Raw genomic sequence first — 72,089 nt, forward strand, 5'->3', positions numbered from 1 at the left:
CATAATAAGGTAAAAGGAATGAAAAGAACTGAGGATAGTCTCAGAGACCTTTGGGACAATATCAAATGCACCAACATTCAAATTATAGGCGTCCCAGAAAAAGAAGAGGAAAAGAAAGGGTATGAGAAAAATTTTAAGAAGTTATAGTTGAAAATTTCCCCAACATGGAAAAGGAAATAATCAAGTCCAAGAGGTTCAAAGAGTCCCATGCAGGATAAACCCAAGGAGACATGCCAAGACACATACTAATCAAAATAACAAGGACTAAACACAAAGAAATAATATTAAAATCAGCAAGGGAAAAGCAACAAGTAATATACAAGGGAAACCCCATTCACTTCACAGCTGATGTTTCAGCAGAAACTTTGCAGGCCAGAAGGGAATGGCAGGATATATTTAAAGTACTGAAAGGGGAAAATCTACAACCAAGATTATTGTACCTGGCAAGGATCTCATTAAAAATTGATGGAGAAATTAGAAGCTTTTCAGACAAGTGAAAGTTAAGAGAATTCAGTACCACCAAACCAGCTTTAAAGCAAATGTTAAATGGACTTAAATGGTCAAGAAATACAAGAGAAGATAAAGATCTGCAAAATTAACCCCAAACAATTAAGAAAATGGTAATAGGAACATATATATAATTACTTGATCTTTTATTTATTAAAAATTTTTTTTTTTTTAAAATTTATTTATTTTTAATTGAAGGATAATTGCTTTACAATACTGTGTTGGTTTATAATTACTTTAAATGTAAACAGATTAAATGCTCCAACCAAAAGACATAGACTGGCTGAATGGATAAAAACAAGACCCATATATATGCTGTCTATAAGAAACCCACTTCAGATCTCAAGATACATATAGACTGAAAGTGAGAGGATGGAAAAATATATTCCATACAAGTGGGAAGCAAAAGAAAGCTGGAGTATCAATCATCATATCAAATGACATAGACTTAAAGATTATTACAGGAGATAAGGATGGACACTACATAATGATCAATCCAAGAGGAAGACATAACAATTATAAATATCTATGCATGCAACATAGAAGCACCTCAATACATAAGACAAACACTAACTGACATAAAAGGAGAAATTGACAGTAACACAGTAATTGTAGGAGACTTTAACACCCCACTCATACCAATGGACAGATCATCAAAAGAGAAAATTAATAAGGAAACACAAGTCTTAAATGATACATTAGATGATATGGATCTCATTGATATCTTCAGGACATTCCATCCAAATGCAGAAGAATACACCTTCTCAAGTGCACATGGAACATTCTCCAGGATAGACCAAATTTTGGGTCACAAATCAAACCTCAGTAAATTTAAGAAAATTAAAATCATATCAAGTGTCTTCTCCAACCACAAATCTATGCAACTAGATATCAATTATAAGAAAAAAAAAACCAGAAGAAACACAAACACATGGAGATTAAACAACATGTTTCTAAATAAACAACAGGTTACTGAAGAAATCAAAAGGGAAATCAAATTTCTAGAAACAAGTGACAATAGAAACAGAACAACTCAAAACCCTTAAGATGCAGCAAAAACAGTTCTAAGAGGGAAATTTATAGCAATACAATCCTACCTCAAGAAATAAGAAAAACACTGAATAGACAAACTAACTTTATACCTAAAACAACTGGAAAAAGAAGAACCAAAACCCTGCAAAATTAGTAGAAGGAAATAAATCATAAAGATCCAAGCAGAAATAAATGAAAAAGAAAAGAAAGAAACAATAGTAAAGATTAGTAAAGCTAAAAGCTGGTTCGTTGAGAAGATAAACAAAATTGACAAGCCTTTAGGCAGACTTTTCAAGAAAAAAAGGGAGAAGAATCAAATCAACAAAATTAGAAATGAAAAAGGAGAGGTTACAGACAATGCAGAAATACAAAGGATTATAAGATAATCTGGAAGAAATGGACAGATTCTTAGAAAAGTTTAATCTTCCAACACTGAGCCAGGAAGAAATAGAAATTATGAACAACCCAATTACAAGCTGTGATTTGATTTAATTTGAAATTTGATTCAATTTGAAATTGAAGCTGTGATCAAGATCAGATCAGATCAAATTAGTCGCTCAGTCATGTCCGACTCTTTGTGACCCCATGAATCGCAGCACACCAGGCCTCCCTGTCCATCACCAACTCCCGGAGTTCACTGAGACTCACGTCCATCGAGTCAGTGATGCCATCCAGCCATCTCATCCTCTGTTGTCCCCTTCTCCTCCTGCCCCCAATCCCTCCCAGCATCAGAGTCTTTTCCAATGTGTCAACTTTGCATGAGGTGGCCAAAGTACTGGAGTTTCAGTGTCAGCATCATTCCTTCCAAAGAAATCCCAGGGCTGATCTCCTTCAGAATGGACTGGTTGGATCTCCTTGCAGTCCAAGGGACTCTCAAGAGTCTTCTCCAACACCACAGTTCAAAAGCATCAATTCTTCGGCGCTCAGCCTTCTTCACAGTCCAACTCTCACACAGGAAAAACCATAGCCTTGACCAGACGAACCTTTGTTGGCAAAGTAATGTCTCTGCTTTTGAATTGGCTATCTAGGTTGGTCATAACTTTCCTTCTAAGGAGTAAGCGTCTTTTAATTTCATGGCTGCAGTCACCATCTGCAGTGATTTTGGAGCCCAGAAAAATAAAGTCTGACACTGTTTCCACTCTTTCCCCATCTATTTCCCATGAAGTGGTGGGACCGGATGGCACGATCTTCATTTTCTGAATGTTGAGCTTTAAGCCAACTTTTTCACTCTCCACTTTCACTTTCATCAAGAGGCTTTTGAGTTCCTCTTCACTTTCTGCCATAAGGGTGGTGTCATCTGCATATCTGAAGTTATTGATATTTCTCCCGGCAATCTTGATTCCAGCTTGTGTTTCTTGCAGTCCAGCATTTCTCATGATGTACTCTGCATATAAGTTAAATAAACAGGGTGACAATATACAGCCTGGATGAACTCCTTTTCCTATTTGGAACCAGTCTGTTGTTCCATGTCCAGTTCTAACTGTTGCTTCCTGACCTGCATACAAATTTCTCAAGAGGCAGATCAGGTGGTCTGGTATTCCCATCTCTTTCAGAATTTTCCACAGTTTATTGTGATCCACACAGTCAAAGGCTTTGGCATAGTCAATAAAGCAGAAATAGATGTTTTTCTGGAACTCTCTTGCTTTTTCCATGATCCAGCAGATCATGGCAATTTGATCTCTGGTTCCTCTGCCTTTCCTCCCTAAAAACAAAAGCCCAGGACCAGATAGCTTCACAGGAGAATTCTATCAAACATTTAGAGAAGAGCTAATGCCTATCCTTCTAAAACTCTTTCAGAAAGTTGCAGATAAAGGAACACTTCCAAACTCATTCTACAAGGCCATCATCACCTGGATACCAAAACCAGACAAAGACAGCACACACAAAAAAACACCAGGCCAATATCACTGATGAACATAGACGCAAAAATCCTCAACAAAATTTTAGCAAACAGAATTCAGCAACACATCAAAAAGCTCATACACCATGATCAAGTTGGGTTTATTCCTGAGATGCAAGGATTCTTCAATATATGCAAATCAATCATGGTGATACACCATATTAACAAGTTGAAAGATAAAAACCATATGATAATCTCAATAAGTACAGAAAAAGCCTTTGACAAAATTCAGCACCCATTTATTTTTTTTAATATATAAAGAACTTTTATTTATTTATTTTTAAAATGGTCTTGTGTTTTATTTTATTTTTTAAAATTTATTTATTTTAATTGGAGGCTAATTACTTTACAATATTGTGGTGGTTTTTGCCATACATTGACATGAATCAGCCATGGGTGTACATGCGTTCTCCATTCTGAACCCCCTCCCACCTTCCTCCCCATTTCATCCCTCAGGGTCATCCCAGTGCACCAGCCCTGAGCACCCTGTCTTATGCATCGAACCTGGACTAGCGATCTGTTTCACATATGATAATATACATGTTTCAATGCTATTCTTTCATATCATCCCACCCTCATCTTCTCCCACAGAGTCAAAAAGACTGTTGTATTCATCTGTGTCTCTTGCTGTCTCACATATAGGGTCATCATTACCATCTTTCTAAATTCCATATATATGCATTAGTATACTCTATTGGTGTTTTTCCTTCTGGCTTACTTCACTCTGTATAATAGGCTCCAGTTTCATCCACCTTATTAGAATTGATTCAAATGTATTGTTTTTAATGGATGAGTAATATTCCATTATGTATATGTACCACAGCTTTCATATCCATTTGTCTGCTGATGGACAACATGTCAGTTGCTTCATTTGCTATTATTTTCTCCCATTCTGAAGGCTGTCTTTTCACCTTGCTTATAGTTTCCTTCTTTGTGAAAAAGCTTTTAAGTTTAATTAGGTCCCATTTGTTTATTTTAGCTTTTATTTCCATTACTCTTGGAGGTGGGTCATAGAGGATCCTGCTGTGATTTATGTCGAGAGTTTTGCCTACGTTTTCCTCTGGGAGTTTTAAAGTTTCTGGTCTTACGTTTAGATCTTTGATCCATTTTGAGTTTATTTTTGTGTATGGTGTTAGAAAGTGTTCTAGTTTCATTCTTTTACAAGTGGTTGACCAGTTTTCCCAGCACCACTTGTTAAAGAGATTGTCTTTTCTCCATTGTATATTCTTGCCTCCTTTGTCAAAGATAAGGTGTCCATAGGTGCATGGATTTATCTCTGGGCTTTCTATTTTGTTCCATTGATCTATATTTCTGTCTTTGTGCCAGTACCATACCGTCTCGATGACTGTAGCTTTGTAGTATAGCCTGAAGTCAGGCAGGTTGATTCCTCCAGTTCCATTCTTCTTTCTCAAGATTGCTTTGGCTATTCGAGGTTTTTTGTATTTCCATACTAATTGTGAAATTATTTGTTCTAGTTCTGTGAAAAACACTGTTGGTAGCTTGATAGGGATTGCATTGAATCTATAGATTGCTTTAGGTAGTATACTCATTTTCACTATATTGATTCTTCCGATCCATGAACATGGTATATTTCTCCATCTATTTGTGTCATCTTTGATTTCTTTAATCAGTGTTTTATAGTTTTCTGGACTTCCCTGGTGGCTCAGATGGTAAAGCATCTGTCTACAATGTGGGAGACCTGGGTTCGATCCCTGGGTCAGGAAGATTCCCTGGAGAAGGAAATGGCAACCCACTCCAGTACTCTTGCCTAGAAAATCCCATGGATGGAGGAACCTGGTGCAGGCTATTGTCCATGTGGTTGCAGAGTCGGACACGACTAAGCGACTTCACTTTCACTTTATAGTTTTCTATATATAGGTCTTTTGTTTCTTTAGATTTATTCTTAAATATTTTGTTCTTTTTGTTGCAATAGTGAATGGAATTGTTTCCTTAATTTCTATTTCAGTTTTCTCATTGTTAGTGTATAGGAATGCAAGGCATTTCTGTGTGTTAATTTTATATCCTGCAAATTTACTATATTCATTGATTAGCTCTAGTAATTTTCTGGAGGCGTCTTTAGAGTTTTCTTTGTAGAGGATCATGTCATCTGCAAACAGTGAGAGTTTTACTTCTTCTTTTTCAATCTGGATTCCTTTTATTTCCTTTTCTTCTCTATTGCTGTGGCTAAAACTTCCAAAACAATGTTGAATAGTAGTGGTGAGAGTGGGCATCCTTGTCTTCTTCCTGACTTTAGGGGAAATGCTTTCCATGCTTTTTCACCATTGAGGATAATGTTTGCTGTGGGTTTGTCATATATAGCTTAATTATGTTGAGGTATGTTCCTTTTATTCCTGCTTTCTGGAGGGTTTTTATCATAAATGGATGTTGAATTTTGTCAAAGGCTTTCTCTGCATCTATTGAGGTAGTCATATGGTTTTTATCTTTCAATTTGCTAATGTGGTGTATTACACTGATTGATTTGCAGATATTGAAGGATCCTTGCATCCCTGGGATAAAGCCCACTTGGTCATGATGTATGATCTTTTTAATGTGTTGTTGGATTCTGTTGGCTAGGATTTTGTTAAGGATTTTTGCATCTATGTTCATCAGTGATATTGGCCTGTAGTTTTCTTTTTTTGTGACATCTTTGTCAGGTTTTGGTATTAGGGTTATGGTGGCCTCATAAAATGAGTTTGGAAAATTACTTTCCTCTGCAATTTTCTGGAAGAGTTTGAGTAGGATAGGTGTTAGCTCTTCTCTAAATTTTTGGAAGAATTCAGCTGTGAAGCCGTCTGGTCCTGGGCTTTTGTTTGCTGGAAGATTTCTGATTACAGTTTCAATTTCCATACTTATGATGTGTCTGTTAAGATTTTCTATTTCTTCCTGGTTCAGTTTTGGAAAGTTGCACTTTTCTAAGAATTTGTTCATTTCTTCCACGTTGTCCATTATACCAGCATAGACTTGCTGATAGTAGTCTCTTATGATCTTTTGTATTTTTGTGTTGTCTGTTGTGATTTCTCCATTTTCATTTCTAATTTTATTGATTTGATTTTTCTCCCTTTGTTTCTTGATGAGTCTGGCTAATGGTTTGTCAATTTTATTTATCCTTTCAAATAACCAGTTTTTGCTTTGTTGATTTTTGCTATGGTGTGTGTGTGTGTGTGTGTTTTACATTTATTTCTGCCCTAATTTTTATGGTTTCTTTCCTTCTACTAACCCTGGGGTTCTTCATTTCTTCCTTTTCTAGTTGCTTTAGATGTAGAGTTTGGTTACTTATTTGACTTTTTTCTTGTTTCTTGAGGTAAGCCTGTATTGCTATGAACCTTCCCCTTAGCACTGCTTTTACAGTGTCCCATAGGTTTTGGATTGTTGTGTTTTCATTTTCATTTATTTCTATGCATATTTTGATTTCTTTTTTGATTTCTTCTGTGATTTGTTGGTTATTCAGAAACGTTTAGCTTAGCCTCCATATGTTGGAATTTTTAATTTTTTTTTTTTCCCCTGTAGTTGACATCTAATATTACTCTATTGTGATCAGAAAAAATATTCAGAATGATTTCTTTTTTTTTAAAATTTACTAGGGCTAGATTTATGGCCCAGGATGTAATGTATCCTGGAGAAGGTTCCGTGTGCACTTGAGAAAAAGGTGAAATTCATTGTTTTGGGGTGAAATGTCCAAGAGATATCAATTAGGTCTCACTGATCCATTGTATCATTTAAGATTTGTGTTTCCTTGCTAATTTTCTGTTTAGTTTATCTATCAATAGGTGTGAGTGTGGTATTAAAGTCTCCCACTATTATTGTATTATTGTTAATTTCCCCTTTCATACTTGTTAGCGTTTGTTTTACATATTGCAGTGCTCCTATGTTGTGTGCATATATATTTATAATTGTTATATCTTCTTCTTGGATTGATCCTTTGATCATTATGTAGTGTCATCTTTGTCTCTTTTCACAGCCTTTATTTCAAAGTCTATTTTGTCTGATATGAGGGATGCTATTCCTGCTTTCTTTTGGTTTCCATTTGCATGAAATATCTTCCTCCAGCCCTTCACTTTCAGTCTGTATGTGTCCCTAGTTTTGAGGTGGGTTTCCTGTAGACAGCATATATAGGGGTCTTGTTTTTTAATACATTCAGCCAGTCTTTGTCTGTTGGTTGGGGCATTCAAGCCATTTACATTTAAGGTAATTATTGATAAGTATGATCCGTTGCCATTTACTTTGTTGTTTTGGGTTCGAGTTTATACACCTTTTCTGTGTTTCCTGTCTAGAGAAGATCCTTCAGCATTTGTTGAAGGGCTGATTTGGTGGTGCTAAATTATTTCAGCTTTTGCTTGTCTGTAAAGCTTTTGATTTCTTCTTCATATTTGAATGAGAGCCTTTCTGGGTACAGTAATCTGGGTTGTAGGTTTTTCTCTTTCATCACTTTAAGTATGTCCTGCCATTCCCTTCTGGCCTGAAGAGTTTCTATTGAAAGATAAGCTGTTATCATTATGGGGATCCTGTTGTGTGTTATTTGTTGTTTGTCCCTTGCTGCTTTTAATATTTGTTCTTTGTGTTTGATCTTTGTTCATTTGATTAATATGTGTCTTGGGATGTTTTGCCTTGGGTTTATCCTGTTAGGGACTTCCTGGGCTTCTTGGACTTGGGTGATTATTTCCTTCCCCATTTTAGGAAAGTTTTCAATCATTATCTTATCAAGTATTTTCTCATGGCCTTTTTTTTTGTTTTCTTCTTCTGGGACTCCTATGATTCGAATGTTGGGATGTTTGACATTATTCCAGAGGCCTCAGAGGTTGTGCTCATTTCTTTTGATTCTTTTTCCCTCTCTGTTTCATTCATTTCCACCATTCTATCTTCTACCTCACTTATCCTATCTTCGGCCTCCATTATTCTACTGTTGGTTCCCTCCAGAGTGTTTTTGATCCTACTTATTGCATTATTCGTTATTGATTGACTCTTTTTTTATTTCTCCTAGGACCTTATTAAACATTTCTTGCATCTTCTCAATCCTTGTCTCCAGGCTATTTATCTGTAACTTCATTTTGTTTTCAAGATTTTGGCTCATTTTATCATTATTCTGAATTCTTTTTCAGATAGACTACCTATCGCCTCCTCTTTTGTTTGGTTTCATGGGCATTTATCATGTTCCTTTACCTGCTGAGTATTTCTCTGCCTTTTTATCTTGTTTAGATTACTGTGTTTGGGGTGGGCTTTCCGTATTCTGGCAGTTTGTGGTTCCTCTTTATTGTGGAGGTTCCTCCCTGTGGGTGGGGTTGGACCAGTGGGTTGTCAAGGTTTCCTGGTTAGGGAAGCTTGCGTCAGTGTTCTGGTGGGTGGAGCTGGATTTCTTCTCTCTGGAGTTCAATTAAGTGTCCAGTAGTGAGTTTTGAAATGTCTGTGGGTTTGATGTGACTTTGGGCAGCCTGTGTATTAAAGTTCAGGGCTATGTTCCTGCGTTTTTGGTATGACTGCTCTGGAACTTGTTGGCTCTTCAATGGCGCTTCGTTTCAGTGTAGGTATGGAGGCTTTTGGATGAGCTTTTATCGATTAATGTTCCCTGGAGTCAGGAGTTCTCTGGTGTTTTCAGGTTTTGGACTTAAGCCTCCTGCCTCTGGTTTTTAGTCTTATTCTTATGGTAGCCTCAAGACTTCTCCATCCACAGAGCACTGATGATAAAACATCTAGGTTAATGGAGGAAACATTCTCCATAATGAGGAACACCCGGAAAGGTTCGCTGGGTTACATGGAGAAGAGAAGAGGGAGGAGGGAGACAGAGGTGATCAGGAGAAGAGAGGGAATCAAAAGGGGAGAGAGAAATCTAGCCAGTAATCAAATCTCTATGTTCTCTCCGCAGCCTGGAACACCCAGAGAGGTTCATGGAGTTACATAGAGAAGCCAAGAGGGAGGAAGGAGATAGAAGTGACCAGGAGGAGAAGAGGAGGGGTCAAAAGGAGAGAGACAGATCTAACCAGTAATCAGTTCCCTAAGTGTTCTCCACAGCCTGGAACACCCAAAGAGATTCACCAAGTTGGGTAGAGAAGAGAAGGGGGAGGGATGAGATAGATGTTACCTAGGGAGAAAAAGGAGAGGCAAAAGGGGTAGACGGCAGTCAAGCCAGTAATCACACTCCTAAGTAAATTGGGTACTGAAGATTGTATTCTTAAAGGTACAATATTGATAACAAATACCAAAAAGCAAAGATTAAAAATCTAGAGCAGAGGTTAGACTCTCAAAAATACAATGTTAAAAAAAAAAAAATCACAGAAATATAAAAAATATATGTGAAGTTTGCTTTAAAAATAGGTTTTGTTTGTTTGTTTGTTTGTTTTTGCAAGGCAATAGTAGGTTATAAAAGTGAAAATTAAGGGAGAAATAGAGCATTTAAAAATAAAATTTTTTTTTTAATTAAAAAAATGATAATAGTAAAAATATATCTAGGAATTTCTTTGGAGCTGTTGAGGGCAGCGTGGGGTCGATTCAGTTTGAGATAATTCCTTGTTCCAGCATATACTTCTCAAGAGCTATAGGCCCCTTCCAATGTAGTTGGTGCTACCTACAGGGTTTTAATCTGTTGCACCGGTCACTTCCAAGGTGATTCCCTGTTTATTTTGACTTCTTCTGTTTGCTGGTCTCTTCAGTGTCTAATTTCCACCCTGACAACAGAAGGTGGTAGTGGTCACTTATTTAGGCTCACTTGTTCAGTCATGCTGTGGGGAGGGTGGAACACTGCAAACAAATATCACTGGTGTGTGTGGGGAGTGTTCACAGTGTCTTGGCCACACTAGGTTTGCCCCCACTCACGATGTGTGTGCTCTCCCAGTGTACACTGCTTAGACTCCAGGTTGCTCTGCAGGGGCACTGTCTAAAGCGGGCCCTGGGTTTTGTGCATTCTCAGGTCTAAGCCACTCAGGTTCAGGTTCTTGGGTACTCCACAGAGGGGCAGACTCGGTTGGGCCTGCGTTTTGTGCCCTTCCCATGTCCGAGGAGCTCAGGCGACCAGGTGCTTGGCAAGTGCACACTCCCCAGGTGTGGTGCGTCTTATCCCCCCGTCCCAGCCGCTTGGTTTCCTGGATGCGCAGTGGGAGCGCTGTCTCAGGGGTGCTGTGTGTCTCTTCTGGGATTTGATCTCTGGCTGAGACCTTCCCGGTGGATGTCAACAATCCAGGATCCCAGGGAGACTTGATTAGCAATTGGGAGCCTGCTCGCAGTTTGGTAGAGGATGCTGTTTCTGGGGCTGAGATTGCCCCTTTCCAGCTCTGGCTGTTGCCCACCTTCATCCCTGCCTCTGGCAAGAGATGGTTCGGTCTGTTGCTGGCTAGCTCTCCTCTGGTATTTACTCAGTCATTTGTTCTGTGAGTGGCCTGGCAATGCCTTAGGTTAGGGCTTTTCACGGGAAAATTCTCTCTCTCTCTCTTCTCTCTCTCTCTGTCTCTGGCTATCCCACAGTTTGGGTTGCTATCTCACGTTAGCTCCCTCAGATTGCCCTCAGGGCATTCAGGCTCGGTTCTTACCCTATGCAGTGCAGCCTGAGCCTCCTGTTCAGCCCCTGCTTGCTGGTGGGGGACGTGAGCGTCTGGGCTACTTCTCTGTTGGGAGTTGCCATTAGGCATGTAATCTGTAGGTTTTATTTATTTATTTATTTTTCCTTCTGTTATGTTGCCTTCTGAGATTCCAAAACTCCCCATAGACCGGCCAGTGAGAGGGTTTCCTGGTATTTGGAAACTTTTCTTTTACGACTCCCTCCTGGGATGGGGTATCCATCCCTAACTCTTTTGTCTCTCTTTTTATCGTTTATAGTGTGTGTGAATTTTCTCAGTGTTCAAATGTTCTTTCAATGATTTTGTGGGGGAGGATGTGGTCTCCCCGTCCTATTCCTCCACCATCTTAGGACTGCCCCCCATCTGTGTTTTTTAATTGGCATCTATTAATGAAGTTAGGCTTCTACCCTCTTAGAGACTGGGAGATGTGGGCGCTGTCTTCCTCGCTGATTACATTTTGAGGTCCTTGAAAGAGGTGTTCCTGGGTTATAAAGCAGCTTTGACTGTGTGGATTACAATAAGCTGGAAAATTCTTAAAGAGATAGGAATACTAGACCACCTGACCTGCCTCTTGAGAAACCTATATGCAGGTCAGGAGGCAACAGTTAGAACTGGACATGGAACAACAGATTCGTTCCAAATAGGAAAAGGAATTTATCAAGGCTGTATGTTATCACCCTGCTTATTTACTTATATGCAGAGTACATCATGAGAATGCTGGGCTGGAAGAAGCACAAGCTGGAATCAAGATTGCCAGGAGAAATATCAATAACCTCAGATATGCAGATGACACCACCCTTATGGAAGAAAGTGAAGAAGAACTAAAGAGCCTCTTGATGAAAGTGAAAGAGGAGAGTGAAAAAGTTGGCTTAAAGCTCAACATTCAGAAAACTAAGATCATGGCATCCAGTCCCATTACTTCATGGCAAATAGATGGGGAAGCAATGGAAAGAGTGACAGACTTTATTTTTGGGGGGCTCCAAAATCACTGCAGATGGTGATTGCAGCCATGAAATTAAAAGACACTTACTCCTTGGAAGGAAAGTTATGACCAACCTAGATACCATATTAAAAAGCAGAGACATTACTTTGTCAACAAAGGTCCGTCTAGTCAAGGCTATGATTTTTCCAGTAGTCATGTATGGATGTGAGAGTTGGACTCTAAAGAAAGCTGAGTGCTGAAGAATTGATGCTTTTGAACTGTGGTGTTGGAGAAGGCTCTTGAGAGTCACTTGGACTGCAAGGAGATCCAACCAGTCCATCCTAAAGGAGATCAGTCCTGGGTAAACTCCAGGAGTTGGTGATGGACAGGGAGGCCTTGAGTGCTGTGGTTTATGGGGTTGCAAAGATTCAGACATAACTGAGTGACTGAACTGAACTGAAGAGGCCTTTAAAAAAATCTACATTGCAGAGGGGAAAAGGAAGAACTTACAATTTTTCTAAAGGACATACTTTATGAGAGGCCAGGGCCCAGAGTCAGGAAGAAGCCTGTCTTAAATTTAGCCAGTGTGAGTTAAGGCTCTCTTGGTTCGTTGTTTAATTAGAGCTCTTTGCTTATAAACCCAAAGTTTCTAATTATACAGGCAGTTTTTTTGACATTTAAGAAGCATATGAATGTTATTTTGATCTTCAATAAGTTTTATTCTTGTGCTAGGCTAGATGATGTAAAAATGCAATCAAGTGATAATTACTGATAATACAGATAATAGAGGATCACTTTAGGTGAGCTTTTTTGGAATGAGTTTTTTTTTTTAGAATATTCCTATAATGATGTTTTGATGTATTAATTGATGTGGGTATTTCCTTTGCCTTTTAAGTTTTTGAGAATACCCCCCCCCATCTTCATCAATTAAATATTTTTATTAGTATGAAGTTTAATTCCTTTTTAGTTGTCAGTGAAATAAATAGATTGCTTAGATGTGGAAACTATTGAGTTTCCTTTTATTAACCTACAGAGGTGGATTGAGCTAAAACCAAAAGCTCTGAATTTTCTGAGCTTTTCAAGCTCTGCTTCCCAACACCCAGTTTATAGCATATTGGTTGTATAGACTTTGTCCTTGCCCCAGTACAAATACATTTACTTCATTTTTAATAGACAAAGAGCATATTTGGTGACTTAGTCTGGTTGTTTTATTTTATTCAGTCTTCTTGTTTTAACACAGCTTAATCTTTCTCCAGAGAAGGCAAAGGCAACCCACTCCAGTACTCTTGCCTGGAAAATCCCATGGACGGAGGAGCCTGGTAGGCTGCAGTCCATGGGGTCGTTAAATGTTGGACACAACTGAGTGACTTCACTTTCACTTTTCACTTTCCTCCATTGGAGAAGGAAATGGCAACCCACTCCAGTGTTCTTGCCTGGAGAATCCCAGGGACAGGAGAGCCTGGTGGGCTGCCGTCTATGGGGTTGCACAGAGTCGGACATGACTGAAGCGACTTAGCAGCAGCAGCAGCAGTCTTTCTCCTCCACTCTATGTTTATAACAAAAACTATTTTTAAAAATGAGTGTATCTGATTCTGAGGAAATACAAGTAAAAATAAAATCTCCTGCCACCCCAGTGAATCCTCTCCATTAAATATAAAAAGAATGCGACAGTTTTTTTTTTTTTAATTGCAAAACCATTAAATCAGACTGATGTGCATTATAGGCAATATGGTAAAGAAATTAAGACAAAAAGAAATCATACTCTTTTAATGTAGTCAGGCAGACATAATCCATTATGTATATGTTAACTGCAAGGAGATCCAACCAGTCCATTCTAAAGAAGATCGATCCTGGGTGTTCTTTGGAAGGAATGATGCTAAAGCTGAAACTCCAATACTTCGGCCACCTCATGCAGAGTTGACTCATTGGAAAAGACTCTGATGCTGGGAGGGATTGGGGGCAGGAGGAGAAGGGGACGACAGAGGATGGGATGGCTGGATGGCATCATCGACTCGATGGATGTGAGTTTGGGTGAACTCCGGGAGTTGGTGATGGACTGGGAGGCCTGGCGTGCTGCAATTCATGGGGTTGCGAAGAGTTGGACACGACTGAGCGACTGAACTGAACTGAACTGAACTGTCTTTTTCCAAGGAAAAAGAAAAATTCATTTATCTTATTGACAAGCAGGAAGTTACAACTTTGAGTCTGGCACCTCAGCTAAATTCCCAAGGATACAGGGCAGCAGAGCATCATCTTCCCCAATGTTCACACATGAAAAAAATGGCTTTCAGGTCCCCAAGAAAGACCTTCCTAGGGATGTACAACTGGCAAGAGGCTCATTAAGCTTTTAAAAGGATTCACATACATCTTGAAGAGATAGAGAAAACCTTTATGATTTCAGATGTTCTGAAGGAAAGGTAAGAAAAGGGTGGGGAAATATTACTTGCTGTTTCACTATGGAAAATTTTAAATTTAAATTTCTTAGGTGTGTGTTCATCCTTACAATCCATGCAATGTTCTCCTTTTTCTTCTTCTTCTTTTTTTTTTTTTTAACTCCTATTGGGGAAGAACAGTTTTACCCTTCTAGGTTCTTTCACTGGTCTAATTACTAAACTGAGATAAGACATATTAATAGAAGAAAGAGATTTAATTTTACATGTCTGGGAGCCCCAAAGTTATGAGACCCAAGGGCAAGCTGGGCATTTGAGGCTGATGTGCCAACCTGAGTAATGGAATCAGAGAGGGGCTTGGGACTTCCAAGGGGAGAAGAATTATTTCCGTGACAATAAGAAGAGTAGATGTTTGGTAATTAAATACTTGCCTTGCCATACAGATAGGTCTTTCAGGTAAAAAATTGACTCTGGTAGTAGCTTTCTTTCTGATAGGCCTCCTGTATAAATTCTTTTACATAGTTAAAAGAAAGAAAAACTTTTCTTGAGTCAGCCAGGTCTTGACTACCTTCAGCTCAAAATTTTCCATACATCAAAATGACACTTTTTGGGGTCACATATTTCCCCTTTGGAGATTTCCTGGTTGCTCAGTGATAAAGAATGCTCCTGCCAATGCAGGAGACACAGGAGGTGTGAGTTCGATCCCTGGGTTGGAAAGGTCCCTTGAGGGAGGAAGGGGCAACCCACTCCAGTATTCTTGCCAGGAAGATCCCATGAACAGAAGAGCCTTGTGGGCTACAGTCCGTGGGGTTGCAAACAGTCAGACATGACTGAGCATGCATGAATATGCTTTCTTTCCTCACTCCCAAACAGCTTTATTGACTAAAAGCATCTTCAGTCAATGTGAATTAGTGATAACATTTTTACATTTCACTAGAAATTATTTTAAAATCTCACAAAATCTGTTTCTTTCAGTTCGGTTCAGTTCAGTCGCTCAGTCGTGTCCGACTCTTTGTGACCCCATGAACCACAGCAGGCCAAGCTTCCCTGTCCATCACCAACTCCTGGAGCCTACCTATACTCACGTTCATTGGGTCAGTGATGCCATCCAACCATCTCATCCTCTGTCCTCCTCTTCTCCTCCTGCCCTCAATCTTTACCAGCATCAGGGTCTTTTCAAATGAGTCAGCTCTTTGCATCAGGTGACCAAGGTATTGGAGTTTCAGCATCAACATCAGTCCTTCCAATGAACACCTAGGACTGATCTCCTTTAGGATGGACTGGTTGGATCTTTTTGCAGTCCAAGGGACTCTCAAGAGTCTTCTCCAACACCACAGTTCAAAAGCATCAATTCTTCAGTGCTCAGCCTTCTTCACAGTCCAACTCTCGTATCCATACATGACCACTGGAAAAACCATAGCCTTAACTAGATGGACCTTTGTTGGCAAAGTAATGTCTCTGCTTTTGAATATGCTGTCTAGGTTGGTCATAACTTTTCTTCCAAGGAGTAAGCATCTTTTTATTTCATGGCTGCAGTCACCATCTGCAGTGATTTTGGAGCCCCTGTTTCCCCATCTATTTGCCATGAAGTGATGGGACCGGATGCCAGATCTCAGTTTTCTGAAAGTTGAGCTTTAAACCAACTTTTTCATTCTCCTCTCTCACTTTCATCAAGAGGCTCTTCAGTTCCTCTTCACTTTCTGCCCTAAGGGTGGTGTTATATGCATATCTGAGGTTATTGATATTTCTTCTGGCAATCTTGATTCCAGCTTGTGCTTCTTCCAGCCCAGCATTTCTCATGATATACTCTGCATATAAGTTAAATAAGCAGGGTGACAATACAGCCTTGATGTACTCCTTTTCCTATTTGGAACCAGTCTGTTGTTCCATGTCCAGTTCTAACTCTTGCTTCCTGACCTGCATACAGATTTCTCAGGAGGCAGATCATGTGGTCTAGTATTCCCATCTCTTTCAGAATTTTCCACAGTTCATAGCGATCCACACAGTCAAAGGCTTTGGCATAGTCAATAAAGCAGAAATAGATGTTTTTCTGGAACGCTCTTGCTTTTTAAATGATCCAGCAGATGCTGGCAATTTGATCTCCAGTTCCTCTGCCTTTTCTAAAACGAGCTTGAAAATCTGGAAGTTCATGGTTCACATATTGCTGAAGCCTGGCTTGGAGAATTTTGAGCATTAATTAGCGTGTGAGATGAGTGCAATTGTGTGGTAGTTTGAGCATTCTTTGGCATTTCCTTTCTTAGAGATTGAATGAAAACTGACCTTTTCCAGTCCTGTGGCCACTGCTAAGTTTTCCAAATTTGCTGGCATATTGAGTGCAGTACTTTCTCAGCATCATCTTTTAGGATTTGAAATAGCTCAACTGGAATTCCATCACCTCCACTAGCTTTGTTTGTAGTGATGCTTTCTAAGGCCCACTTGACTTCATATTCCAGGATGTCTGGCTCTCTAGGTGAGTGATCACACCATTGTGATTAACTGGGTCCTGAAGATCTTTTTTGTACAGTTCTTCTGTGTATTCTTGCCACCTCTTAATATCTTCTGCTTCTGTCTATTTCTTTCCTTTATTGAGCCCATCTTTGCATGAAATGTTCCCTTGGTATCTCTAACTTTCCTGAAGAGATTTCTAGTCTTTCCCATTCTATTGTTTTCCTCTATTTGTTTGCATTGATCACTGAGGAAGGCTTGCTTATCTCTCCTTGCTATTCTTTGGAACTGCATTCAGATGGGTATATCTCTCCTTTTCTCCTTTGCTTTTGACTTCCCTTCTTTTTACAGCTATTTGTAAGGCCTCCTCAGACAGCCATTTTGCCTTTTTTGCATTTCTTTTTCTTGGGGATGGTCTTGATCCCTGTCTCCTGTACATTGTCATGAACCCTTGTCTATAATTCATCAGGCACTCTGTCTACCAGATCTAGTCCCTTAAATCTATTTCTCACTTCCACTGTATAATAAGGGATTTGATTTAGGTCATACCTGAATGGTTTAGTGGTTTTTCCCACTTTCTTCAATTTAAGTCTGAATTTGTCAATAAGCAGTCCATAATCTGAGCCACAGTCTGTGTCTTTAAAACAGCATAAAGCCAGATCAAGATGAAGGAATAGAAGGACATGGAGCTCACCTCCTCCTACAGATACATCAAAAATACATCTCCATGTGGAAAAATACTCGCAAAATATTCATTGAATGCTGGCAGAAAATCTCATAAAATCAAAACTAAAATTGCAAGAAAGATCATCATGTAACTGGGTGGGATCAAAAACAAAAAGAGACAAAAAGAACCAGATGGCACCTGGCACTCTGGGAGGGAGCTCTGAAAGAGGAAAGGTTCCCTTACCCCAGGAACTCCATTCACTTTTGGGGAGTTCAACCAAGACAGGAAGGGAGCTTCAGAGGCTCAGAGAAGAGTGCAGCAGCTGTCTTGTGGCAGGCAGAATACAGAGAGACCAGCTAAAGGTCCTGGCCACCTCCCTGCACCCCCCAGCTTGAAACACTCACCTGCTGGTATGAGCAGGGGCTGTGTACTCAAGTTCAGGCTTCAGAGGACAGACCTGAGGAGAGGAGTGGGTTGGCTGCATGCAGACAGCTGAGTGCTCTGGGCTGCAACCAGGAGAGAGTGAAGAAGGAACCCAGGTCCACAATTAAAGCTCTATTGTTAACCTCTGTGCTTGAAGGCAGGATGGGACCCAACATAACAGCCACATTCTTACAAGCTCATGGAGGGAGCACCTCTACTTCTAGCAGTTCTGGGAGGTCATAAGCACTAGGGGGTTCTCCATATATGAAGGGGGTCCTGAAATTTGATCTGATCCCCAAGGGCTTTGCAATCCCCAGATTTACACCACCACAGGCTTTGTAAACTCAGCACCTGCTGGGGCTTCCCAGCAGAATATTGACGCTCCTGTGGCTGGGGCAGGTCTGGCATTAGCAGCTGTGCGCTTTGTGGGTATGGGTGCTCACACTGAAGCAGGGCCAGGCTCTCAGCTGTTTCCGTGGTTCTCACATTGGGTGTGTGACTAATGCATTCTGGTACCCGACTTCAGTGGGCCTTTGTCTACAGATCTGCCCTGGTGGCTTTGTAAACACAATGCCTGAGGGTTTGCATTCCCATGGCTGAGGCGAGGCTGAGGACACTACGAACAATAGTATTCTTTGTGAACCTGCACAATGAGTGGCGGATGCCACCATAGGGTGCACTTCTCTATGGATACCACCTGCGGAGGAATACTCAGTGACTCATCTCCCAGCAGGAGTGTTCCTGTACTGCCCACCTCGCACCACAGTTCAGAAACAGATCTGTGGGCTTCTGCACCAACATTTGGGGAACAGACCCTGCCCCCAACAGGGCTATGACAAGCACAGGGCAAAGAGGAGGCTCTGCTCAGCCTCCTGTGCAGGCTTTGGTCATCATAACTCCAGTCACACCTCCTCAGAGGGATAATGGGCAGCACACACTGAGGAAAGACATGGTAGGCATCTATACTAAAGACAGCCTTGCACCAAAAATATTAGAGTCACACAGCCTACACAGGGATGTTCCCATATAAAAATAGCCCTCCAAGACAACAGTAGGTAACTGTTTCTCTTAAACTCTTAATCAGAGAAATATAAGTAAAATGAAGAAGTAGAGGAACCATTCCCAGTTAAAAGATCAAGAGGATTCCCCTGAAAGAACAAAGAGTGAAACATCTCTCCAGTGTAACACACTGAGTTCAAAATGGAGGTAATAAAAATAATGAAGGAATGAAGAAAGGCCATTAATAGAAATGTAGATTACTATAAAAAGGAACTAGAAATTATAAAGAGAAACCAGGTAAAATTGGAAGACTCATTTACCCAGACAAAATCTGAGCTAAAGGCAATAAATAGTAAGCTGGAAGACAGAATGCTGACAATCACCCCATCAGAAAAGCAGTCAGAAAGACAAAAAAAGGGAAAGCAGTATGTGAAACCTATGGGATAATGTAACTCATGCCAATCTTCTCATAATAGGGATCCCAGAAGGAGAAGAAAGGAAAAAAAGGATCCAAAATGCATTTGAAGAAATTATAGCTGAAAATTCCCAAACCTAAAGAAGAAAACAGATATCCATGTAGAGGAAGCATACAGGATCTCAAACAAGATGAACCCAAATAGACTTATGCCAAGACATAGTCTAATTAAAATGGCAAAAGTTAAAGAGAGGATTCTAAAGTCAGCAAGAGAAAAACAGTTAATTACAAGGGAACCCCCATAAGGGTATCAGCTGATTTCTCTACAAAAATGTTGCAGGCCAGACAGGAATGGTAAGATATTTTCAAAATCCTGAAAGGGGAAATTCTGAAACCTAAAATACTCTACTCTACAAGATTATAATTTAGAATAGAAGAAGCAATAAAGAATTTCTCAGATAACCAAAACTAAAAGAATGCAACAATATTATGCCTATTGTAAAAGAAACGTCGAAAAGTCTCTAAATAGAAAAGAATCTATAGGAAAAGAGAAAAACCACAGTTGGAAAGCAAACCACTTAAGTCCATATATAGATTAAAGAAAAAAAAATTGTGAAAGCAATGAGAGCTACAATGAACCAAAGGAAAACCATGAAAATGTAGAAGAAAACATAAAAAATCAAAATATGGGAAAGAAGATTAGGGAATATAGATTTGTTTAGAATGCGTTTGAGCCTATATGATTACCAGTCTAAAGCAAGTAGATATGGTAATGGGTTGAAAGTCACTCAGTTGTGTCCGACTCTTGGTGACCCCATGGACTATATAGTCCAGAATACTGGAGTGGGTAGCCTTTCTCTTCTCCAGGGGATCTTCCCAACCCAGAGATTGAACCCATGTCTCCCTCATTGCAGGCAGATTCTTTACCAACTGAGCCCAAGAGAAGCCCAACAATACTGGAATGGTAGATTATCCCTTTTTCCAGTGGATCTTCCTGACCCAGGAGTCGAACTGGGGTCTCCTGCATTGCAGGTGAATTCTTTACCAAGCGAGCTATCAGGGAAGCCCTAAGTAATGGGTTAACATACTTAAAAAAAAAAAACAAAACAGGATAATTACAAATCAAAAAATACAGTAAATTCACAAAAAAACAAAAGAGAATACAAGCATAATACAAAAGAAAACCATCATATCACAAAAAAGTAAAACATAAAGGAAAAGAAAGGAATGAAGAAAAACTTAGAATCACCTGGAGAACAAGGTTTAAAATGGCAATATATACATGAGTATCAAATTACCTTAAATGTCCATGGACTGACTGTTCTATTCAATAGACATTTGAGTGGCAGGTGGATAAAAAAACAAGAGTCTAAAATATGCTTGCCTATAAGAGACCGATTTTAGGGCAAAGGACACACATAGATTGAAAATGAGGGTATGGTAAAAGATATTTCATGTAAACAGAAATGACAAGAAAGTGGGGATAGCAATACTTACATCAGACAAAATACACTGTAAAACAAAGGCCATAAGGAAAGATGAAGAAGGCATTATATATAGATCAAGGGATCAATGCAAGGAGAGTATAAGAGACTCATTAACATATGTACACAATATAGGAGGACCTAAATACATGAAACAAATACTTCCAAACATAAAGGGAGAAATTGATCACAGTACAATAATAGGAGACTTTAACACCCCACTCACACTAATGAGCAGATCTTATAGACAGAAAATTAGTACTAATGTTTATCATGATCTTAAAATGTTCAAGGAGTCAAGAAGAATATAATACTTGCATTTATATAATGTACTGGAAAGAAGTATGTGTTCTTTAAAAAAATGTTAATGAGTGTTCTACATTTCCATATTTTAAAGTACTTCTGTTTGCAACTTTTTCACATATATCCCCCTGAGGTGATCATTTGCAGTGTTGCTGAGGCATAGATTTGAATTTAAGGTGCTGCATTAGGAGAGCTGGAACAAGTAAATTACCTGGTAAGTGAAGTTAGCTGCTACCACAAAGCACATCACAATCTGACTCTGTGATTCTCTACTTATTAGGTATGTACGTAATATTTCTTATGAGGTAATTTCTAGTCTGAATTTTGGTATAAATTTATATCCATAGTTTACATGTTTAAGAGAGTTTTATGATAAATCATTTTTATAAGCTGAGGTTTTCTAATGCTTTATTTGATTCACTGTTTCCCTTTTGTTTTTACTTAGCATTTTTGTTAAATCTTCGAAAATTTAAATGCTGGCAGTGCAGAATGCCCACTGAAGAGTATTTCTGAGGCTACTGATGGGTCAAAGCTGTAAAAGGTGTAAAAGTGAGCAGAGTGGGGAGTAAATAGCACTGGTGGTTCAAATTAGGACGGAGGAATTCAAAGGAGAAGGTCCAATGGAAGAAATAGGAATCTCTTGCTTAGAGAGAGATGATTCACCTAGAAATAAAACAATCAGAACTTCTGTTTTTTTCTTCTTGTTTCTTTTTTTTTAAGTGAAGGCAATCATTTATCATATGGATAAAATATACAGAATCTTAATCATTCTGAGGAAAAAAGCTATATGCTTTTATTTAAAATGGTTTTATTTTGTTCAATGAGTTCTTAAAGTTTGTACAAAGAAGGTTGAGTTGTCTCATTAAAATATTGCTCATTACTCTTTAGCTTCAGACACTTCAGTTATTTTTCAGTGCCTTTACAATAAAGTCCAAAGTCCTGAGTGTTTAAAAAAGGCCTTCTGTGTTATAACCCTAAGCAATGTCTATACACCTCTGTGTCCCAATTTAAGCTTCCCATCCTTCATCCTAAAGCCTTGCCTAACCTCCTGCAGTTCTTTGGGCCACACTGTTTCAGGCTCCTGTGACTTTGCTTGTTCGTTCCACAGCCAGCCCTCCTGGAAGTGAGTCGGGAAAGGTTTCCCAAGTGTTAGAAGACCTTAGCAGAAAAGTAGTTGAAATGAATGGTTCTCAAACTTTGGTGTGTTTCAGATTCTCCCAACAAGCTAGCTTGCTTAACTACACATTCCTAGGCCTCTAGGGGATTTCAGATTCAGGAAGTGTGGGAGGTGAATCCCAGGAACCTGAATTTTAACAAACATTCCAGGGGTTTTCAAGCAGGTGGTTCATGCTAAATATTTTTGAAACCCTGCTTTTTAAGGATGGGTAGCTCTCAGCTAGGCAGAAAGGAGGCTGGAGAACTGAATAAGATATGGCATAAGAACACCTTGAGCAACGATGTAAAGGCCGTGGGTGTGCTGGAGCCAATTCATTTTGGCCTGCAAAAGTTGGTTGTTGAGTTTTCAGAAATTCTGTGAGCTGCTTGTTAAACACAGTCATTATTAAATTAAATTATATGAACTTGCAATTAAGTAAACTATATTAAAAGCAAAAATAATAAACATGGAAAACATCACTTCCTAATTATTTCACTTCATTTTATTATATATGCTTAAGGTTATTTATGTCTCTTTTATCTAGGTGGTAGAAGTGCTGTGTAATTATATACTACTGTGTCTCTCTTCCGAATTCCATGTTCAGTATTGGCATGTTAGTAGTTGGAAATTAGTAGTTGGAAGTGGTGGGTGTATTTACAACATAGAAATTGGCCAGTGTTAAAAATCAGGGTTTCCTTCCAGCCCCAAACCAGTTTTGCCACATCACTGCTTAAGAATGAAAAAGAGTTTGGTTGTACATAGTGGAATGCAAGAAGTGTGATACTTTTGGATCTTAAGCTGCAAGTTGCTAAATATGAGACCAAAGAAATACATTATTGGCTGTATCATGGAGTTCTTTCTGGCCCAGTTTTGAGAAGCATGGGCTTGATTCTAGTGATGTTGGGAAACCACTGAGGCAGTTTTGTCAAGGAGCACTATGGTCAGATTTAATTTTGGAAGGGCGGCTCCATGGAGGATAATTTTGAAGTTGACAAAACTGAAAGCCAGGTGACTGTTTAGGAGGCCATATTCCATATGACAGATGGTGATGAGTTGGGCTATGAGAGTAAAAATGCAGATGGAGGAGAGCAGACTAATTGGAGAAATATCTAGAAGTTAAACTTGACAGTGATTAGGATGGCGATGAGAGAGAGGGTCAGGTCATATATAATTAATATTTCTAACCTGAGTGACTATGTGATGATGCAAGCCATGGAGATACAGAATACTGTATTGTGAACCACAAGTAACCTGTTGGAGGCATGCCATTTGGGAAACTTTAATATTATATTCACTATCTATGTTTCTTCTATCTCTAAATTCATAAGAAAGGTTAGGGAAGAGGGGAGGGGATAAGTATACATATATATTATAGACTACATAACGCAAGGCATGTTGAAAAGTGCTCACAGAGCTCAGTTAAGTAGCACATTTAATACTGATGTGACTTATTGGAACATGAGAGAGCTGAAAGAGAGATACCTACTAATTAAGAGCATAGGAATTTCTTTCGAAATTGGGGAAATTGAAGTTACTGACTGAGGGCTGTGCTATCACTACTGTGTTCTAGTGTTTCTCTGTTATCACTGAAAAGAGGTAGGAAACTGTGCAATTGAGAATTGAGCTCCTTCAGGCTAATTGGGAGTGCAAAAGAAACAAGCTAATGTCTTTCCCCCCCGATAATCCTAATTGGCAATTATAGTAAAAAGAATATAGAATATTTTTAGTATAAATTGAGAGAGAAGACTCCACAAGTTCTGGCCTATTGTCAGAATACTTCTAACAGTAAGAAATACCAAAATTTCCATTACTTTTTAAGGTCTGAGAAAGTTATATTTATTTATGTAAAGTACCACAGCATATGATTTAATTTTCTTTCTCAGACCCAATTCTCAATAAATCTGTTTATCACCATATTTTTACTGAAAATGAGGAGAATAATATTTAAGGGAGTAATATTTAAGGAATAATAATATTTAAGGGAATAACATTTAAAGGAGTAGTATCTCTTAAATGGGGCTTCCCTGGTAGCTCAGCGGAGAAGGCAATGACACCCCACTCCAGTACTCTTGCCTGGAAAATCCCATGGATGGAGGACCCTGGTGGGCTGCAGTCCATGGGGTCTCTAAGAGTCGGACACGACTGAGTGACTTCACTTTCACTTTTCACTTTCATGCATTGGAGAAGGAAATGGCAACCCACTCCAATATTCTTGCCTGAAGCATCCCAGGGACGGGGGAGCCTGGTGGGCTGCCATCTATGGGGTCACACAGAGTTGGACACGACTGAAGTGACTTAGCAGCAGCAGCCGCAGGTAGCTCAGCTGGGAAAGAATCCGCCTACAATCTGGGAGATGCTTGTTCTTTTCCAGGGTCAGGAAGATCCCCTGGAGAAGGGATAGGCTACCCGCTCCAGTATTCTTGGGCTTTCCTAGTGGCTCTGATAGTAAATAATATGCCTGCAATGCGGGAGAAGAAGATCCTGGAGGTGGGCATGACAACCCACTCCAGTATTCCTGCCTGGAGAATCCCCATGGACAGAGGAGCCTGGCAGGCTATACAGTCCATGGGGTCGCAAAGAGCTGGACGTGACTAAACACAGCACAGCACGTCCCTTAATATTATTCTGTGCTTGTGGCAGCAATGAGATAGACTACATGATAAAGTCAGGACTGACCTCAAAAATTCAGGTTGTATAGACAAAGTGTCCATATGGCTATATGTTGAAGTTAAAAATCATTTCACCCTTTGGGAGCTCACGGTCAGAAGGCAGGGTCTGGAGGAGAAGATAAGCATACAAGCAGTGTGATGCTGTACAAATATGGTAGGCACATAGGAGACATAACTCACTAAGCCTGGAAGGGAAGGAAGATGGGAGGGTCTGTGAGTTGCAACTGTCTTCCATCAGAGAATGTTGCTCCTGCTAAGTTTCAAGTGGTTCTATATTATGAGGATTTATGAGATGATAGGAGATGAGGCTGATTGACAGGCAAGGACCAAAGCCATGAAGGATTGCTGAAAAGTTTAGATTTTAATCCTGTAAAGCAAATGAGAACCTTTGGGAGGTTTTATAAGGGGATTAACTGAATATTTTTGAGTTTCAGGAAGGCTAGTCTGCAAGCAAGTGGAGAACAGAGAAGAGGGGGATGGCAGAGGAAGCAGGGAGTGAGATCAGTTAAGAGACATAATAATCCAAATGAAAAGACTTATAACTCTGGATAAAAGCCTTGTAAATCTGGATTAGAGCCATGGCAGTGTGCCTATTAAAGAAGGGACATATTTAGACTAATGTAGAAAGGAGAATCTGAAGACTGACTGTGGGGAGAGAGTGAGAGAGAAGGCAAAATTGAGATTCATTTCTGTTTTGCGTGTAGGTACTTCTCCCTGGCAGAGGTGATAGAGAAAGTTGAATGGGTTACAGTCTCTTATCCACATTCCTGCCAGTACTGGTACCTTCATCTCTAAGATATTGCCATTGTGCAACTTTATAACAGGTTAATGATTGACATTACATGACTGGAACAATGAAAAAGATAAGAAAGTTATTTTTGCATTTTTTATGAGAACTGAACATTTATACACTGTATAATTGTTAGGGATTTGATTTAGGTCATACCTGAATGGTCCAGTTGTTTTCCCTACTTTCTTCAATTTAAGTCTGAATTTGGCTTAACAAATGCAAGAAAAAGAAATGCAAAAAAGCAAAATGGCTATCTGAGGAGGCCTTACAAAGAGCTGTGAAAAGAAGAGAAGCCAAAAGCAAAGGAGAAAAGGAGAGATATATCCATTAGAATGCAGAGTTCCAAAGAATAGCAAGGAGAGATAAGAAAGACTTCCTCAGTGATCAGTGAAAGAAATAGAGGAGAACAATAGAATGGGAAAGACTAGAGATCTCTTCAAGAAAATTAGAGATACCAAGGGAACATTTCATGCAAAGATGGGCTTGATAAAGGAAAGAAATGGTATGGACCTATCTGAAGCAGAAGATATTAAGAAGAAGTGACAAGAATACGCAGAAGAACTGTACAAAAAAGAGCTTCACGACCCAGTTAATCACGATGGAGTGATCACTCACCTAGAGCCAGACATCCTGGACTGTGAAGTCAAGTGGGCCTTAGAAAGCATCACTACGAACAGAGCTAGTGGAGGTGATGGAATTCCACTTGAGCTATTCCAAATCCTGAAAGATGATGCTGTGAAAGTGCTGCACTCAATATGCCAGCAAATTTGGAAAACTCAGCAGTGGCCACAGGACTGGAAAAGGTCAGTTTTCATTCCAATCCCAAAGAAAGGCAATGCCAAAAAATGCTCAAACTACCACACAATTGCACTCATCTCATATGCTAGTAAAGTAATGCTCAAAATTCTCCAAGCCAGGCTTGAGCAATATGTGAACCATGAACTTCCAGATGTTCAAAATGGTTTTAGAAAAGGCAGAGGAACCAGAGATCAAATTGTCAACACCTGCTAGATCATCAAAAAAGTAAGAGAGTTCCAGAAAATCATCTATTTCTGCTTTATTGACTATGCCAAAGCCTTTGACTGTGTGGATCACTATAAACTGTGGAAAATTCTGAAAGAGATGGGAATACCAGACCCCCTGACCTGCCTCTTGAGAAACCTGTATGCAGGTCAGGAAGCAACAGTTAGAACTGGACATGGAATAACAAACTGGTTCCAAATAGGAAAAGGAGTATGTCAAGGCTGTATATTGCCACCCTGCTTATTTAATTTATATTCAGAGTACGTATGAGAAATGCTGGGCTGGATGAAGCACAAGCTGGAATCAAGATTGCTGGGAGAAATATCAGTAACCTCAGATATGCAGATGACATCACCCTTATGGCAGAAAGTGAAGAAGAACTAAAGAGCCTGTTGATGAAAGTGAAAAAGTTGGCTTAACACTCAACATTCAGAAAACTAAGATCATGGCATCCAGTCCCATCACTTCATGGCAAATAGATGGGGAGACAATGGAAACAGTGACATACTTTATTTTCTTGGGCTCCAAAGTCACTGCAGATGTTGACTACAGCCATGAAATTAAATGATGCTTACTGCTTGGAAGGAAAGTTATGATCAACCTAGACACCATATTAAAAAGCAGAGACATTACTTTGTCAATGAAGGTCCGTCTAGTCAAGGCTATGGTTTTTCCTGTGGTCATGTATGGATGTGAGAGTTGGACTATAAAGAAAGCTGAGCACCAAAGAATGATGTTTTTGAACTGTGGTGTTGGAGAAGGCTCTTGAGAGCCCCTTGGACTGCAAGGAGATCCAACCAGTGTATCCTAAAGGTAATCAGTCCTGAATGTTCATTGGAAGGACTGACGTTGAAGCTGAAACTCCAATACTTTGGCCACCTGATGTGAAAAGCTGACTTATTTGAAAAGACCCTGATGCTGGGAAAGGTTGAGGGCAGGAAGAGAAGGGGACAACAGGGGATGAGATGGTTGGATGGCATCACCGACTCAATGGTCATGAGTTTGAGTAAAATGTTCGCAAAGAGTTGGACACGACTGAGCAACTGAACTGAACATTTATAAAAGGAAACGTATGCAAATACTTGTAATAACAAAGTTGTTGCTTCTGTATATTAGTTTAGTTATATTGCTTACAACTTCTGGCACTGTGAAGGAAGTGGTATAATATAATGAGGTGTTGAATGGATTAAGCCAGTTTAGTCCTACGAAGAATATGTGTTCAAATAAATCTTTGTGCCAGAATGGATAGGTTTCAGTTAATATAATGCAACTGGGGGAAATAAAGCTATCTTTACTTGTAATTTTGCGATCTGTATTCATCTCAACATTTTTTAGTATTTGTAATGTATTGGGCTTCTTTTGGACATTGATAGTGATTCCTGAAGAGTAGAGAAATTAAATGATTACTAACTTTACTGTGAAAATGTATGTTTAACTAAAAAATTGGGAAAATATGTAAATGAGATAGATATACTGTGCCTATAATACACACCCTAAACACATTAGGCCTGTAGAACAGTTCTTCAATTTGTGATTATATCTAAAATATTTAGATAGAAGTTGCTGGAGTAAAGCCCTTGTTCATGCTGGGAACCAATCAATGAGGAATAAAAGCAACTTAAAAAAATCAGTTTGTATCCTATTTAATGGATCTTTTGAAGTATTATTATTGTAAAAGAGCAAACATACCTTTCCTAAAAATGATCATGTATACTTTAAATTTTGGACTCAGAACATTTTTCTTATGAACATACTGGGTTAGAAACTAGGGTATTCTTCATTAATTTTGAGAAAATATGAGAAATGTTATAGTTGAAAAATTCAGGAGTCTCTAGTTATGATTGCCAAGGTCAGTGAGAAAAAATAAGGAAGATTAACAAGAAGAATCACACTAAAAACTTGTATAGGAACGGTGAAAACCTGAAGCCTAATGATATGTCAGTGTGCTTTTATAACAAACCAGCACAGATGCCTTTAAAGCAATGGGATGCTTGTATGAAGTAATTACTGAGAAGCAAGTTGAGGTGTTAAGTTTGATATATTGTGGTCTTTTCTATCTGTTCCAATTTGCCTCCATGGTAACTGTTGCTACTTCTCCAGCCTGACTCCCTTCCAGCTCTCAGTATTTTCTTTTATTGGAAAATATTATTTGGGTGCAATTTCATTTATGTGCATTTAGTTGGATTTTTAAAAACAATAATTCAAAACTTAGCTATATAAATTATTGATCTTCAGAGTATTAGTCTACAGAGAAGTTCATGTTGAGATTGAATTTTTGGCCGCTTTCACTATATTGCTTTGCTGGAAATATTAATTCAGTTAAAAAATTATTTCATAATAACTTTGAGCCCTTTAGAGAAAACAACTATCTACTGGTTATGCCACTGGCATTATGAGTTACGGTTCCAGATTTTGCCTTCAGAAAGCTGAGAGGTAAAAGACCCTGAAGACTTTGCTTCTTTAATAATGTATCAATAAAGTGTTTTTAAAGTTAATTTCTAATTCTTCTCTCATACTTTCCACACTTATGGAAAAGTAAATAGCATGCTTTCTTCTGTGAAGAGAAGCTGGACTTGAAGGCACGTGATTGAGGCGTGAGTCCCGCCTTTGCCAGATGTTGCCTTGGTGACTCTGATTACCTTGCTCAGCCTCTCTGTTCTTCTGTTTCTCATTTGTACTGTTAAGGAGGTAGTGGTTTAGTTACTAAGCTGTGTCTGACTCACTGAGACCCCTGATAGGCTCCTCTGTTCATGAAATTTCCAGGCAAGATTATTGGAGTGGATTGTCATTTGCCTTCACAGGGAATCTTCTCTATGCAGAGATTGAACCTAAGTCTCCTGCATTGCAAGCAGACTCTTTACCAACTGAACCACTAGGGAAGCCTGTACTGTTTAGGATGTTCTATTAAATAGAATGTGTGCCAGTTCATAGCACAAAGTAAAACTTGAGCTCTTGTTTTACAAACTGTAGTTCTATTTTGGTTCAAAGGACAAGGGGAAAATTTATGATTATACAGGGTTCTTCAAAAATTATGTACACTTCCCATTTCTTATATTTTTAAATGTAATTTTCAGTTATGCAGACATAAATGATATAAGACTATTTATGAACACATTGCAATCATGACAATTATTAAAATTTTTTTAACAAAGAAGAATCTTAGTTATACTTTCAATGTCACATGAAATTCAGAAAAACTATTCTATTACATAATTCAACAAGAAATAAAAAGGGATGCTTGCTATAATCAATTCTGATAAGATTTTCTTCTCTTAGAAGATGTAAATCATGAATTTGAGTTTTTTAAAGCATCTGCCTCCAATGCGGGAGACCTGGGTTCGATCCCTGGGTCAGGAAGATCCCCTGGAGAAGGAAATGATAACCCACTCCAGTATTCTTGCCTGGAGAATCCCATGGATGGACAAGCCTGGTAGGCTACTGTCCACGGGGTCGCAAAGAGTTGGACATGACCGAGCGACTTCACTTACTTACTTATTACCATTATTAAAAGTAAAACATGCTACATGATGCAAAAGAGAGTTGAGAATACTAATTGCCTTTGCTTGTATGATCAAAAGAGAAATGACATAAATCCAGGTCAGTGTGAAGGGAATTTCAGTTCTCTATTAGTCAAGAAGAAAAGTTGTTTTCCACTGCCTCAAAAACTTTAGACAGGAAACTTAAAGAGATTCTATATTTTTGGTAGTAATTGAATGGTCATGTAATTTCAATTTCATTTTACAACTACGTAAGTGAACCTTGGTTATGGGATGGAATAAATTAAAACTATTTAAGTTTCACTTCTATTTAATTTCTCCTCCCACAGACAGTTGTATAAAATGTATTTTTATATTATTATGGAGGGAAATGCAATATTAAAATTTTTACAATATTAAAATTTAACCTTTGTTCAATGCAATGTTATATATAAAACATATTCTAATTTTGTTAATTTTATTAAAATATAAAACATTTTATGTAGACTATGTAGCAAAATTCTTGAGGAGGTTGGAAAGCAGAGGAGGAAAGTCCATTAACTAAATAATGAGTATTAGTAAAAAATACTTTAGGTAACTGAACAGAAGAAATAAATATATTGATGTCTTCTCTTACATATCTCAGAATGATTAGGTATCCCATACTGCACTGTTGATCTTCTCTGCAAAAATCCATCTTCAGTTTTTTCTGTCTTTAAGTGGAAATACTATCCATTTATTTGCTTAAACCAGAGATATGTAAGGTATCCTTAACCCCACCTTTTCACCTCTCACACCCTATCAATCAAGTTGTTGGTTATACTGTTAAAGTATTTCCCTGTCCACATCTGTCCATTTCTGTTGCCACTGCCTTAATTCAATTCTACTTTTTTTTTGCTGTTATGAATAATACTGTATGAAATTTGTATACACATTTTTGTGTGGACATATGTTTTCATTTCTTTTAGGATATACCTCATGCGAAGAGTTGACTCATTGGAAAAGACTCTGATGCTGGGAGGGATTGGGGGCAGGAGGAGAAGGGGACGACAGAGGATGAGATGGCTGGATGGCATCACTGACTCGATGGATGTGAGTCTGGGTGAACTCCGGGAGTTGGTGATGGACAGGGAGGCCTGGCGTGCTGTGATTCATGGGGTCACAGAGAGTCGGACACGACTGAGCGACTGAACTGAACTGACTGAAGAGTAGAATTGCTTTGTCAAATGCTAACTCTGTTAAACATTTTAAAGGACTGTCAAAATGTTTTCAAAAGAGATTCCACCATTTTGTATATCTACCAGCTGTGTATAGGGATTCCAATTTTTCTACATTCTCACCAGCACTTGTTACAGTCTATCTTGGTGATGATAGCCATCCTCACAGGCACACAGTAGTATCTCTGTGATTTTTGTTTCTCTAATGACTAATGATTTTGAGCATCCTTTCATGTGCTTATTAAACACTTGTATATCTTCTTAGGAGAAATGTATATTCTGGGATTGATTCTTAAATATTAACATTCAATCAAGTATCTGTAGATATAGAGAAAAGGCTAATCCATAGGACTTGAGATAAACATATTAAAAAAATGACCCTAGGAAAAGAGTAATAATTCAGGAGAAAGAAATCTCAAGAGATGAGCAACCTGAGAAATATAAGATCTCTTGCAGTCACAAAAGAGGATGCTCTGAAAATGAAGTTTGAGCTGCAGACAGACTATCTAGATGTGTAGCTCTAAAGCCTTTCCGTGTGGGGAGGAGGGTTCTGAGACTTGCAGCAGGAGATGGGAGAGACGTCAGCACTTCTGGCTGCTGCACTGGACCGAAAACACGTGCTTTCCAATAAGTGTGTGTTATTAGTGCATAAAGTTAGTTTATAAAGTTTTGTTTGCAGTTAACTTATCTTGGAGGCTAAGATAATAGCAGGGGACAGCCTGTATTTGGGGTTTTTTCCCAGTGTAGGATGTGGTTATAATTTTCTGTTCCTGAAATATTGTATATTCCATATTAATAGACCCTCTGTTAATGTTAAGTATTCATATAGTAAGCATGTTTTGGTTCAAATGTAAAAATTAGCAAGTAAATTTTGCATTGATCTGTATACTGGATTAAGAGCTTAAGCAATGAAAAAGTCTGCAGCTTCTTAGACAATACAATAAACATAGTCCAGTACCGGTGAGTAATTAGGCTCTTTCTGCTGGTCTGGTAGTAAGAGAAGGGGCAAAGCTTCATTCAGGGGTTGGATTTGCTGTGCAACATTAACTTGTTTGATTATAAGAAGTTTTAAATATTAAAAACTGTTAATAGTGCATTTTTTCTGTCCAGATTACCTGTCTATGGTTCCATTCACTAATTTATCCTACTTGTAAAGCTAGGGCTAAGATTAGAAGCCAGGGAGTGATTCCATTTCCAACTCTCTTAGTACACCCTGTTGTTTATTCTTTTCCAAGAAGCACAACAGAGCAATTAAAAATGATAGCCTTTCAAGGACTGTGTCTTGGTCTAAGAGGGGTCACTTTACATCAGTCTTTTGCTAGCACGTCAATCCTATGGAAGAATATCTGCCCTAAAACTGGCAGTAGAAATTGGGGTAAAGTGTAATTGATTTCTCTTTTTTCTTCCCTTTATTCACAATACAGAATTAATAGGCTTTTTCTCCTTTTTCGTGTTTGGTAGTATTGAGTGAACTGGGGAGAAATAAAAGGAAGCTCTGTAAAGTAAATAAGTGAGCTCAGAAGCAATTTTCTGACACTATATAATAATGATTTTACTCTTCTTAGTACCAGGAATATGTCACCATAGAGAATTTTTATAGCTATCAGAGAACTAATAGGAGAAAAAAATAACCATTTGACATTGGTGTATAAAATTAATACTAATGATAGTCATCAATAAGAATAATGAAAACTGCATATCATCCATGGATAATTACCTTATGTGTAACAACTGTGATGAATGTCATTAATATCTGTCAAATTATTACTATAGATTTTATTTGATTACAACACTAAATTATGTTCAGATATGCTCAGGTTCTTCAGTTCTGTTTCAGAAATCTTAAACTTGAATATCTCACTCTTTCATCATCATCTCCTTTCCTTCTAGATTAATAATCCAGGTCAAACTCACTTTAATTCTTTGAACTTCAGTTTGTCCATCAGTAAAATAAACATTGTTACAAAAGGTTATTGTGAAAACTGAATAACATCACAAAGGCAAAGTGTGTGGCAGAGTGGCTGGCTCAGGGTAGACACTGAATGAACATTCCCTTCTGCATTTTCCCTGTTTTTTTTTGGTCTTCAGATTCTGACCTTTAACGTTTACTTCAGTTACTCTCTTGCCTGTATCAATAAGCTTCTCATCTCCTTGTCCTTCTTATAAATTGCTTCATATTTCACACACTTCTCTGCTCCTATGCCTGAGTGCTCAGTGTAGCAAAGAAAATTACATGTTGATGGATTGGTCCTCTACAAGTTCAGTTTCATTTGAACTTTCAATACCCTTTATCTGTTCTCATATAATAATATGTCCTGTGTCCTCCTCAGTCTGAGATTCATACCTTATCATTCCCCTAAATTCATATGTTGAAATCCTAAACTCCTAAGATGATGATATTGGGTGGTGAGCATTTGGGAGGTGCTTGGGTCATGAGGGTGGAGCTTTTGTGAATCAGATTCATGCTTTGTAGGGGGACGCTCTGGAGAGATCCCTACGTCCTTCCACCATGTGAAGATGCAGTGAAAAGGTGGCAGCTCTGAACCAGGAAAGGGCCAAAACTTCCCTAGTGGCTCAGACAGCAAAGCATCTGTCTACAATGCAGGAGACCTGGATTCGATCCCTGGTTCGGCAAGATTCGCTGGAAAAGGAAATGGCAACCCACCCCAGTACTCTTGCCTACAAAGTCCCATGGAAGGAGGAGCCTGGTGTCCATGGGGTCACAAAGAGTTGGACATGACCGAGCGACTTCACTTTAGTGGCTAAGATGTGTCCAACTGTTTTGCATCCCCGTGGATGCCAAAATGTGACCATACTGGTGACTTGGTCTTAGACTTCTCCACATTTATAAGCAATACATTCTAGACAATGAATAACCTCACCACCTGAATTACAGAAAAGGTGTGATGCCCTCAAATTTGACTGTTATTGGTCAACATGGCTACATTTGCAGAATCCTGTACTTTTTTTTTTAGGTCTTGGGAATACTAATGCATGTTTATCCTTTCATTCAAGGTATGTCCTTCAACTTGTGCTTTTAATGCCATGTTTTGACAATATTCTTTAGCATCTTGCTCTATCAATTTCTCTCCCTCCATCTCTCTCAATCTTCTGTCTGTTTTTCTGTCCTGAATCTTGTTTCTTATCTCTAAGCATATTTATATTTCTTTTTAAATTTTTATTTTATTTTTTAATATAAATTTATTTATTTTAATTGGAGGATAATTACTTTACAATAATGTAGTGGTTTTGCCATACATTGACATGAATCCACCATGGGTGTACATGTGTTCCCCATCCTGAACTCCCCTGCCACCTCCCTCCCCATACCATTCTTCTGGGTCATCCCAGTGCACCAGCCCCAAGCACCCTGTATCATGCATCGAACCTGGACTGGCAATTCATTTCACATATGGTAATATACATGTTTCAATGCCATTCTCTTTTAACTGAGGTACAGTTGATGTACAACATTGTATTAATTTTAGGTGTGCAACATAGTGATATGATATATATTCAGTGAGTCAGTCACTCAGTCATGTTCGGCTCTTTGCAACCCCATGAACCGCAGCATGCCAGGTTTCCCTGTGCATCATCAACTTCCAGAGCTCGCTCAAACTCATGGCCATCAAGTCGGTGATGCCATCCAACCATCTTATCCTTTATTATCTCTTTCTCCTCCTGCCTTCATTCTTTCCCAGCATCAGGGTCTTTCCCAAAGAGTCAGTTTTTTGCATCAGGCCAAAGGATTAGAACTTCAGCTTCAGCATCAGTCCTTCTCATGAATATTCAGGACTTATTTCTTATAGGATTGACTAGTTTGATCTCCTTCAGTTCGAGGGACTCTTGAATCTGCTCCAATACCACAGTTCAAAAGTATCTTCAGTGCTCAGTTTTCTTTGTAGTCCAATTCTCAGATATATACATGACTACTACTAGAAAAACCATAGCCTTGACTAGATGAAACTTTGTTGGCAAAGTAATGTCTCTGCTTTTTAATATGCTATCTAGGTTGGTCATAGTTTTTCTTCCAAGGAGTAAGCGTCTTTTAATTTCATGGCTGCAGTTACCATCTGCAGTGATTTTGGAGCCCCCCAAAATACAGTCTGTCACTGTTGCCATTGTTTCCCCATCTATTTGCCATGAAGTGATGGGACCAGATGCCATGATCTTAGTTTTTTGACTGTTGAGTTTTAAGCCAACTTTTTCACTCTCCTCTTTCACTTTTATCAAGAGGCTCTTCAGGTCCTCTTCACTTTCTGCCATAAGGGTGGTGTCATCTGCATATATGAGATTGATATTTTTTCTGGCAATCTTGATTCCAGCTTGTGCTTCATCCAGGCCAGCATTTTGCATGATGTACTTTGCATAAGTTAAATAAGCCTTGATATACTCTTTTCTCAATTTGGAACCAGTCTGTTGTTCCACGTCCGGTTCTAAATCTTTCTTCTTGGTCTGCATACAGGTTTCTCAGGAGGCAGGTAAAGTGGTCTGGTATTCCCATCTCTTGAAGAATTTTCCACAGTTTGTTGTTATCCACACAGTCAAAGGCTTTGGCATAGTCAATAAAGCAGAAGTAGATGTTTTTCTGGATGCTTTTTCTATGATTCAATGGACGTTGGCAATTTGATATATGTGCGTGTACATGTATATATATATATAAGCATTTTATTGCACTTTGCTTTTGCTTTATTGCAAAGATACTGTGTTTTTTACATATTGAAGGTTTATTACAACTCTGCCTTAAACAAGTCTATTGGTACCATTTTTCTAAAGCATTATTTTTTATTTAGGGTATGTACATTTTTAAGACAACACTATTGTACATTTAACAGATTACAATATAGTGTAAAGGTATGTTTACACATACCTTTTATATGCACTGGGAAACAAAAAAAAAATTTTGTGTGACTTGCTTTAGTGTGGTAGTCTGGAACCAAACCCCTGCAATATCTTGAGGGTATGCCTGTATGTATGTGTGTGTATGTACATATATATATATTTATATATATATATATATATATGATATATGAACCACAATAAATCTAGTGGTTAACATCTATCACCACACATAGTTATAAATTTTTCTCTTGTGGTGAGAACTTTTAAGGTTTACTCTTTTAGCAACTTTTCAAATATACAACTTTCAAATATGATAATACAAATATTACAGTTAGAACTGGATATGGAACAACAGACTAGTTCCAAATAGGAAAAGGAGTACGTCAAGGATGTATATTGTCACTCTGCTTATATAACTTATATGCTGAGTACATCATGAGAAATGCTGGAGTGGAAGAAGCACAAGCTGGAATCAAGATTGCCAGGAGAAATATCAATAACCTCAGATATGCAGATGACACCACCCTTATGGCAGAAAGTGAAGAGGAACTAAAAAGCCTCTTGATGAAAGTGAAAGAGGAGAGTGAAAAAGTTGGCTTAAAGCTCAACATTCAGAAAATGAAGATCATGGCATCCAGTCCCATCACTTCATGGGAAATAGATGGGAAAAGAGTGGAAACAGTGTCAGACTTTATTTTTGGGGCTCCAAAATCACTGCAGATGGTGACTGTAGCCATGAAATTAAAAGACGCTTACTCCTTGGAAGAAAAGTTATGACCAACCTAGATAGCATATTCAAAAGCAGAGACATTACTTTGCCAATAAAGGTCTGTCTAGTCAAGGCTATGGTTTTTCCGGTGGTCATGTATGGATATGAGAATTGGACTGTGAAGAAAGCTGAGTGCCGAAGAATTGATGCTTTTGAACTGTGGTGTTGGAGAAGACTCTTGAGAGTCCTTTGAACTGCAAGGAGATCCAACCAGTCCGTTCTAAAGGAGATCAGTCCTGGGTGTTCTTTGGAAGGACTGATGCTAAAGCTGAAACTCCAATACTTTAGCCACCTCATGTGAAAAGTTGATTCATTGGAAAAGACTCTGATGCTGGGAGGGATTGAGGGCAAGAGGAGAAGGGGATGACAGAGTATGAGATGGCTGGATGGCATCACCGACTCGATGGACATGAGTTTGGGTGAACTCCGGGAGTTGGTGATGGACAGGGAGGCCTGGCGTGCTGTGATTCATGGGGTCGCAAAGAGTCGGACACGACTGAGCGACTGAACTGAACTGATTGTTAACTGTAGTTACTATGCTACACATTACATCCCCAAGACTTATTTCTTATAACTGGAATTTATACCTTTTGACCACCTTCACTCATTTTACACATCTTCTCTCTGACAACCACTAATCTATTCTTTGTATCTATGATTTTTTGTTTTCAGATTCCACCTGTAAAAAAGGTCATATCATATTTGCCTTTCTCAGTCTGATTTATTTCACTTAGCATAATGTCCTCAGGGTCCATCCACATTGTAGCAAGTGGGAGGATTTCTTTCTTTTTATGGCTGAATAATCTTCCATTGTATACATATACATATATACATGTACACATGGATCTAGTCATCATTCACAGTTTCTTTATATATTTATCTGTCACTGGACTTAGGTTGTTTTCATGTCTTGGCTGTTGTAAATAATCCATGGAGGTGCAGATATCAGATATCCTTATGAGTTAGTGACTGTTTCCTTTGGATATATACCCAGAATTAAAATTTCTGGATAATACAGTTGTTCTGTTTTTAATTTTTTGAGGAAACTCCATACTGTTTCTGTAATGGCTGCACCAAGGTACTTTCCCACCAGCAGCACACAAGTGTTCATTTTTCTTGTGTTCTTGTATTTAATGTATTTGATGTATTCTTGACAACATTGCTTTTTTTCTTGTATTTAATGTATTCTTGACAACATTGCTTTCTCCCCCTGCTCTTTGTTCAGATTGTCTACTTGCTTAAAGAGTGGCTGTTGTGAAGTATTGATATATAGCAATTCTTAATGCCATTAAAAAGAATTTTCTAGAGCATGACAGTGATCTTGTATATTCTTCATTATGACTTGTTACATCCGTAATTACAAATATTAGTGGAGCACAACTACAATTTAGGTTTTCTGTTGTGAAATGATTAAATTATTGTATAGCTAGATGACAAAAGTTCCTTTTGATTGTCAAAACATTATGGCAACTTTTTAAGACATTTTGATAAATTAGTCCTTATATTTTATGTTGTTCCTAAAAATTGTTGTGCTTTTAAATATTACTTATACTAGTAATTGTATCTTTTGTTTAAAAAGCATATTCATGTCTTGTCTCACCTGACAATTCACTTTACTTTTTACTTTCCCTTATCAGACCCTAAGTTCTTAATAATAAAACTGTTAAGGTATCTTTCCTGCTTGAATTTTCTATGTGTTTTTTGTAGTGGCCACCATGGAATACAAAGATTTGCTCTCTTACCCTGTAAAGAAGAAGGATAATAGAAATAATTAGGTTTGTTTTGGCCTTCTTCCAATGTAATTTATTTGAAACATTTGTGATTACCAAATTTGACATAGAAGAAAGACCGGTGAATCACTATAAAAGTAGCCTTTTAAGTTTAATTATGTATAAGGAAAAATATTGATGTGAATGTACTTCAGTGATTGTATGTTTAAGTTAAAGGAGACATATTCATGTTCATGCATAAATACTGGGACAATATCTACCTCTAAAGTGATTTTCTTTCTAAGTTTCATCAATCAGGCATAATCATAGTACTTACATAATACAAACCCAAAGTACTACCAGTTTTTTAAGGTTGGCATATTCAGAATAAATTCTTACTCCCATGGCGATCGTTGACTTCATTCTTGTAAATTGATTGTGTGTTGTACTTGAGAGAGGATTCTACTCTTCAATTCTGTGAGTGCTGATTAACATAATGCATTAGCCAGAGCTGTTAGTATTATAACCATAACAGGGATAAATTGACTACATTAAAAAATCAGCACTGATGAGACAACTTTGAAGAAAACTTCAAAGGCTGTTTCTTTTCCTGCCTACAACATAATCCTGCAGAACCATAAAGCTTAGGCCTCCTCAGGGAGGCCCTTTTGAGCACCTCCAAACACATTTTATTCTATTGCCTTTGGCAATGAGATATAATAATGTTTTGCTTACTGTATATTTATCATCAAGATGGGTCAAAGCTTTCCCTTGTTTTAAAGCCACAACGTTAACAGTAAAAAAAAAAAAAAAAAAGAAAAAAAGTTGCTTGGCCTTATGTTTCCCATTGGAAGAATGCCTACCTACCTCTCCAGTGACTGTGGGAGCTCATGTTACTGTCACAATCACTAAAGAATGCTGCAGAGGCTTATCTATTAGCTAGAAACTACATTGTTCTTATCACCACAGTCTTCTGAAAAAAGTGAAAGAAAAAATGGCTTTTTAAAATGCAAGCCTCCAAATTCACCAAACAGCTTCAATTATTTTGGCCCAAGGTGCTCATTTAGCACTGACATTTCACTCTGTTCCTTCAGAATCATAAATGTCGCCAAATGCACTTGTGGCAGCTCACACTTAATAAGACTGAGAACTTCCGTTTCCATGGTAGATTTTGCCTTATTCTATGTAGATATAGCTAAATATTGTCTCAAAATATCATCACCGGAGGGAAACTTAAAAATATTTATAAATGAATGACAAAGAATGTATTACCTGTTGATATTTATGGGATAATGTTAAAATAGTACTTAGAGGTTAATTTATAAGCTCAATTGCTTAGACTAAAGAAAGAGAAAAGTTATATCTTAAGTCAGGAATCAAGAAAAGAACAAAAGTAGGAACAAAGCAAAATAAAAATTAGTAGAAAAAAATTAAAAAGAAATGTTAGAAATAATAGGTTCAAAAAAACCTGGAAGATGGTTATTGGAAAATATAATTTTGAATAAATCTTTATCAAGAATGATCAAGGAATGAAGAGAAAAAGCACAGATAAATAATAGTTGCACTACAAAAAGGCAACATGACTGAGATATTTTCAGATTAATAAAATAAATCTTAGAAGTCTGTGAACAAGTTTATGCCAATACATTTTAGAACTTGGATGAAATAGAAAATATTATAGTAAATATAAATTAAGAAGTTTGAACATAAAATAGAATTCAAGTAAACCAATAAAATAAAAATAAAATAAATAAATAAAATAAACCAATAAAATAAACCAATAAAAATTAAATAAATAAATAATCAAAATCTCACTCAGCAAAGAATGCCATATAACTGGATGGTCTTACAGATAAATTTTATCAAGCTTCTTTAAAAAAGATATTTCACACACACACACACACACACATATATATATATATTAACTGATATAATTGACGTATATGACACCACCCTTATGGCAGAAAGTGAAGAAGAACTAAAGAAACTCTTGATGAAAGTGAAAGAGGAGAGTGAAAAAGTTGGCTTAAAGCTCAACATTCAGAAAACAAAGATCATGGCATCTGGTCCCATCACTTCATGGGAAATAGATAGGGAAACAGTGGAGACATTGGCTGACTTTATTTTTTTCAGCTCCAAAATCACTGCAGATGGTGATTGCAGCCATGAAATTAAAAGACACTCCTTGGAAGGAAAGTTATGACCAACCTAGACAGCATATTAAAAAGCAGAGATATTACTTTGCCAACAAATGTCCATCTAGTCAAGGCTATGGTTTTTCAAGTTGTCATGTACGGATTGAGAGTTGGACTGTGAAGAAAGCTGAGCGCCGAAGAATTGATGCTTTTGAACTGTCGTATTGGATAAGACTCTTGAGAGTCCCTTGGACTGCAAGGAGATCCAACCAGTCCATTCTATAGGAGATCAGTCCTGGGTGTTCTTTGGAAGGACTGATGCTGAAGCTGAAACTCAAATACTTTGGCCACCTGATGTGAAGAGCTGACTCATCTGAAAAGACCCTGATGCTGGGAAAGATTGAGGGCAGGAAGAGAAGGGGGCAACAGAGGATGAGATGGTTGGATGGCATCACCGACTTGATGGACATGGATTTGGGTGAACTCCGGGAGTTGGTGATGGACAGGGAGGCCTGGTGTGCTGTGGTTCATGGGGTCGCAAAGAGTTGGACACGACATGTAAGTTAAGATGTGAAATGTGTTTATTTAATACATTTATGTAGTGCAATATGATTACCACTGTAGAGATAGCTAACACCTCTATCACAATGCACAATTATCATTTCTTTTTTGTGGAGAAAGTATTTAAGATCTATTCTCAGTAATTTTCAAGTATACAAAATAATATTATTAGCTATAATCATAATACTGTGCATTAGATCCCCAGAACGTATTCATCATCTAACAGTAAATTTGAAAAAGATATTTCTAATATTTTAGTTATGAATACATATCCATATGTGTGTGTATATATATATATATATATATATATATATATATATATATATACTTTTCAGAATAGAAATAGGGCAAAAAGTAAAGTCATTTTATGAGGTTACTATTACTTTGATCGGAAAAAGCATTGGCAACCCACTCCAGTACTCTTGCCTTGAAAATCCCATGGGCAGAGGAGCCAGATAGGCTGCAGTCGACGGGGTCGCGAAGAGTCAGACACGACTGAGTGACTTCACTTTCACTTTTCACTTTCATACATTGGAGAAGGAAATGGCAACCTACTCCAGTGTTCTTGCCTGGAGACTCCCAGGGATGGGGGAGCCTGGTGGGCTACCATCTATGGGGTTGCATAGAGTCGGACACGACTGAAGTGACTTAGCAGCAGCAGCAGCAGCAGCATTACTTTGATACAAAAACTGAGTAACTGTAGTACAAGGTAATAAAATTATAGATCAATCTCATTTATGAACTGAAATAGATTCTAAGTATCTACTCACAGCTCAAATTCATTCAGCATTATGTAAAATCATTACATCTCAATCCAATGAAACATAACAGAAATGCAAGAAATTTTCCACATCATAGATTGAGGAGGGTAAAGGATCACTTCTCTGATGCAGAAAAATGAATTGATAAATTTAACATTCTTCAGGAGAAAAGCCACTAGCAAATTAAGAAAGGAAATTAACTGCTACCCTTTAAAATTATTCTAAAATGTTTTTATATTAAGCACAATGATGGTAAAATTGCAGAAGAATTCTCAGTAAAGTCAAGAATAAGGCAAAATGCATTTCTTTTTTTCATCCTTGTAATAGAAGTCTTAACCAGTGCAATAAGGAAGCAAATGAGATACAATTTTGAAACAAAAATGTATCCACTTCTTTTATTTTCAGATGCTACAATTATTTCTGTAGAAAATCCTAAAGAATCTATTAAAACTATGGGCTTAGTAATTTCCTGAAGACAAGGTAACATTAAAAAAAATGGTAAAAACTTTATATACCAAAAATTGCTAACCAGAATATATAATATGCAAAAAATTCTATTTAAAATAACATAGGGGCTTCCCTGGTGGCTCAGTGGTAAAGAGTCCTGAGAGCCAAAACTACTAAGCCCATGTGCTCCAACTACTGAAGCCCATGCACTCTAGACTCTGTGCTCCACAACAAGAGAATCCCCTGCAATGTGAAGTCCTCCCACAGAAATCAAGAGTAGCCCCTGCTCCCTGCCACTAGAGTAAAGCCCACATAACATTGAAGGCCCAGCACAGCCAAAAATAAAAATAAAAAGATAAGTAAAATTTAAAAAGACATGCCCACAAAAGTTGTAACATACTATTTCAAAATAAATATTAGGAAAATTATTTTAAAAATAACATAAAATTAATAAGATAATAGGAACAAACCTAACAGTGTGCAAGATGTACATGGAGAAACATAAAATCATACAGAAGGGTGAAAAAAAATAAGCAGTGTTTACCCACTATGTTAAATAATTCATCCCTTCTCAGGTTATAATCAAATATGATTACAACGAAAAAATTTCTCCAGGAAGGGTGTCAAGCCGTCCCTTATTAACATAGAAGAGAAAAGAGTCAAGAATAGGCAGATGATTCTGGAGATGACTGAAGTCAAGAATCTTTCCCTATTAATTTTCATGATATTTAAGTCTATAGAAATACAATTGTATCTTGTTGTTACAAGAATAGTCCTAAAAACCTAATAGAGAGAGACCAGAATTAGTATTATGCACAAATATATATAAAGTGATCTGTTACTATCTCTGTTAACACAGAGATGGATGGCATCACTGACTTGATGGACATGAGCTTGGGTAAGCTCCAAGATTTAGTGATGAGTAGGGAAGCCTGGCGTGCTGCAGTCCATGGAGTTGCAAAGAGTCGGACACTACTGAGTGACTGAACTGAACTGAACAGAGATGTGAATGTAAACACATCAGTGGAACTGCAAATAAGAGGAAAGAACATCTAGTCATTATGTGGTGCCTGGATAATTCATCATCTGTGTTTTTTTAAAAGACACAATTATCTCAAGCCAAAGCAAAGGAATTTTCCAAGTGGATTAAAGCTTTCAATGTGAATTTTTTTTTTCTTCAAAAATTTAAAAGAAAATATCTTGAGAGTCCCTTGGACAACAAGGAGATCAAACCAGTCCATTCTAAAGGAAACCAACCTTGAATATTCATTGGAAGGGTTGATGCTGAAGCTGAAGCCCTAATAATTTGGCCACCTGATGTGAAGAACCAACTCACTGGAAAAGACCCAGATGTTGGGAAAGATTGATGGCAGGAGGAAAAGGGGACAGCAGAGGATGAGATGGTTGGATGACATCATTGACTCAATGGACATGAATTTGAGCAAACACTTGGGAGATGGTGAAGTATAGGGAAACCTGATGTGCTGTAGTCCATGGGGCTGCAAAGAGTCAGACACGACTTACCGGCTAAATAACAACAACAATAAGTGAATATCTTTGTGACATCAAATTCTGGAGATTGGTTAGCTCTGAGATAGTTAGGTGCAAAAGTTTATGTGGAGAAGCATACAAATCATTTTAACCAAGCTGATATTCTTTTATTCTAGCATTTTAAACTGATATAATCTAATACAAATTATAGTTCAAGCTATGATGATTTTTTCATTATATTATTTGCATTTTTTCTGTATGTTTAAAACATTTAAAATAACAAAATAAAGAATGTACAAATCTGAGATTGCTTTGTGAATAAGAAGAATAATTTTATTGTTTCTATAACTGGGTAATTCTTTTTAACCAGTGAGATATAGTTAAGGCCAAGGTGAAAGAGGTAAGAACTGCAGCTTTAAAATAGTCAACCTTTAAAAAATAGAATAAATACATATACATTATATGATATCAGCTTTAAGGAAATTATAGCATTGCCCTGTTATCTATCTTTCAATTATAATATAATCTATAATTATTTATTGACCAGGCACCAGAAATGTTGAACATAGGAAAAAGGTAAATGTTTTGAAGGATATTGTAGCAGATAAAATTTAAATATGAGAAGTACTTAAACAATTCATAGCTTATACATTATATAGGCTGATGTTAGCCTGTGAATTGTAACTCTATGAATACATTAATGTTTCTTTTGTCTTTTCACTCAGAAATTTAAGGAGAAATAATATTTTGTTTAGTATAAACTACATGTGCATGATAAGGATGTTAATTTTCTCTTCAACCAATACTTCTGAAGTGGATCATAAAATCTATGTCATGAATTTTCTCTTTAAAATGTATTTTTCTGGGGCAAAAGAATTAGATCCAAAAATATAGATATTAGATATTTCAGATAAGTGTTATTCAAATAACAGTTTACCACACTCACTTTTAATGCAATCTTAATTTTTTCATATTTATTAACAAAATATTGGTAAGGATAGAAAACAAATCAAATTTTAGGGAAATAATGGCACATTCCAAGGACTGTGTCTTCAAATTGACTGTCAAATACAAATCTTCACACATAAATATATCCATTTCAGTGTTACTATCTCACAATTTGTGTGGGTCAGGAGACCAGCATGGTTTCACTGTGCCCTCTGCTCTTGGTCTCACAAGGCTTAAATCAAGGTTTGGGTGGAACTAGAGTTCTCATCTGGAACTCGAGGTCATCTTTCAAGCTCATTCAGATTACTGACAGAATTCATTCTTTGAAGTTGTAGATCTCATGGAAACTTGTTTCTTCATAGACAGCAGGAAAATTCTGACTTCTGTCTTGTAAGATGAAGTTTTCTGAAGCCTAATCAAAAAGCAACTCTCTCATCATGCTCAAGTTCTACCCACACTGAAGGGAGAGGGATAATATAGAGTGTGCTCACCAGGAGCAGGAATCTTGGGGGCAATCTCAGAGCTCTGCCTACCACTGGGTGTCTTATGCTTTGATCCTGACTTTTACTAATCCAAATACTACAGACAAGTATACCAAGTAGCTAATAATCTTGTTTCTCCTCTCTTTGGGTTACTGCGCCTGAGCAATTCAAAGCAATATTTTCTGATAATAACTAACATGACTCATAGTAGGTATGTTTCTGATCTTCTAAATTAAATTTGGAGCAGCAGATAGCTATATCTTAGCTCTTGTTGTTGCTTAAGGATGGTGAAATTGTTTCTGAATGTAGAGGTGTATAAAATGCTGTGAACCACATTTGTCAACACCAGTAAATCACACAATAAGAATTAGTATTTATTAAAGTAAGCAAGATTTACACTTTTAAATAAAGTGTTCCGTAATTATATTTGAAGAGCAAAATTAGTAAAATAAATGGTATATTGTCTTGCAGAATTATTAAAAAATGGACTCTATAATTTTATGGAATATTATGATGAGAAACTTGGGGAAAATTCTTATTGTTAGACTATATGCCTCAGAAATTTTATGTTCTTTTCACCTTCCTCCTAAGTGATATTAATTTTTGTTTTTTTTAAAAAATAATAATCATAAGGTAGATTAGTCATGGAAACACGATATCTTTATCATTTTTGTCCTTTATTCTTTGAAGAGCATAGAATGGAAAGCTTTATTTTTTAAACTAGAATTATTTTAAAATGGTAAAGATCAGAAATTACAAACAGATAAATAAAAATTCTGATTTTGTATTCTACCAGTTTCAGGACCTGGTAAGAAGAGACTTCAAGGAAGACAGTATAAAAATTCAAATCTACACAGGTGTATGTGGACCCTTTAGGCATAATCATGTAATAGGATAGAAGTACTTTCTATTCTATGTGTATTTCTAATGTGCTAAGAAAGAAAAAAAATTAGACTTTTGAGGGACAGGGAACTGAGGTATGAACTCTTGTCAGTCTGGGTAGGTTATTACCTCTCATTACATTATTGGATTATCTATAAGTTAAGATGTGTTATAGTCGGCTTTTAAAATAACAATACAACTTGCTTCTAATGGATTCATTCTCCATTCCACTACAGGCTCTTTTAGTTCTATTTGACAAAGGTTAATCCAACAAAGCAATGTTGTCTCCAATTTTCCTATCTTTATTTTCTGTTGTATTGGAATATCAATTGATAAAAGATATATACCAAAAAATGTTTTATCAAAAACTTTATTAATATCATGGAGAGTAGATATGTTTCTGATTTTGTCTCTCTGGAATGATGACATCTGAACTGAGACTTGAATGGTGCAAAGGAGCCAATTCTGCAAAAATCAGGAAGAAATAGTTAAAAGCAGAGGAAGGAGACAATTCAAAATTGAGAATGAACTGAGAGTCAAGGGCTACATCTTGTTGGCTTTTGTACATCAAACTTAGGATTCTAAATTTTATTCTTAGGTGGTGAGAAGTGAAACCACTGGAAATTTAATATTTTTTCATTGTAAAATATATAATACACACCAAAGAGTGCATCTCTCACTTAAATTAGGAAATAGAATGTTGCCAAATAATATTGAAGCCCACTTATTCCCTTCCCAGTGGGATACCACTCCCCCTCTTTCCACCAGCCTAAATGTAAAATTTTGCATATCTTAGACTTTCTTCCTAGTTATTAGGTTGGTACAAAAGTAATTTCAGTTTTGTATTGTACTTTGCTGTTTGATATTGAAATATGTTCTTAAATAAATGTGGTTATGTTAAACATCATTTTAATGCACATTTATTGCTTTACGTTTTTTTGCTGATGACTTATTACTTGCTGTGTATTTTATATTTTAGACTATGGAAATGATGTTAGACAGAAAGCTAATACAAGCTATTTTCTTATTCGAGTTCAAAGTGCATTGTTAAGCTGTGTAGACACCTTGCAAGACCAACAGCACATTTGGCCCAGGAACTGCTAATGAGCCTACAGTGCAGTGGTGGCTCAAGAAGTTTTGCAAAGGAAACGAGAGCCTTGAAGATGAGAAGCACAGTGACTGGCCATCGGAAGTTGACAACAGCTAATTGAAAGCATCATTGAAACTGATTCTCATACAACTACATGTGAAGCTGCAGAAGAACTCCCCATCGACCATTCTACAGACATTTGGCATTTGAAACAAATTGGAAAGGTGAAAAAGCTCGATAAGTGGGTGCTTCATGAGCTGACTGCAAAAAAAAAAAAATGGTCATTTTGAAGTGTCGTCTTCTCTTCTAGGCAACGACAATGAACAATTTCTTCATCAGATTGTGATGTGCGATGAAAAATGGATTTTATGCAACAACCAACGATGACCAGCTCAGTGGTTGGACTGAGAAGAAGCTCCAAAGCACTTCACGAAGCCAAACTTGCACTAAAAAAAGTCATGGTCACTGGTGGTCTGTCGCTGGTCTGATCCACTACAGTTTTCTGAATCCCAGCAAAACCATCACATCCGAGAAGTATTCTCGGCAAATTGATGACATGCATCAAAAACTGTAATGCCTGAAGCTGGCATTGGTCAACAGAAAGGGCCCAGTTCTTTACCATGACAACTCCTGAACACACGTCACATAACCAATGCTTCAAAAGTTGAATGAATTAGGCTACGAAATTTTGCCTCATTTGCCATTTTCACCTGATCTCTTGCCAACTGATCTGCACTTCTTCAAGCATCTCAACAACTTTTTGCAGGAAAAAAGCTTCTACAAACAACAGGAGACAGAAAATGCTTTCTAAGAGTTAGTGGAATCTTGAAGCATGAATTTTTATGCTACGGGAATAAATAAACTTATTTTTTGTTGGTTGCAAAAATGTGTTGTTGTAATGGTTCCATTCAGGTATGACCTAAATCAAATCCCTTATGATTATACAGTGGAAGTGAGAAATAGATTTAAGGGCCTAGATCTGATAGATAGAGTGCCTGATGAACTATAGAACGAGATTCGTGACATTGTACAGGAGACAGGGATCAAGACCATTCCCATGGAAAAGAAATGCAAAAAAGCAAAATGGCTGTCTGGGGAGGCCTTACAAATAGCTGTGAAAGAAGAGAAGCAAAAAGCAAAGGAGAAAAGGAATGATATAAGCATCTGAATGCAGAATTCCAAAGAATAGCAAGAAGAGATAAGAAAGCCTTCTTCAGGGATCAATGCAAAGAAATAGAGGAAAACAACAGAATGGGAAAGACTAGGGATCTCTTCAAGAAAATCAGAGATACCAAAGGAACATTTCATACAAAGATGGGCTCGATAAAGGACAGAAATGGTATAGACCTAACAGAAGCAGAAGATATTAAGAAGAGATGGCAAGAATACACAGAAGAACTGTACAAAAAGATCTTCACGACCCAGATAATCATGATGGTGTGATCACTGACCTAGAGCCAGACATCCTGGAATGTGAAGTCAAGTGGGCCTTAGAAAGCATCACTATGAACAAAGCTAGTGGAGGTGATGAAATTCCAGTTGAGCTATTTCAAATCCTGAAACATGATGCTGTGAAAGTGCTGCACTCAATATGCCAGCAAATTTGGAAAACTCAGCAGTGGCCACAGGACTGGAAAAGGTCAGTTTTCATTCCAATCCCAAAGAAAGGCAATGCCAAAGAATGCTCAAACTACCACACAATTGCACTCATCTTACACTCTAGTAAAGTAATGCTCAAAATTCTCCAAGCCAGGCTTCAGCAATACGTGAACCGTCAACTTTCAGATTTTCAAGCTGGTTTTAGAAAAGGCAGAGGAACCAGAGATAAATTGCCAACATCCACTGGATCATGGAAAAAGCAAGAGAGTTCCCAAAAAACATCTATTTCTGCTTTATTGACTATGCCAAAGCCTTTGACTGTGTGGATCACAATAAACTGGAAAATTCTGAAAGAGATGGGAATACCAGACCACCTGATCTGCCTCTTGAGAAATTTGTATGCAGGTCAGGAAGCAACAGTTAGAACTGGACATGGAACAACAGACTGGTTCCAAATAGGAAAAGGAGTATGTCAAGGCTGTATATTGTCACCCTGTTTATTTAACTTATATGCAGAGTACATTATGGGAAATGCTGGACTGGAAGAAACACAAGCTGGAATCAAGATTGCCAGGAGAAATATCTATAACCTCATTTATACAGATGACACCACCCTTATGGCAGAAAGTGAAGAGGAACTCAAAAGCCTCTTGATGAAAGTGAAAGTGGAGAGTGAAAAAGTTGGCTTAAAGTTCAACATTCAGAAAATGAAGATTATGGCATCCGGTCCCATCACTTCATGGGAAATAGATGGGGAAACAGTGGAAACAGTGTCAGACTTTATTTTTCTGAACTCCAAAATCACTACAGATGGTGACTGCAGCCATGAAATTAAAAGATGCTTACTCCTTGGAAGGAAAGTTATGACCAACCTAGATAGCATATTCAAAAGCAAAGACATTACTTTGCCAACAAAGGTCCGTCTAGTCAAGGCTATGGTTTTTCCTGTGGTCATGTATGGATGTGAGAGTTGGACTGTAAAGAAGGCTGAGCACAGAAGAATTGATGCTTTTGAACTGTGGTGCTGGAGAAGACTCTTGAGAGTCCCTTGGACTGCAAGAAGATCCAACCAGTCCATTCTGAAGGAGATCAGCCCTGGGATTTCTTTGGAAGGAACGATGCTAAAGCTGAAACTCCAGTAGTTTGGCCACCTCATGTGAAGAGTTGACTCATTGGAAAAGACTCTGATGCTGGGAGGGATTGGGGGCAGGAGGAGAAGGGGACGACAGAGGATGAGATGGCTGGATGGCATGACTGACTCGATGGATGTGAGTCTGAGTGAACTCCGGGAGTTGATGATGGACAGGGAGGCCTGGCGTGCTGCGATTCACGGGGTCGCAAAGAGTCGGACACGACTGAGTGACTGATCTGATCTGAATGGTTTCTATTTTGATTAATAAATATGTGTTTGAACCTAGTTATAATGATTTAAAGTTCATGATATGAAACTGCAGTTTGCATTTCATGGTTTAGTTTTACATCTTTGAACTATAAATATCCAATTCACACTGTGTATAATCCTCTGTAACTTGCTCTTTTAGTTCAACACTGTTGTTGTTCAGTCACTCAGTCATGTCTGACTCTTTGCAACCCTATGGACTGCAACTTGCCAGGCTTCCTTGTCCTTCACCATCTCCTTAGAGCTTGCTCAAACTCATGTCTGTTGAGTTGGTAATGCCATCCAACCATCTTGTCTTCTGTCATCCCCTTCTTCTGCCTGCAATCTTTTCCACAAAAGGGTCCTTTTCAGTGAGTTGACTCTTCACATCAGGTGGCCAAAGTATTGGAGCTTCAGCTTCAGCATCAGTCCCTCCAATGAATATTCAGGATCGATTTCATTTAGGATTGACTGGTTTGATCTCCTTGCAGTCCAAGGGATTCTCAAGAGTCTTCTCCATCACCACATTTCAAAAGCATCAATTCTTCAGCACTTAACCTTCTTTATGGTCCAACTTTCACATCCATACGTGACTACTGGAAAAAGCATAACTTTGATTATATGGATCTTTGGCAGTAAAGTGACGTCTCTGCTTCTTAATACACTGTCTAGGTTTATCATAGTTTTTCTTCCAGGAAGCAAGTGTCTTTTTATTTCATGGCTGCAGTCACCATCTGCAGTGATTTTGGAGCCCAAGAAAATAAAGTAAGTCATTGTTTCCATTGTTTCACCATCTATTTGCTATGAAGTGATGGGACCAGGTGCCATCATCCTAGTTTTTTAGAACAGTCTTATGGACTCTGTGGGAGAGGGAGAGGGTGGGAAGATTTGGGAGAATGACATTGAAACATGTAAAATATCATGTAAGAAACGAGTTGCCAGTCCAGGTTCGATGCATGATACTGGATGCTTGGGGCTAGTGCACTGGCACGACCCAGATGAATGTTGCATTTGAGGATCTTTAGTTCCTCTTCACTCTCTGCCATAAGGGTGGTGTCATCTGGATATCTGAGGTTATTATTTCTCCTGGCAATCTTGATTGACTTGTGCTTCATTTTGCAGTTTTGTGATCCACACTGTGAAAGGCTTTAGTGAAGCATAAGTAGACGTTTTTCTGGAATTCCTTTGCTTTTTCTATGACCCAGCAGATGTTGGCATTTTAATCTCTGATTCCTCTGCCTTTTCTAAATCCAGCTCGAACATTTGGAAGTTCTCGGTCATGTGCTGTTGAAGCCTGGCTTGGAGAATTTTGAGCATTACTTTCCTAGCATGTGAAATGAGTGCAATTGTGTGGTAGTTCGAACATTCTTTGACTCTGTATTTTATTCATTTTTCTTGCTGAACAGTCATTCTATTACTACACCACAATTTATTTATCCTTTATACTATTGACTGAGATTTGATCTGGCCTCTTCCCTTTTTTTTTTTTGCTCTAAAAAATGAAGAAACTATGCACAATGCTGTGAGTAAACTTGTATACTGACACATGTATGTAAGAGTTTTTATAATAATAGAGAATTGTTGGATGTAGGCTGTGTATATCTCCTACTTTAAAAGGAAATACAAATTGTTTTCCTAAATGAAAGTATTAATTTATAACTGTATCAGCAGAGGATCAAGTCTCATTTATCCATATCCTCTTCAACACTTAGTATTGTCAAATTTTAATATTTTAAAAAATGAATCAAGTTAAATATTAAATGCTTGTGGTTTTACATTGGATTTCTCTGAATGTCAATAAGGTAAGCACATTTTTTATGCTTTTTGGGGGGGATTCATCCTCTTTTCTTAATTTGTAGATGTATATGGTTTTAAGACATATTCTAAATGTGAGGCTTTTTAGTTTTATTTGTTACATATATTTTTTCACTGTCTTTTAATTCTGTAAATGATGTCATTTGATGAATAAAAATTTAGATTTTAATTATGAACTCTTTATTTTATGATTAAAGCCTTTATAATATTATTTAAAATATTTTAATACCCCCAAATTATAATATTTATTCTGCTGTATTACCTTCTAAAAGCTTTATTATTTTGCCTTTCACACATGTTTACAATAACTATGAATCAGTTTTAGTGTGTGGCATGAGAATAACTTGTTTTTTCATGTGGATCTACAATTATGTGGCTTTTTTTGGGAAGTCTTTATTGAGTTTGTTACATTATTGCTTCTGTTTTATGTTTTGTTTTTCTGGCCACATGGCATGTAGGAACTTAGCTCCCTAACCAGGGATGGAATCTGCATTCCCTGCATTGGAAGGCTAAGTCTTAACCACTGGACCATCAGAGAAGTCCCAATTATGTAGCTTTGACTCTTACTCATGGTTGTTTATTTTGTTGTGTGTTTAGGGTTATGTTTAATTGAAAATCATTGCCCTGTTTTCCCATATTTGTTGTAATTCAATGGTCCACACACTCAGTTGTCACTACTTTGTAGATAATCTCTTATTTCTCATTTTTTAAAAACTTTTTTATTTCAAAATATTATGTGTATTTTTCCTTTTTTTCTTTTGGAGGGAGGCTTGAGATGGTTTCCCAAAAACTCAGAAAGGATTTATTATATATGTTCTGGACAACTCTTGATCATTTTCTTTTTACAAAGTACTTTCTCTCATTCTTTCTCTCATCTTCTTCTGGTCCTCCACTGAAACATATGTTTAACAGTCTCGCTTGATCTTCCATATCTTCTAACCTGTGTTCAAATTTTTCATCTTTGTCTCTTGGTAAATTCATCCAATTTGAATTTCAGTTTATTAGTTTTTGCTCCACATATGACCAATCTAGTTAATACAAACTTTGAGTTTCTATTATAAATCATATATATGTAATTTCTAGGTGTATATGTATCTGGCTATTTTCTAATATCCCTTATACTGATAATCTTTTATTCTTTTGTCTTTTCAACTGCTTCTTTTATTTCTTATTTATTTTATTTTTGGCCGTGCTGGATCCTTGTTGCTGTGCGTAGGCTTTCTCTCATTGTGGAGGGTGGGGGCTACTCTCTAGACGCAATGCGCAGGCTTCTTACTGAAGCGTCTTCTCTTGGTCTCTCGGGTGCATGGGCTTCAGTAGTTGCTGCATATGGGCTCAGTACTTGAGGCACACAGGCTTAGTTGCCCTGCGGCATGTGGAATCTTCCCAGACCAGGGGTCAAACTGGTATTATCTGCATTGCAAGGTGGAGTCTTAACCACTAGACCACCAGGGAAGCCCCTTCTTTTTATTTATTTAAGTATATTAATCATATTATTTCATGTTATTTTTCTCATAATTCCATTATCTGCAGTAATTGTGAGCCTTATTCCATACTCTGTGGTCTTTGGTAAATCTTATTCATGTTTGTTTATTTCTTTGTGAGTTTAATAATTTTATCTACTGTGAGTGTACATGGTAGTCAGAATAATGGCCTCCAAATGGGTGCATGTCCTAATTCTCAGAACTTGTGGATATGTTACTTAACACAGCAGAGGGACTTTGCTGATATGATTAACATTATGGCATTTTTTAAGACCCACACAGCTATACAACACAAAGAATACACTTTAATGTAGTTTGGACTTTAATAACAATGCATCTGTATTGATTCATTGATTGTAACAAATACATCTCCCTAATGCATGATGTTAATAACAGAGAAAACTACATGAGAGTGAGTAAGTTGGAACTCTGTACTGTCTGCTCAATTTTTCTCTAAATTTAAAATTGCTCTACAAAGTGTATTAAGAAAAGAAGGCACAAAAGAGTTGTCAGACTACATCTTCTAGAGTTATTTTTATTCCATGTTTTGCATACAAAAGGAATTCATATTTGCCTTATATAATATTCCACTGGTGACTGAAGCATAATTTATTCATTCTTATGTGTTGTTTTGGAAATGTTTCTAGGATTTTTATTATAAATAGTGATGCTATGAACATTCTTTGTATGTCTCCTGATCTATTTTCTTGGTAAGAGTTTCTCACTGACATATCTAAGAGTTGACTTTCTGGAGTACTAGTCTAATTTATACTTCTGTCAGCAACATATAAGAAATACTATCTTCATGGTTAACACATGAAAAGATGCTCAACATCACTCATTACCAGAGAAATGCAAATTAAACCCACAATGAGGTACCATCTCACGCTGGTCAGAATGGCCACTATCAAAAAGTCTACAAACAATAAATGCTGGAGAGGGTGTACAGAAAAGGGAACCCTCTTACACTGTTGGTGGAAATGCAAACTAGTACAGCCACTATGGAGAACAATGTGGAGATTGCTTAAAAAACTGGAAATAGAACTGCTATATGACCCAGCAATCCCACTGCTGGGCATACACACCAAGGAAACCAGAATTGAAAGAGACACGTGTACCCTAGTGTTCATTGCAGCACTGCCAGGATATGGAAGCAACCTACATGTCCTTTGGCAGGTGAATGGATAAGAAAGCAGTGGTACATATACACAATGGAATATTACTAAACTATTAAAAAGAACACATTTGAATCAGTACTAATGAAGTGGGTGAAACTGGGGCCTATTATACAGAGTGAAGTAAGTCAGAAAGCAAAACACTAATACAGTATATTAATACATATATATGGAATTTAGAAAGATGGTAATGATGACCCTATATGCGAGACAGCAAAAGAGACACAGATGTAAAGAACAGACTTTTGGACTCTGTGGGAGAAGGCGAAGGTGGGATGATTTGAGAGAATAGCATTGAATCATGTATATTATCATATGTAAAATAGATTGCTAGTCCAGGTTTGATGCATGAGACAGGGTGCTCAGGGCTGGTGCACTGGGATGACCCTGAGGGATGGGATCGGGAGGAAGGTGGGAGGCGGGTTCAGGATGGGGAACACATGTATACCCATGGATGATTCATGTGAATGTATGGCAAAAACCACTACAATATTGTAAAGTAATTAGACTCCAATTAAAATAAATGAATTTTAAAAAAAAGAAAAAAAAAAGAAACACTATCTTCAGTTCCTGTAATGTTGTCTTAGTTTTTGACAGTCAAATGATGAAAATGGTTTTTCTTTGTTCCATTTCCCTGTTCACTATGAAGATGACAGTATATACATATATTTATCAATATGTGAGTTTTCCTTTTCTTTAGAATGACTGTTCATGTCTTTAACTAGATGTCTTAACAAATATATTTTTTTTACTTTTAACATATTAGTAATCCTATTTTTTGCATTAATTGTAAATATCTTATCCCTTTTCTTAGTTTTTAAGTCTTTAATAATTCTTAATTTAAAATAAATTTATATATCATTTCTTTTAGCATGAATACTCCTTTCTGCCATGTTTAAGAAATATCTCCCTACCACAAAGCCAGAGAGATATTTCTCACTAATAGTTTTAAAGTTTTGTTTCTGACATAGTCATTCCTCAGTATCTGCAGAGAATTGGTTCCATGACCCCCTTGGATACCAAAATCCAAGGATACTCATCTTTTATGTAAAATGAAGTAGTATACTCAGTCCACTTTATTTATGGGTTCTGCATTGGTGCATATAGAGGGCCAACTGAATAAGTAATTGGTTCATCTGAAAAAAAAATATATATATATATATTGTATATAAGGTAGGGATACAATTTTATTTTTTTCCCTTATTAGTTTTTAATCTCATTTAGAATAGACCCTTCATCACCAAGTGGTGGATTATCCCATTATATATCAGTCAGTCGGTCAGTTCAGTCGCTCCGTCGTGTCCGACTCTTTGCGACCCCATGAATCGCAGCACGCCAGGCCTCCCTGTCCATCACCAACTCCAGGAGTTCACTCAGACTCACGTCCATTGAGTCCGTGATGCCATCCAGCCATCTCATCCTCTGTTGTCCCCTTCTCCTCCTGCCCCCAATCCCTCCCAGCATATTTTCCAATGAGTCAACTCTTCACATGAGGTGGCCAAAGTACTGGAGTTTCAGCTTTAGTATCATTCCTTCCAAAGAAATCCCAGGGCTGATCTCCTTCAGAATGGACTGGTTGGATCTCCTTGCAGTCCAAGGGACTCTCAAGAGTCTTCTCCAACACCACACTTCAAAAGCATCAATTCTTTGGTGCTCAGCCTTCTTCACAGTCCAACTCTCACATCCATACATGACCACAGGAAAAACCATAGCCTTGACTAGATGAACCTTTTTTGGCAAAGTAATGTCTCTGCTTTTCAATATACTATCTAGGTTAGGGAAATTTCCATATATTCTTATGTCTGCTTTATTGCATTGTTCAATTTGCCTATGTCTGAATATATAGTGTATATATAGTGTTTTTATTACTATAACTTTAAAAGAACACCCAAATCCTAGCAGGGTAATTCCTCCTCTATGCTTTTCTTAAAAAATGTTTAGCTATCCTTGGTCTTTGCATGTCCATGTAATTTAAAAATCATTTTTTTCAGTTCCAGTCAAAAAATATCCTTTGAGATTCACACTGAAATTGCATTGTGGCGATAGATGATTCTGGGGAGAATTGACAACTTTATAATGTTAAGTATACCCATCTATGAATACTGCATATCTTTCTTTGATTTTTTTCAGTTTAGATTTTTTTCCCACAGAACTTATAAACATTGTTTGTCAGACTTATCCATCAGTATTTGATCTTACTGTAAATGAGGTCTTATTCTTGTCTGCCAGATGATTTTTGCTTGTATTGAGAGATGCAATTGATTTTTGTATTTTGATCATATGTCTAGTAGTTTGCTAAATTCTGTACGCACTCTATTATGTGTAAGTATGAAGGAGGGAGTGTGCTAGAATGGGAAGCATAATAGAGGTAACTCAGTCTGTTTTCTTGAAAAAGATCCTTCTGAGGAAAGATTTTTAAAAACATTTTTACAATTCTAAAACATGAACAGGCTTCCAAAAATTCAAACTATGGAGAAGCACATCAAGGAAAGTGACTCTGTATTATATCACTTCACTCTATGGAAATAATGATTATTTGCATTGTGTCCTAATGCTTATTCTTTTTCTCTCCCTTTGTACACATTTTGTGTATATATTGGTTGTTACTAAACTGGGATAACAATTTACATATTATTTTATTTCAAGTAGCTATTTTGGACTGTTAAAATATCAAATTGATATACATTTTTATTATGACTCTAAGCTATAATCTGTTCCCTCATTTAAAAGTGTTGTAGTTTAAGGATCATAAGTTTTACTATGATCCATAATATGATTCATCATAACTCTTAAATCACCTACTCTAGTTTCTACTTACCTTACAAAAAGGGAGAATGCTTTGGACAACTTCACCAGTTTCCCTCTTGGAACTGATGTGTTAGACACAGCTTCCCACAATATTATGAATACTTTTATTTCATGGAAAAATGTTTATTTTCATGCTATGTTCAGAGTCACCTTGCCACAAATAACATAGAGTTATCTTAATTCAGTCTCAGCCTTTCCTGAACATGCCTTTTGGTGCTAGTAATTCCCATGCATTTATTTATCACCTGATTTGCATCTACTGTAACTAAACTGCTTCATGGTAGCCTAATAGTTTTCTTTTTCATTAATAGTTCTTCTTTTCAAAACTAGATGTATCTCACTATAGCATTTCTGTTTTCTATCTTGTATTTTATATCTGTACTTTTCCTGCTTCAATCTTATTTTTAAATCTGGTTTGATTTTTTGATATTGCTTTGTTTATAATCTAATCTGAGTTTGCTTTTATTTAAATTGGACATAATTTTTAAAAGATCTTTAAAAATAAAAAGCATCAAAATTTATTACTTCAATCATTCCCAAATTACCATGATAATGAATTTTCTCAAACTGATTTTTGAATATAAAACATCAGAAGTGTTAATAGTGGAATGATGGTCAAATTTCTTTCTGCATTGAGGCACTGAGATAAGACCATAATTCTTCTTTTTCATAAAAAAGATATTTTAAAAATTATCTATGTTTTTATTTAAAAATATGTGTAGACTTTTATTGTAAATGACACTGTTTCCTTTTTTCCTGGCAAATGTCAAGAAGTGCTTAGAGAAATTTAGAGAAAGATGAGTTATTTATTCATGTGAGACATTTTAATTTGTTTTAGTGATATTTTTCAGTTCCTGATTTATGAGAGGCTTGAATGATTTTTTATGACTTTTCTGATCAGATAATAACCAATTAAATACAGAAATCAAAAGTTCAGGTCAAGTTAAATGCTTTCATGGTCATAGAGAAATAGCACTTTTTCTAATTTTCAAGAGCTCAAATCAATGCATTATTTATTTTATCAGTGCTACTTTAATATATATTTACCACTGTATTTTCCGGGACTTCCATTTCATAGACATTAATTTTTTCTTTGATTAATACATAAATTTATAATTTTGAACATTTCAAGATCTAGCTTTATTAAAAATACAATATATCTTTATATTTCCCACTTCTTACAAATTAAATATGTGATTCTGAAAGATTTTAATATCAGAAAACATTTTTATATGAATTAATATTTCAGCTTTTTCTGAGCAAGAAATTTCAGCCAGGTATTACCTTAATCATATTGTCATAACTATTAAACTATTTTCAAAGTTTATAGTAATACTTAAGGGACCGTTGGCTTAAAGTGATGCTGCCTCTCACATTTGCAGCTGTGTGCAATTGTGCTGAGTGCTGTGCTTCTGGCTGTAAATGTGAATCAGCCAGGGAAACTGCCCCAAATGTCTTTTTCATTCCCAAAATGCAGGGAAAGGGCCACCTGGGGGCATTTTTTGTTATTGTTGGAAAGGATGAGCAGAAATAGCTTAAACCTTGGACTTGAAACTGGTACTCTGTCACTTCTGCCTATATTCCAATGACCAAAGTAAGTCATGTGATCAAGTCCAATATCAATAAAATGGTAAAATATATTTTTTCAAGGGAAGTTTAGGATGAGGAGTAATATTTGCTAATATCATTGAATGTACCATACTGCCCCTCTGCTGTTAATTAATAGCTCCATTATTTAAAATGTAGCTAAAATACATATTACCACTCTACTTTTCCCTTCCTTTTTAGAAATATATATTAATTTATTCTTTGATTTATATAAGTTTAATATATGAAATGATATATAATATGCTAAATGATATATTAAATGATACTTAATATATTAAGTGATATTGCGACCAACTATATATTTACAAAAAATACTTTTATTTGTATTTCTTTGTGTCAATACTTGGCACAAATATTTTGCTTTTCCTGAAATCATGTTCACCAGAATTTTCTCACTAAAATGTATACAACATATTTTTAACCTCCATCAGTCTAAATTTACAGATTGATCTGAGTTTTGTGCAGAGATTAAAGTTGTCATGAAGATAAGATAAAGCTGTCAGTGCTTTGTAAACATCATGTGAAAGGAATTAATTTTCTAATGTTTTATAGGTCATATAATTTCTGTTTTGGTCTGCAATATGATATTATTTGCTGGAAAATTTATGGACTCAATCATATATACATTGCTTACTCAATTCAAGTCCTTAACAGTTTTGTGTTGATAAAAGATTTCATCGTCTTGTAAATTTAGTGTGAATTCAGTCATATATAACAGTATCACCAGTTCTCCCTCTGGCCAAATCCTAAAACTTATATAATACTGCTATGCAAAAAAGAACAATGTTTATTTCTTTTTTTCCATGGAGCCAGGTAGGCTGCAGTCCATGCAAGACTCCCTTCGCACTGGAGGGCAACTCCAGTGTTCTTGCCTGGAGAATCCCAGGGACCACGGAACCTGGTGGGCTGCCGTCTATGGGGTCACATAGAGTCAGACACGACTGAAGCGACTTAGCAGCAGCAGCAGCAGCAATGATAGGATAAATTGCTATTTGAAAATGGAAAATGATAGTGTTTAACAGGATTTTGTCAAAAAAACCTTTATTTTCTCTTTACCTTTTAACTGTATTTCTCACAACTTTCTTTTGGAACTTCTTTTCTGTATTATTTCTCTAAGTAATGTAACTACCTCCCATGGCTTCAATAAATATCTTTCCATATGGTGATGGCTCTATTATATACATCTTATTTCTCCTTCATAAGCTCAAATTGTATATTAGAAAATCTGTATTCATCATCACATATGAATATATTATAAACAGCTCAAACTCAGCATATTAAAAATTATTCATTGTATTTCTTGGTCAACCATATTATTCCTCTTTTAATTCTGTTTGGTTGATGGCATTGCTAATGACATAGTCTGTTAAGCAGGAAATTTCACTCCTACAGAAAGGAACAGCCAAGTCACATTTGACCTTTGAGAACAGAGTTATCGGCTTTCCCTATTATCAGGGCTTATTAACCTAACCACTCTGTGATTCATTTAATATCATTGTACTTCAAATATCTGTAGTCATCAGCTAGGAAGCCTCTCTGTCTTTCCTAAGCATTCTGTTCTAGGTAACTATTGATGGTTACAAGCTGACAGCTAAATGGCTTTAAACTGTATTATACTGTTAGCGCTTAGGTTCCTGTAGGTTGATGGTCTTAGCTGGCAGTTCATCCTTGGACATGCTCATGCAGTTTCGGTCAGATTTGCAATTGGATTGAAGGAATCTGAAAGACCGACTGGACTGAATGACTCAGTCCATGTGGCTGGCAGTTCTGCTGGAACTGTTTAGCAGAGCACCTACCTGTTGCCCCTCTGGGTAAATTGGACTTCTCACAGTATGGTAGTTGCTGTATCATACTGATAAAAGCAGTCATAAAATGGTGGAAAATAAACTCTGCTCTTCAGTGGGAACAAGGTCACTTTGTAGAAGAAGTGTACATAGAATATGGGATATAGTTCCTCAGCCATCTTTGAAAAATACAATATTCCAAACTTGCAACTCCACATCAATTTATCAAAAGTTTCTGTGTTGAAAGATCAATTCACCAAATGATATGTATTTTAACACATTTACTTATTTATCTAAGACTTATTTAAACTATTTTTAGAGTTTATTATAATACTTAAGGGACTGTTGGCATGTTTTGGAAATCCTGGATTCAAGAGACTTCAAGCTCTTCCACTGACTACCAATCTGACCTTTTTATGCCCTTCTCTACTTTCTTCACTGTCCTGCCTCTCAACTTTTTTTTAGTCTCCTATCTTTTGTGCTCAGCAATTTGTCCTTCTCTGCAGCTACAGCTCAAGCTTGTGTTCAATGTTGATTGCATTTTCCATCTTTCTCCTAGCAACTACTCATTTTTTAAAACATGGCACTCCCAGAGTACTTATACCATTGCTTATTTATATTATTTACCTTTTTATGTCCTTTCCTAGACAGAGCAACTAGAGGTCAAAGACAGTGTCTTGTTCATTTTTATAGCTTCATTACCAGGCTTGACTCAGAGTAGGCCTTCAATAAATGTTTGCCAATTGAATTAGTTATGATTCAAAACATCTTGATAGCTTTTAGTGTGGGTTCAGAAACAAGAAGATGAAATTTAACATCAGTAAATATAAATTTCATTATTTCGGCTCAAATGGTCTGCTTTAGTGCTTTTGAGAATAACTTTGCTTATTGGCAGTTCATGTGAGAAAATTCTCATGTGATTTTAACAAATACAATTTCAATATTAGTCATGCATTAAAAAAATGTAGTACAATGGTAGACATGATGAAGACCCTAGAAATAATTTCATTTAAGGAAATATAAAAAGGAGTGAAAATATGTGTCTTGGAGAAGGCTTAGAGAAAATATGATACTTTTTTCAGTCAATTGATAAGCAAGCATGTATGGATTCTGCTAGCTGCTGAGTATTTCTATTCTAATTATGCCTTTTTGAACTTGGGGGAATAACTGCAGAATAGGTTCAGGAACACATTGAGTCCACTGTGAGATCTTAGCTGAAGCACCATTGATTGCCTGATCTCGATAAACTCCAACTCTGACTGGTGGACCACAGTGATGTTTTGGATCCCTTGGAATTACTGTCAGATAAGAACCACTTTATCCAGTAGTCCCTGAAAGGTCTGACTATGTTCTTTTCCCCGATGTACAGTTACTTTTGTAAAAAGTAACTTTCCCTTTGGGGAAGGCTAGGAGAAAATACCAATATACATTTTTGGCATCAATTTCATGTAAGAGATCCTGGGTTTGTAACCTGGCCAATCTGAGAATTAATTGACGAGCCATGACTCTATTTTTATCATCCAAGTTATCCATTTGTTCACTTGACCTTAGAACTTTTCAACTTACACAGAACAAGGAAGAATTTAGTACGCTTCCTATCTCACTTCTAGAAACACAATAATCAATTAGCCAATGCCATGGATCTGTGCACTCAATAGACCTGAGTTTGAGCAAGTTCCAGGAGATGGTGAAGGACAGGGAAGCCTGGCGTGCTGCAGTCCATGGGGTCTCAAACAGTCAGACATGACTGAGTGACTGAACAACAACAACTGGTCTTTGCAAACCAGACTATTCTGATCGCGGCTTTAACTCGGCCATCCACAGTGGTAAACACGCCCCCTTACCCTTGACATTGAGTGCTGCCATTGGCCTTGCTACTCTGGGATCCAATTACTCACGTTTAGTTTTCTTGTTACAGTGACTGTAGTTCCCACTGTAAAATCTGACTACAGAGGAGGGTGATTACGGGGGTTCTTCAAGGATGCCAGGGCTCCTTTGCCAAATTTATTCCTTATAGTTGCAGTGAAAGGTTGTCTCTTGATCCTCCCAGTTTGGTTGAATAGATCTTACATGCTAAGTATACTGTCACGTTCCAATCTAAGACTTTAAATACCTTCCTCTGCATTAAACCAAAGCAAGTCTAGCATTTCTAACTCACTTCTTGTGGGCAGCATTTTGGCCTGTTTCAGCCAGTAAACCAATCGAAATGTTAGAGACGTTTCTAACTGCCCAATCTGTGTTAAATGCAGAGTCTCTGTTTAATGAGTTGATGTCAGCAAATGTAGCCTGATTCAGCTTTATGTTCTTTACACCAGTTATCTTTCTCCCTAATATTCACTGCTACACCTGTTCCCCATATTTTTGCCTGTACAATTTAGAAAATTCAAATAGTTCTTTTGAAGTGTAGTACAACTTTTCATTGATCATACTTTGCATTTCAAAACAGCCAATGTTATTGTTCAGTCACCCAGTTTTGCCCAACCTTTTGCAACCCCATGAACTGTAGCATGATAGGCCTCCCTGTTCCTCACCATCTCCTGAACTTTGCCTAAGTTTATGTCCATTGCATTGGTGATGCTATCTAGTCATTTCATCCTCTGATGCCTTCTTCTCCTTCTCCCCTGAGTCTTTCCCAGCATCAGATCTTTTCCAATGAGTTGGCTGTTTTCATCAGGTAAGCAAAAAACTGGAGCTTCAGCTTTACCATCAGTCCTTTCAATGAGTATTCAGGGTTGATTTCCCTTAAGATTGACTGGTTTGATCTCCTTGCTAGCCAAGGGACTCTCAGGAGTCTTCTCCAGCACCACAGTCCAAAGGCATCAGTTCTTTGGTGTTCTGCCTTCTTTATGGTCCAGCTCTCACAACTGTATGCAACCACTGGGAAAACCATAGCCTTGACTATATGGACCTTTGTTGGCAGAGTAATGTCTCTGCTTCTCAACACACTGTCTAGGCTTGTCATAGCTTTCTTGCCGAGAAGCAGTTGTCTTCTGATTTCATGGCTGTGGTCACCATCTGCAGTGATTTTAGAGCCCAAGAAGAGGAAATCTGTCACTGTTTCCACCTTTCCCCCTTCTAGGTGCCATGAAGTAATGGGACTGGATGCCATGATATTAGTTTTTTAAATATTTAGTTTTAAGCTGGCTCTATACTCTCCTCCTTCACCCTCATCAAGAGGCTGTTTAGTTCCTCTCTGCTTTCTGCCATTAGAGTGGTATCATCTGTGTATCTGAGGTTATTGAGCCAATAGTGTAGTTCTAGTCTGAATGACAGCAAGTTCAAGACCCAAGACAGTCAATGTTTCAGCCCAAGGCTTAAGGAAGGAAAATAACGGACTGATTCCATGTTAGAAAGAAATGAAGGGTGGAGTTTGAAGAAAGGCAAATTGCAAAAATTTCTGCAGAGTTATAGTTGTCAAAACACAAAATATATTTCTCAAGACTAAATCAGTAAATTCACTTTTATAGAAAGTATTCAGAAGATGAAGACATATGCCTGGGATTTTTAGGATGGATGCCTATGTTCAGCTAGTCATTGTTTCCTCTAACAAGCAAAAAAATATTTTTTTTCCAGTAACATGTGCAAGACATACATTATGATAGAGCAATCTGTTTTGCTTCATTAATGCTTTTCAAAGGCTTGAGGATTATAGCCTAGAGGATCATATAGAAATTCTAAGAAGATAAGTTATCATAGAGTCAAGAACAGGGGTTTCTGTGGTGGTCCAGTGGTTAAGACTCTGTGCTTCCAATTTAGGGGGCACAGTTTCAATCCCTGGTTGGAAAATAAGGTCCCACATGTTGTGCAGTGTGGCCAAATATATGTATGTATGTATATGTGTGTGTGCACTATTAAAAAGTAAGGCGAGCCGGCTGAGACGGACCGCGCAGAAGCACGCCGGCTGAGACAGACTGCGCAGAAGCATGGCCGAGAGGAGCCACCCCTCACCCAAGGTCAGGGGCTGCAACAGAGGGTGCCAGGCTGTGTTGGCACAGGAGCAGCCGAGAGGAGCTACCCCACGTCCGAGGTCAGGGCAGCAGCCAGGAGGAGCTACCCCGTGTCCAAGGAGTGGTGGCTGTGCAGGCAAAGGAGGGACGAGAAGAGTTACTCCACGTTCAAGGTCAGGAGGGGTGACCGTGAGAAGACACCCCTCGTCCAAGGTAAGGAGCAGCGGCTGCGCTTTGCTGGAGCAGCCGTGAAGAGATACCCCACGTCCAAGGTAAGAGAAACCCAAGTAAGACGGTAGGTGTTGTGAGAGGCATCAAAGGGCAGACACACTGAAACCATAATCACACAAAACTAGCCAATCTGATCACACAGACCACAGCCTTGTCTAATTCAATGAACCTAAGACATGCCGTGTGGGGCCACCCAAGATGGGCGGGTCATGGTGGAGAGGTCTGACAGAATGTGGTCCACTGGAGAAGGGAATGGCAAACCACTTCAGTTTTCTTGCCTTGAGAACCCCATGAACAGAACAGTATGAAAAGGCAAAATGACGATACTGAAAGGGGAACTCCCCGGATTGGTAGGTGCCCAAAATATGCTGCTGGAGATCAGTGGAGAAAGAACTCCAGAAAGAATGAAGGGATGGAGCCAAAGCAAAAACAATACCCAGTTGTGGATGTGACTGGTGATAGAAGCAAGGTCTGATGTTGTAAAGAGCAATATTGCATAGGAACCTGGAATGCTAGGTCCATGAATCAAGGCAAATTGGAAGCGGTCAAACAGGAGATGGCAAGAGTGAACGTTGACATTCTAGGAATCAGCAAACTAAAATGGACTGGAATGGGTGAATTTAACTCATATGACCATTATATCTACTACTGTGGGCAGGAACCCCTTAGAAGAAATGGAGTAGCCATCGTGGTCAACAAGAGAGTCCAAAATGCAGTACTTGGATGTAATCTCAAAAATGACAGAATGATCTTTTTCGTTTCAAAGGCAAACCATTCAATATCACTGAAATCCAAGCCTATGCCCCAACCAGTAATGCTGAAGAAGCTGAAGTTGAACGGTTCTATGAAGACCTACAAGACCTTTTGGAAATAACACCCAAAAAAGATGTCGTTTTCATTATCAGTTCAGTTCAGTCACTCAATCGTGTCCAACTCTTTGCGACCCCATGAATTGCAGCACGCCAGACCTCCCTGTCCATCACCAACTCCCAGAGTTCACTCAGACTCACATCCATCGAGTCAGTGATGCTGTCCAACCATTTCATCCTCTGTTGTCCCCTTCTCCTCTTGCCCCCAATCCCTCCCAGCATCAGAGACTTTTCCAATGAGTCAACTCTTCGCATGAGGTGGCCAAAGTACTGGAGTTTCAGCTTCAGCATCATTCCTTCCAATGAAATCCCAGGGCTGATCTTCAGAATTGACTGGTTGGATCTCCTTTCAGTCCAAGGGACGCTCAAGAGTCTTCTCCAACACCACAGTTCAAAAGCATCAATTTTTCGGTGCTCAGCTTTCTTCACAGTCCAACTCTCACACCCATACATGACCACTGGAAAAACAATAGCCATGACTAGATGGACCTTTGTTGACAAAGTAATGTCTCTGCTTTTCAATATGCTATCTAGGTTGGTCATAACTTTCCTTCCAAGGAGTAAGCTTCTTTTAATTTCATGGCTGCAGTCACCATCTGCAGTGATTTTGGAGCCCCCCAAAATAAAGTCTGACACTGTTTCCACTGTATCCCCATCTATTTGCCATGAAGTGATGGGACCAAATGCCATAATCTTCGTTTTCTGAATGTTGAACTTTAAGCCAACTTTTTCACTCTCCTCTTTCACTTTCATCAAGAGGCTTTTTAGTTCCTCTTCACTTTCTGCCATAAGGGTGGTGTCATCTGCATATCTGAGGTTATTGATATTTCTCCTGGCAATCTTAATTCCAGCTTGTACTTCTTCCAGCCCAGCATTCTCATGATGTACTTTGCATAGAAGTTAAACAAGCAGGGTGACAACATACAGCCTTGACGTACTCCTTTTCCTATTCGGAACCAGTCTGTTATTCCATGTCCAGTTCTAACTGTTGCTTCCTGACCTGCATATAGATTTCTCAAGAGACAGGTCAGGGGGTCTGGTATTCCCATCTCTTTCAGAATTTTCCACAGTTTATTGTGATCCACACAGTCAAAGGCTTTGGCATAGTCAATAAAGCAGAAATAGATGTTTTTCTGGAACTCTCTTGCTTTTTTGATGATCCAGTGGATGTTGGCAACTTGATCTCTGGTTCTTCTGCCTTTTCTAAAGCCAGCTTGAACATCTGGAAGTTCACGGTTCACGTATTGCTTAAGTCAGTCCCCTTTTCATTATAGGGGACTGGAATGCAAAAGTAGAAGTCAAGAAACACCTGAAGTAATGGGCAAATTTGGCCTTGGAGTATGGAATGAAGCAGGGCAAAGATTAATAGAGTTTTGCCAAGAGAACACATTGGTAATAGCAAACACCCTCTTCCGGCAACACAAGAGAAGACTCTACACATGGACATCACTAAATGGTCAACACCGAAATCAGATTGATTATATTCTTTGCAGCCAAAGATGGAGAAGCTCTATACAGTCAGCAAAAGAAAAGACCAGGAGCTGACTGTGGCTCAGATCATGAACTCCTTATTGCCAAATTCAGACTTAAATTGAAGAAAGTGGGGAAAACCACTAGACCATTCAGGTATGACCTAAATCAAATCCCTTATGATTATACAGTGGAAGTGAGAAGTAGATTTAAGGCACTAGATCTGATAGATAGAGTGCCTGATGAACTATGGAATGAGGTTTGTGACATTGTACAGGAGACAGGGATCAAGACCATCCCCATGGAAAAGAAATGCAAAAAAGCAAAATGACTGTCTGAGGAGGCCTTACAAATAGCTGTGAAAAGAAGAGAAGTGAAAAGCAAAGGAGAAAAGGAAATATATAAGCATCCGAATGCAGAGTTCCAAAGAATAGCAAGGAGAGATAAGAAAGCCTTCCTCAGTGATCAGTGAAAGAAATAGAGGAAAACAACAGAATGAGAAAGACTAGAGATCTCTTCAAGAAAATTCGAGATACCAAGGGAACATTTCATGCAAAGATGAGCTCAATAAAGGACAGAAATGGTATGGACCTAACAGAAGCAGAAGATATTAAGAAGAGGTGGCAAGAATACACAGAAGAACTGTACAAAAAAGAGCTTCACGACCCAGATAATCACGATGGTGTGATCACTCACCTAGAGTCAGACATCCTGGAATGTGAAGTCAAGTGGGACTTAGGAAGCATCACTACGAACAAAGCTAGTGGAGGTGATGGAATTCCAGTGGAGCTATTGCAAATCCTAAAAGATGATGCTGTGAAAGTGCTGCACTCAATATGCCAGCAAATTTGGAAAACTCAGCAGTGGCCACAGGACTGGAAAAGGTCCATTTTCATTCCAATCCCAAAGAAAGGCAATGCCAATGAATGCTCAAACTACTGCCCAACTGCACTCATCTCACACACTAGTAAAGTAATGCTCAAAATTCTCCAAGCCAGGCTTCAGCAAATACGTGAACCCTGAACTTCCAGATGTTAAATCTAGTTTTAGAAAAGGCAGAAGAACCAGAGATCAAATTGCCAACATCCACTGGATCATCGAAAAAGCAAGAGAGTTCCAGAAAAACATCTATTTCTGCTTTACTGACTGTGCCAAAGCCTTTGACTGTGTGGATCACAATAAACTGTGGAAAATTCTGAAAGAGATGGGATATTCAGACCCCCTGACCTGCCTCTTGAGAAACCTATATGCAGGTCTGAGAGTCCCTTGGACTGCAAGGAGATTCAACCAGTCCATCCTAAAGGAGATCAGTCCTTCATGTTCATTGAAGGGACTGATGCTGAAGCTGAAACTCCAATATTTTGGCCACCTCATGCGAAGAGTTGACTCACTGGAAAAGACCCTGATGCTGTGAGGTATTCAGGGCAGGAGGAGAAGGGGACGACAGAGGATGAGATGGCTGGATGGCATCACCGACTGGATGGACGTAAGTTTGAGTGAACTCCCAGAGTTGGTGATGGACAGGGAGGCCTGGCATGCTGTGATTCATGGGGTTGCAAAGAGTCACACGCGACTGAGCGACTGAACTGAACTGAACTAATGTGTATGTGTAAATATATAATATATATATAAAATGAAAAAGAACATGAGTGGAGGTAATAAGAGCAGTGCATTAGAGGATGACCAAGGATGATCTCTAAGATTCTGTCAAATTATAAGGGACTCTAGTTTAAAAGTGATATGGGGATGCAAACACGTTTGTTCTCTTTAATGCCCTTGGCTCATTTATTAATTCTCTATAAGTTGACACTTCAAGAAATAGTTACATTTTAAACAAAACACTAATTTACTTATGATACGTCTGTTGGATTTATAAAACTACATTTAGGCACAATTCTGGTGTTATCTTAGAAAACTCATGTATTTCCTTTTCCAGAGAAAAATATTTATGAGCCTTATTCTTCCTTTCAGGTTTAGTTAATTGATAGAAAAGTTAATTGATAGAAAAGGCCTGGGAAGTGACTGAACTTGAAAAAAAAAGTGTTTATTTCATTACAACATTGGGTTATTCTACAAAGATTACTGCCTAAAAATGGACTATTTCTTCATTATTTAGGAGTTAGAGCTGACAAGTCCAATAAAAACCCATAAACTAAGATTGGGAATTGGATTCTGTGATTTCTGTGATATTGAGAATATTATACTTCTAGGTTAGAATAGTGGCATAATAAAGGCCTGATTTACCCTTCTAAACTTCTGATTGGAATTCTGAAAAAGAAAGAAAAGTAAAACCTACATGAACATTGGAAAAATGAGGGTAAGAATTTACTACAAGAAAGATGGGAACTGATAATCCCATGTTCTTTAAAATTGATGAAGATGGCTTAAAAAGCATGATAAAAATCTTCATCTTTTGAGCTGAAACAGAAAGTTTTTCTGTAGAATAGTTGAGAGATTTCTGTGATCGTCTCCAAGGCTTTAGCTGAGAGATAAAGAAAATCTAAGATCAAGTAGAGGATAAAAATTCTTGAAATTCTAGAAAACTCAAGAATTGGAAGTTGCCAAATGAAAAGACTTGTGGTGAGTAAAATCATAAAGTGAAAATATTGTTACAGAATTAAATGCACATTTTAGAAATTATTATAAAGATGGAAGATTATATTTTAAAAGGTAAAAACATAATCTGGGTCTGAAAGTGAAAAAGTGAAAGTGAAGTTGCTCAGTCATGTCTGACTCTTTGCGACCACATGGATTGTAGCCTATAAGGCTCCTCCATCCATGGAATTTTCCAGGCAGGAGTACTGGAGTGGGTTGCCATTTCCTTCTCCAGGGGAATCTTCCCCACCCAGGGATCGAACCTGGGTCTATATTGCCCAACTCAGTCAGCAGAAAAGAAAAGGAAGTGTAAGGTTTGAAACTTCATCTTATATACTGTGTAGACAGAAGTAGCTATTTCATTGTTTTACTTTATACTTAAAGAACATAGACTGACATGTGTTTCTAAATGTACTGCAAAGGTTAGTTTTTCTCTCTTTTGATAATTATATCCTTCTGGCATATACCATACCATTGAGTTTTTTATTTTGTTGTTGAGTTGTCTACTTTTTAGTTTTCCTTATGGAGACATACTCTTTCCAACTAGTATGTCTAGAAACATACTCTATACCCACCATCTCCATATAGAACCTCATTTTACTTGGAACTGGTCACTGAAAATTGAACACAGATATTCCAACAGTGTGCTACTCTGTATTCCTTTGCTATGTTATATTTTTATTCTCAACAATGGCCCAGAAGAGTTTGGGTAATTAAAGACTATTACAGTGTGGGAGGGGTAAATTTAACCTGTATGCTAAATAGGACTAGTCTATGAGAAAGCACACAGAAAATATGACTTTTTATAGGACCTTCCCACTGGCCTAGGCTACTTCCTTACCTCAGGCATCTCAGCTCAGATCTGGGTATTCTTGACAACAAGAAGAGAATCTCAAATTGATTTTTCAAATATTTTCAACCATAGTAACTACAAAATTATCTTTAAAAGTTTGTAAGTAAAATAACCAGGCAAATATAAATCAAGGAGACTGGAGTTGTAAATTTAATTTCAGACAAAATGCAATTCATGGCCCAAATATAAGAAAGGATATACAAAGATATGTAATACAGTTGTGAACATATTTGCAGCCAGCAATGTATTCTTAACATAAATAAAGCAAGAGCTGACAAAACTACAGAAATAATAAACCAACAACAAATATAGATGGAGATTTTAACATATTCCTTTGAAAATTAGATAGTAAGAAAGAAATAAGTAAAAATGTTTGAATAATATAAATAGAATAATTTTGTTTTTACATTTATGCTCAGCAAGAGAAAGTTCTTTCCAGTCACGCACATGAGATATTTATAAAATTTGATAAAATAATTCACAAATAAATCTTTAATACAGTCCTCAAATCAATTTCATGGAGACTGTATTGTTTTATCAAGCCCAATGCTGCTGAACTACCCTGGCTTGAAAAAGGAGCTGAGAAAAAGAGCTGTGAAATTCTTAGAAGAGTGAAGCATAGCTCAGTCAGCTGTATACTTGGGATATGTGTACTTTCTGTATATGTGTTATACTTCAGTAAGTATTTATTAAAAAACAAATAGAGATCACCCAAATTTAACGAGAATAAAATTAAATCCCATTGGAGTTTGGTTGGAGTTATGTTAAACCTTGCAAATAATTTGGAAAGGATAAACATCTTTAAAAAATAACATTTATACATCAGTGTCTCTTTTGCTGTCCATTCCAGTACTCTTGCCTGGAAAATCCCATAGACGGAGGAGCCTGGTGGGCTGCAGTCCATGGGGTCGCTAAGAGTCGGGGGCATGACTGAGCAACTTCCCTTTCACCTTTCACTTTCATGCATTGGAGAAGGAAATGGCAACCCACTCCAGTG

The sequence above is a fragment of the Bos javanicus genome, chromosome 2 (assembly GCF_032452875.1).
Source record: "Bos javanicus breed banteng chromosome 2, ARS-OSU_banteng_1.0, whole genome shotgun sequence".
NCBI classification, from domain to species: Eukaryota; Metazoa; Chordata; class Mammalia; order Artiodactyla; family Bovidae; genus Bos; species Bos javanicus.